The 71,523-nt window shown below is 46.9% G+C and overlaps 1 protein-coding gene across 2 annotated transcripts; it reads left to right on the top strand.

Annotated features, from left to right (window-relative positions):
• The first annotated feature begins 14,293 nt into the window (after window positions 1-14,293).
• On the top strand, window positions 14,294-31,835 carry CDCA7 (cell division cycle associated 7). Of its 2 annotated transcripts, XM_075529546.1 has the most exons (10): window positions 14,294-14,420; window positions 19,272-19,394; window positions 19,819-20,061; window positions 23,050-23,286; window positions 23,605-23,682; window positions 24,441-24,644; window positions 25,114-25,251; window positions 26,047-26,196; window positions 29,056-29,192; window positions 29,556-31,835. In XM_075529546.1, exons 1-10 carry the CDS (start codon window positions 14,400-14,402, stop codon window positions 29,587-29,589), a joined length of 1,365 nt encoding a protein of 454 aa, XP_075385661.1. In that variant the 5' UTR covers window positions 14,294-14,399; the 3' UTR covers window positions 29,590-31,835. The 2 variants fall into 2 exon arrangements, with proteins under 2 accessions (XP_075385661.1, XP_075385660.1); XM_075529545.1 differs by lacking the exon at window positions 19,819-20,061.
• The last annotated feature ends 39,688 nt before the right edge of the window (window positions 31,836-71,523 follow it).

The raw sequence follows: 71,523 nt of genomic DNA, 5'->3' as shown, positions 1-71,523 counted from the left end.
CACTGCATTCTGCCAGCAAGCTTCCTGTGCTAAGGCGCTCAGCGGTTTCAGTCTGAGGCCCAGGAAAAGGACCAGGCTCTCGCCTGCTGCTCTCCGGACTTTGCTGCTGTTGACTCTGCCCCACTTGTTGCTGCTTCTCATCATCCTGTGCTAACGCTGCTATAACAAGTCTCTGTCACCTGGGCGTGTGCAGACCCCTGGTCCTGTGTGCAGACCCCTGGTCCAAGACATACGCCACTCCTGTCTCTTCTTTCTAGATCTTTGATTGCTCATGTTAAATGTGTGATGGCAAAACTGACCAGTTCTCTCCTTAGAGTGCACGGTCCCACCGTGACATGGGTGCTATGCACCTTCTTTGTATTATTAACATGAAATCCAATTCCTTTGGTGAGATAGAAGTTCCTATTTACGTAGAGTCACCCATTCAGTTCATGGACTCACAGATGTTGGTGAGACAGGCCATATAAAAGCAATTCCTCCCACCACAGGCAATTTCTTATTGTGGCTTTCACTTCTATTTCCCAAGAAGCAGTGATGGGGACCAGCTTTCTCACCCTCAGTTGCTACCTGTGTCATCCTTTGCAGCGGCTGCGTCCTCGTGCTCTTTGCTTTAATTGGACTGTTTGCTTTTCAGGGATAGTTTTGCAGGTTCTTTATATAGTTTAGATATTAATTTTTTCTGAGATGTGTTTGAGAAGATTTTCTCTCAAATCGTACCTTGTCTTTTAAAAATCATAACAAGATCCTTTACAAGACAGATATTTTTATGTTTATGAAGTCCAGGTTGTCAGTTTTTTCTTTTATGGATTATGGTTTGATATTAAGTCTAAAACTTTGTCTCGTCTTAGCTCCTGAACATTTTGCCTTGTGATATTTTTCTAAAAGTTTTTAGCATTGTATTTTCTATTTGAGTTCATAATCCATTCTGAATGTGCAATATGATGAATTATTTACTGTGACGCCCTTCTAGCCGTAGCCTTGGTTACCCCACAAGTGACCTTCATTTGTCCCATGGGTGTGGGTAAGAAGGTGTAGGAAGATACTGATTAGACTATATGATTCAGTGGTGAGTGATTATTAATAGAGTCAATAATAGCAATTGCCACCCTGTACATAAAATGAGCCAAATCAGAAGCAGGAAGGGGTGGGGTGGGCGGTTACTACTGACAAGAGAGAAGAGCAAGGAATGGCGCATGTTCTTTGGGTGTTGAGATCCTTGTGTCTCGAACCTCCTTAATCCAGGAGACAGCTTTGACACCAGAGGAGTGGAAGAGGATAAGCAGCAGCAGCAGAGCCAGGAGCCAGCGCATGAGACAGAGTAATGAACTCCCCAGCCTACGGAGCAAGTAAATCTGAGTGCTTTGGGGCAGGCAGCTGGCTTGTGCACTAGGGTGCCTCGGGGCACTTGACTGGGGAAGTTGAGTTTGCTGGCTCTTGAAGATGGAGCTGGGTGCCTTCAGGTTGAGGCTTATAGTAGCTTGCCCTTTGGGCATTTATTGGCAGTGCTAAAAGAGCTCGGTAACATTGTCTGAGCAGGGCAGAGGCCAGGCCAAATAGCCAAGGTCAGAGAGAGATTTGCCTGCAGGCCCAGCAGAGAAGAAACTGTCCTTAATGAAGCACTGTGTATATAGTAGACTTCAGAGTTAAGAAAATTAAGAGATTATATAACGATAAACAGATCCATCTACCAAAATGACATAGTAACCCTAAATGTGTATGCACCCACAATTGAACTGGAAAAAAATGTGAAGCAAAGCAATAAGAGAGCAGATAGACGAGATAAACAAGGGGTGTGATGTCCTCTGTCCTGAAGTTTGTTCTCTGGTCACTTGGGCTCAAGGGACAGTTATGAACATATTTTTCACAACTCTTTTCTGATGGCCCATGAAGTGAGGGTACATATGTGGGGACAGGGGTTATAGCCATCATAATGAAATAATTATTTTTACTTATTATTTTAAATTGCAATCTTTATATTTAAAAAGTAGCTGTGAATTATAGTGATGTTATAGATCATAAATGATTTTGTCACATTTGCAACAATAATTTCCTCTGTCTCTGGAAAGCTAAGAGATTATAGATGAAGTAGGAGTGCAGTTCCATGTGATCAGCATTCCTTTTTAAAAAAAATAATTTTATTAGGGGCTTATACAATTCTTACCACAATCTATACATAAATCAATTGTGTCTAGCACGTTTGTACATTCATTGCCCTCATCATTCTCAAAACATTTGCTCTCCACCTCAGCCCCTGGCATCAGCTCCTAATTTCTCCCCATCCTTCCCCACTCCCCACTCCCTCATGAATCCTTGATAATTTATAAATTATTATTTTGTCATATTTTATACTGTCTGATGTCTCCCTTCACCCACTTTTCTATTGTCTGTCCCCCAGGGAGGAGGTTATATATAGATCCTTGTAATTGGTTCCCCCTACCCACCCCCCACTCCCTCCACCTCCAGGTATCGCCACTCTCAGCACTGGTTGTACAGGGATCATCTGTCCTGGATTCCCTGTGTTTCCAGTTGCTATCTGTACCAGTGTACATCCTCTGGTCTAGCCAGATTTGTAAGGTAGAATTGGAATCATGATAGTGGGGTGGGGGAGCAGGAGAGGAAGCATTTAGGAACTAGAGGAAAGTTGTTTCATTGTTGATACCCTGCACCCTGACTGGCTCATATCTTCCCTGTAACCTTTCTATAAGGGGATGTCCAATTGCCTACGGATGGGCTTTGGGTCTCCACTCTGTACTTCCCCTCATTCACAATGATATGATTTTTGTCCTGATGATGCCTGATACCTGATCCCTTCGACACCTCTTGATCACACAGGCTGGTGTGCTTCTTCCATGTGGGCTTTGTTGCTTCTGAGCTAGATGGTCACTTGTTTATCTTCAAGCCTTTAAGACCCCAGACACTATATCTTTCGATAGCTGGACATCATCAGCTTTCTTCACCACATTTGCTTATGCACCACTTGGTCTTCAGCGATTGTGTCTGGAAGGTGAGCATCATGGAATACCAGTTTAATCAAACAAAGTATTTTTGCATTGAGGGAGTCCTTGAGTGGAGGCCCAATGTCCATCTGCTACCTTAATACTAACCCTATACATATATGTACATAGATCTATTTCCATATCCTCATTTATAAATATATTTACATATGTATGTCTTTATTTAGACCCCTATATATATTCCCTTTGCTTCCTAGCTTTTTCCTTTATTGCCTTTTACTTTCTTCTTGTCCCACTATCATGTTCAGCCTTCATTTGGGTTTCAGTAATTCCTCTCAGCTACATTACCCTTGGTTAAGCCCTACCAGGCCTCCCACCCCCTTCTCATCGCAGATTTGGATCACTTATTGTTCTCTTGTCCCTGGGTTAGTTAACACCACTTCCTATCCCCCTGCCTCCCCCTCTCCCGTGTCCTCCAACTGTAGGTCCTGTTGTTTTCTCCTCCAGATTGTTCATCCAGCCTATCTTATTTAGACGGACCTGCAGAGATAATAACATGCACAAAAACAAGACAGAGCAAAACCAAGCAACAAAAGAAAACAAAACAACAAGCCAATGACAACAAAACAAAACACAAGAACAAGAAAGAAAAGCTTGTAGTTAGTTCAAGGACTGTTTGTTGGCCTTTAGAAGTGTTTTCCGGTCGAGTCTGAAGGGATGCCAAACCCCAGCCCCAAAGTCTATTTTTGGTATTTCCTGGGGACTTCGTTGCTCTGTTCCCCTTGCTGTTCTGTTCCATGCCCTTAGTGTTTTGCCTCGATGTGGTGGGATCAGATTGGGTGGAATTCCCACACTGTGTCTCCAGTGTTGTCCCCTGTAGGGTTATGGGTCAGTGAGGGATGTCGTGTCTCATAGTGGGGCCGGCCATAAGGTCTCCTCTGTGGATTGGCTGCTCTGAGCGGGAATCTCGTCGTTAAGGCTTGGTGGTCCAGGATGTGCTCCACTCTCTCTTCCTCCCCTTCATCTGCTCCTGTGTGCTCTGATTATCAGCATCTCTAGTGGACTGATTTTGAATTTTTTTGGTGTCTTAGACTGGGTTCTCTAGAGAAGCAAAACCCCTGAAACTTCTATAGGTATACATGTAGATTAATCTCCAGGAGATGGCTCACACAGTTGTAGAGGCTGGAATGTCTCAAGTCCATGGGTCAGATGTGAGGCTGGTGGCTTTTCCTGTCTCAAGCTGCTGCAAGGGTTGATGAACCCCAGATCAGTGCGTCAGACGGCAGGCTGCTGCTTTACAGGATGTAGAGGCTGATGAACCCAAGAGCGGCAGGTAAAACGGCAGGTTGCTGGCACTGAGGCCGTAGAGGCTAATGAATCCCAAGATTTCCAGGCATAAACACGGGTTCAAGTCCTAAGAACCAGAAGTCAAATGATGAAAGCTATATGCATAGCCATCCATATATATATTCCATGTAGGCCAGATCCCTGAGGAAACTTCCTTCCGGCTGATTGGCTTCTTGCAGCAGATCTCAGCATGAGAGATGACTACATCATAACTGCCCGTGTGAGTCTGGGTAGACTAGAGAAACCCATCCATTGACACACGTAAGTGTATAGGGAAGAGGTTTCGATACAAGAGCAATTATACATTAAGAAAATATCCCAACCCAGTCCAGTCCAAGGCCTTATTAGCCCACATGTCTGCTATCAATCTATAAAGTCCTCTTCAGACTCATGAAACACATGCAATGAAGCCAAATGCAGGGCGATCACAAGCCAGTGGGTAGAAAGTCTTTGGGTCTAGTGGCGTTGTGAGCATCTCAATGCCAGCAGGGGTCTCTCTGTGGCTTCTCAGGCTTCCGAGGTCTGGTTGCATTCATGTGACTTATCAGCTCCAATGTCTCCCAGGAAGTCAGCAGAGAGAGGGAGGTGTCTCCCACCTCCAAGGAGGAAATATCGGATTTCCCAGAATTCTCAGAAGGCCATGTCCACACAGAGGCCTCATTGGCTATGATCTGATTGACAGGCTAGACTCCACCCCTACATTCTTAATCCTCAAACTGACAAATGATTCTATAACTACCACACCACCAAACCAGGAAATTTCTCAAGCAATTTGATACCAACCTGAAACCTCAAGATTAAGTTCTTGCCTGGGTCTTTCATTAACATCTTGCATTTTGTTCACCCCAGAAATGAAATGATTTATATACAATCCCCCTTTAGCTCACATCTAAACTTTCTCTTGGTGGTCCAGTGGGAGAATTCTCACGTTCTATGCAGAAGCCCCCGAGGAATCCAGCTAGTGGACCGCATAGGAAGCGATCACCTGTTTGTGAGTGGAGGCTGAGTGTAGCTATGAGGCCCAGCAGGGCTCAGTGGTGCTTCCAGGCAAAGACCCACGAGGTAGGCAGGTCAGACGAGCTACTTCTGAAAAATCCATGAAATCTCTAGGTATCAAAATGGGCCAACTGATTACGGGACTGCCACACCTGGCATTGTGCATGAGGCCCTCATGAGTCCACTCCACAATGGTTAGCAACAATAAAACATCCTCTCTTTCCAAAACATTCTCTTTTGAAAGATCTAGGTGAAGGCAAGATGTTGGAAGACAAAACCAGTGGCTGGGAGAGCACAGAACTTGAGCAATCTAGGATAAATTGCCTGTGCAATTGGCACCGATTTTCACACCTGTGGTTTCCTGAAGGGGTCGAAAATGGAATAAAAAACAAACTACCAGCAACAAATCTTTAAGCATAAACAAACAAAAAGCTGGCCAAGCAAATAATAATAGTGGTATAGGAGGGAAAATTAGAGCAGAGTTGTGGATGGTAACAAGTGGGCAGAGTTCGCTCATAGTTAGAATTCAGCTTTCCTAGCATTGGAATTCAGTCATGTAAACTGGCCTTCATCTTACCCAAAGGGGCTAATGGGGCTTGAACCCCAGCAGTTCAATATTTCCCACCAAATGGTGCTCATTCATGAAAAACAAGTATGGGCCTCTTGCTCAAAGTGGCCAGATTGGCATTCTTGCTTATAATAATGCATATTCTGTTCTCGAAAGAGACATCAGGCATCAGGGAACTGGCCTACTCCAAACAATGTTGACAATCATTAGGGTTTGTATTGCTGATCTGAGGATGCAATGGACGCAGGTGGTGAGGGCTGGGCCCTCCTCCAGATGCTTTCTGACAGGGGCAGCTTACCTATAGGCTCTTTAGGTTTCATGCTTTTGCGAAGGCACCCGGGAGGTAAATCTATAATTAGGGGGTGATTTAAGCAACAGCTTTGTGACTTGACAGACTGCAACCTGTGCGTCCTCAACCGTGGTGAAAACTCTTTCCAACCCTTTGTTTGCTGGCACTTCAAGGTCTCTAGTTTGCGGAGCTGTGGAGGGTCCTGTTACAGTCTTCTGAGAGCAGGATGTGTGGGGCTGGGGGCGGCTGAGCTGCTGGGATATTAGCATTGTTTTCCAAACCTCATCTGAAAACGATACGGCTTATTAGCTGTTGCGTTCTTTGTCCTGAAACCAAGGGTCCCGGTTCAAGTTGACGTTCTCTCACCTCATTACCCAAGTGATGAGTGTGCAGGTCCTCAAGGTCATGTTTCAAGGCTAATCATCGGGAATGGGATGCTTTGTGCAGGGTGAAGAAAAGGCGCGGGACACGACAGGGTGGTCCTTAGGGTCATATTAGCTCCAGGAATTCAAAGCTCTTGAATAGGAAGCAGGTATTTTAGATAGTTAGACAGGTCTGGAATTTCATGAAGAATTATTCTAGTTGGTGGTGGTATGGTTACCAGTTGGGCTGCTAGTAGCTCAGAACCACCAGCCTCTCTACAGGAGCGAGACGAGGCTTTCAACTCCTATAAAGGGTTGGTTATTAGTCATGGAAACCCACAGGGGCAGGTCTATCTTGCCTGTATTGGACAGGGTTCTCTAGAGAGACAAACCAGATTGCTAGTAATTATATATAAATATATTTATAAAGATAGATATATAATTCAAGAAACAAACCGTTAAATAACATACAGGTAGATAATATAAGAAATTAACAGTTAAATTATAAAGCAGTGAGACACTAGCAGTCCTTCAAGTTTTGAGAGCTGCCAGTTGCCAGTCCCCTTCTGTAGAGAGAGCTGGGCTATACAGACCCAGGCAGCAAACAGCAAGGCAGGTCACCAACTGTCATCAACTGTCAGTCCCCAGCTCCAGAGACGAACATTCCAATTGTGTGGGCTTAAAGGGACCTCAACTTACAGCGACACAGTCCACAGGCTAGGCATCCCACAGGTAGTGTACCCCTTTAAACTGAGGCACAGAACAAGCAAGGCGAAGCTCACCGAGCCATTTATCCCTCTGCCCTTCAGTTAATCCTACTTGTGTTTATCGGCCAGGCTGGCACAATGAACTATAGCATTGCCCTATAGGGTCACTATGAATCAGAATCGACTTGATGGCAGTGGGGTTTTTTGGGAAGTATTTACTGCTCTGTGTGTAACACTCTCACCAGATATTGCCGGTCTAGATCAGAGCTGTGTTTATGCAACAGCACTTCTGACCCCTGGAGCCCTGCGCTGAGTTGGTTAAAAGTCAGCAGCAGCTCCGCAGGAGCAAGATGTGGCAGAGTCTGCTTCTGTAAAGATCGTCACTTTGGAAACCCTCTGGGCCAGCTCTGCCCCCGTGTGCTGAACTGGAGGCAACCTCAGGCCGTGCAGCCTTTCTGCTGTTTCTATTTCACTTCTTGCTGTAATCTGGGCCCCCATGCTTCTCTGCAAAAGAACTGTGCAAGCCTATTCCTTTTAGAGACCTGGGCACTCTGGGTTCCGTGCTGGGCTGCTAACTGCCAGGCCAGGGGTTCAAACCCACAGTCACTCTGAGGGAAAGCTGAGGCGGTCTGCTCCCATAGAGATTTAGAAACCCTATCTAGCCCTTCTCAGAATCGACTTGATGGCAGTGGGCTTGTTTCGTTTCGTATTCATCTTGTGTCTTTCATTCAGAATGAAATTATTTACCAATACACGATTCGCAGAGCGACAAATAATTTTTGAGTTGACTACAATGGCCAGGCAAATTTATATGCTCAACTATAGGGATCTTCAAAGGAGCCGCATATTTAACACCACCAATATGTACGTGGTGGTTTTCAGCACAATTTTTCCAAAGTTTAAAAATGCTTCATTGTGAAATGTTTCAGATCCCCAAAAAAGGCCAGAAAGAAAAATGTCAAGGATGTGAAAGTTACCCAGGCATCCACTTGTATTTAACAAAGTGTCACCTTTGTTTCGCCCGGGTCTAAAGAAAAGCAGGGGGTTGAATCCCACCCACCCTTCCCCGGCCCGTGCCCCCTCCCATCTTGCCCTCCTAATTTTGATCCTACTTGTCTTTTCTATGATGTGCTTTCGGCTTTGTTAATGTGGATACATGCCCATACCACAGGTGATGCAGTTCAATGTCCCACATAGGGAGAAATGGCCAGGTGAATCCTGAGACGCCTCACCGTGGGGGGAAAACCACCTTTGTGATTGCGGTGTAGTTCCTGCCAGCGGTGTCTGTCCGTCTGTGCGTGTACTTACTCTCTCCTTACTTACACGTTTGTCTTTGTAAAATTTCGACTCCACAAATATTTTTGCAGCTTGCCTTTTCACTGACTAAGACTTACCGACCGCGATACACGCAAGCCGTCCTAGCCATTTGAGCTCGGTGGAGACTCCTTCCATTGACTGAGTAGCCAATGTGTTGTCGTGGTTGTATCTGACTCATGGCGTCCCGTGTTATGTAAGGCGTTGAAGGGCTCCGTAGGGTTTTCTGGACTTTAATCTTTACAGATGCGGATCACCAGGTCTTTCCTCCTCTGTACTGAACTGAGTGGGGTTGAAAAATTGAAAGTCGTCTGATCACATTCTTGTATTTCCTTTCTAAGGGTTATTTAAGGTTGTTTCCAAGTTCTTATTATGATGCCCAAACGAAACCCACTGCTCTCGAGTTGGCTCTGACTCACAGGAGCCCCACAGGATAGGGCAGGACGCTTCTGCAGTGTTTCTGAGACTCTAAGTCTTCATGGGAGCAGACGACCTCATCTTTCTCCTGAGGTGGGTGCACCTCGGTGGAACAGCGACGTAAGGAACCTTGCACGCCTCACCTCTGATGGGCTCATCTTCCAAAATTGTTGATAGTGGCCAAGGCCGCTGACTCCATGGCCAAATGGTGCTCATTCATGAAAAACAAGTATGGGCCTCTTGCTCAAAGTGGCCAGATTGGCATTCTTGCTTATAATAATGCATATTCTGTTCTCGAAAGAGACATCAGGCATCAGGGAACTGGCCTACTCCTGAGCAGCGTGCAGAGCAGATCTGCCCCAAGAGGTCTGCGACTGTTGGGAAATAGGTTAAGTCGCCAGGGCTGTCGTCTGAGGCACAAATAGGTGGGCTCAAACTGACAACCTTTTAGTGAGGAATCCAGTGTTTAACCATTTGCACCCCAGGGTCCCTACCTTTGAAATAATATACCTCAAATCTGATCACTTCTTCCCACATCACAACTCCCCAGGCAATCAATGCAATCATCACCTCCTCCCAGAGGCCTGCAGGAGTCCAGTGTCTCCAGCTTCCAGTCGCCCTCCCTCAATGCACTTCCCTTCCATTTCCAGCTCACGCAGCCCCACCCAGTCAGAGTGTATCTTCCCTTTTCTCAAAACCCTACAAGGGCTTCCCATCACACCTGCAATCAAATCCGAAGCCTTTCCCATAGCCGGGAGGCCCAGGTGACCCTACCCTCTCTCTGTCACTGTCACCCCAGACTGGCTGCTGTTCAGGACTGCACCACCTTGGAAGGAGCAGTGCACACACCTGGACCCTGTACTACTTCCCTCATTGTCCGGAGACTTCTCCCTTCCTTTGTTGACAGGTCACCTCCACAGAGAAGACTTTCTGGTTTCTCTTATCTAAATGAGCATCTCTTTCATTTCCTCTCCCTTTAGGAACTTGTTTATCTGGCTCCTTCACTGGAGCCAACATTCCGGGGACATTGCGTCCTTAGTTAGCCTACAAGCAATCCAGTACTTGTTGGTACAATGAGCAAGAAAATGAGAGAGAGAAAAAAAAAAAAGAAAATGAGAGAGAGCACATCAGGTCAGGATTCACTATGCACATTCTCCAAAACACGTTTTTTAAAAGAAAAAAGTCTAATTTATATGTATTTTCATGTATGTTTTCTTCCACCATGGTACAATTTTATTTCTTTTTGATACATAATTGCTTTTAAAATTTTGCTTTTTAATTTTTACATAATTCACATGTCAAACAATCCAACAGTTTAAACATATGGACACATAATTCACATATCAAACAATTAAACACATTCACAAGAGTTGTGCGATCAGGACCACAATCCATTTTAGAACATTGTCTTCTTTCTTGTACTCATTAGCTCCCCACTGGCCCCCAACCTTGACTGGTATAGCTTCAAGAAGCTATTAAGCCAGTTAACTGTTTCTTTAGATTTACCTACCCTGAATTCCATATAATGAAAACAATACAAAAGCAATAACAAAAATAACAGCAATAATAAAACATAGAAAACCTCAGTTAAAGAAAACAACAGAAAAATAATAAAAAACTTGAACAAATTTAAAATGAGCCCAAAGGGAGAACAAATGATAAGGTGTTGAATTTTAATCCAACTGCATCTGTACTAGTTCACTTTTCTACTTCACTGTCAGACAGCGAGGCTATGCAGACCCTGGTCAATGGTTAGAGAGAGTTCACCAGAAGCTTAATCCCAGTGGGGACCCTGCAGATGGATTCTGGGCTTGTATTCTCATCCATAACTGAGTTATGATAACTCTCAAACACAAACTCACTGCCAGCGAGTCAATCTCAACTGATAGCAACCCTATAGGACAGGTAGAACTGCCCCCGTGGGCTTCCAAGAAAGTAACTCTTGACAGGAGTAGAAAGCCTCATTTTTCTTCTGTGGAACGTCTGATGGTAACAAACTGCTGATCTTTAGGTTAACAGCCAATGCGCAACCACTACGTCACCAGGGACCCCTAGCCTTCTGCAAACTAGGTGCTCAGAATTTAAGCTGTAGTACCATTCTCTCCTCTGGACAGGACACTATTTTGTAAGCTTTGTTGATTGTGAAGCACAAATACCCAGAAGTGAAATGAGAGTTTCAGAAAACAATAATCACACTCCAGTCATGGAGACAATTGCTACTCATAACGATCTTATAGGAGAGAGTCGAACTGCTTCCTAGGGTTTCCAAGGCTATCGATCGGTCCACATCGGTCTCCCGTGGAGCTGACTGGTGGGTTTGAAGTGCTGATCTTTCAGGTGGCAGCGGAGCTCCTTAACCCATCACCAAGCCCAAGGCCATCAAGTCATTTCCATCTCAAAGTGACCCTACATGGGATTTCCCAGACTGTAAATCTTTATTGGAGCAGAAAGCCTCATCTTTCTCTGGAGGAACAGCTAGTGGGTTTGAACTTCCAACCTTTCAGTTAGCAGTTCAATAGGGCTCTTTCGTACTCTCCAATTATATATATATATAATATATTATGTAAACTGAAAGAAGAAAATATCCTAGTTTCAACCCACCAAATTTATGTTGCAGGCTGAAACTTGCTGTAGGGCAGATATGAGGGGGCTTCAAAAAGTTTTTGGACAAACGGCATGAAGCGATCATGGACTTGTCCCATAAACTCTTTGAAGCCCGCTTGTATAGGGTCACAATGAGTTGGAATCCACTCGACGGCAGTGAGTATGGTATTGGTTTCATTATATCTCTCTTGAAATAGCTTTGCTGAGTTTTATGAAATAGTCCTAACGTTAAAAACACACACTATTAACATCATTGCAAAAGGTGCCATGGTGGCTAATGGATTACTCACTTGCCGGCTACACGGAGAGGCCAGTGGTTCAAAACCCCACTAGCAGTGCCGCAGGATAGAGACTTTCCGATGGCGTCAAGATTTACGGCCGCAGAAACCTACAGACTCTAAGTCCGAGGTGATGCCGCCTCCACAGGAGTGAGCTTAACCTCATTAGAACCTACCCTTGTTGCCAGGGGCCCTTGAGGAGGTTCCGACTTACCGAACCCTAATGCACAGGTGAATGAAACACAGTCAGGTCCTGCACCAGCCTCACCACTGCTCCTGTTTTAAGCCCAGTCTGGCAGCCACTGTGTCCATCCTTCTCCCCAAGGGTCTCTCTGCCCCCCGACTTTACCACACGATGGCCTTCTCCAGGCACTCGTCTCTCCTGACATGTCCAGAGTACGTGAGATGAAGTCCCATTCCTCTTATTCTTATGAGCACAGGATCTTACCAGCATTAAAAAGTTTTTTATCGACAAAATAATAATTTATAAATTATCAAGGGCTCATGAGGGAGGGGGAGCAGGGAGAGAGGGGAAAAGAGAGGACTTGATGCAAAGGGCTTAAGTGGAGAACAAATGCTTTGAAAACGATTAGGGCAAAGAATGTACAGATGTGCTTTATACAATTGATGTATGCATGGATTGTGATAAGAGTTGTATGGGTCCCTAATAAAATGTTTAAAAAAATTAAGTACATAAAAAACGATTTTTTTAATCAGTGTGTGGGAAACGATAGCTTGTTTTCATTTGCAGGGGAGAAAAAATTCTTCCCCTCAAATTTACTTCTGTTATTGTTTCTCCCCCCATACTTGAAAAGCAAACAGAAGGCTTATTGTGAAGTACATGAAGTGTTCATACTGGAGATCATATTTTACATTCGACAACTCATACTCATTTTGTCCCCACTCATCCACTACCGTCCGCTCAGGGCCCCAGTCACTGCTGGGCTTACTCCACAACTGAGCCCATTTGCGTTTTCTTGGTGATCAAAATAAGGGATCAGACCACCAATCTTATTTTTCAAAAACCTATAAACTAAATAGCATCCTGGGGAGCACCAAGACTCTTCCTATCAAAACCTTTGATGGGTGAAGTGACTTAAGCAGCCCCGAATTCATACCCTGTGCAGCATCTCCATCTTCTCCTATAGGTTAGTCACACCGAGGGCAGAAAACCTTTTTTTTTTCTTCAATTCATTCAACAAATATTTATAGAGGCTTCCCCTCCCCCATGAGCCAGGCATGGTCCCAGGTGCAGGGCCTGCCCAGCGCAACGCCTCTCTTGGTACCTGCCTTCCTGTTCCTTGCGGCAAGGTGTAAGTGACCACGGGGCAGTGTGTGTTCTAGACTCTTGAAGATTACCAGAACCCCCTGCAGTCCTTCAAATACATTCCTTTTGCACATATTTTGCGCAGAAGTTTTGCTTTTGTAGTCCCTACAACTAGAAAGGAAGCCGTGTCTTGACGAGCACATTCTTACTGCAAAGAACTTACGTCTTTCCGACCGAAAGTTTGTAAGAAATGAGGGGGAAATGCGAACGTGGATTTCCACTTTTTTTTTTTAGCTGTAAGATTATAATCAGGGTCCTTACAAGCAATCCAGCTTCTTCGAGCAACTTCTTTCACTCCTTTAAATTAATAACAACACAGATTCACACTATGTATTTTTGTAACGCCAAAGTCTGATGAAATAAGTAAAAAATATTCTTACTTTCACTCTGATTTGGTTCATCCTAAACTGTCACCAGAGGTCAGGCCAAGGCACACGAAGAGTCTCAGTTTCCACCACAACAGATCTCATCCCTGAAAACTAGTTTGCCTCGCCCGCTTTAGGTAGGCAAATCTCCACCAAACTGTCTTTCTCCCTCCCTAGTTTAAAAACCTCAGGTCCTAAGTGAAACAACTCGGCTTTTCTTGCTTTCTGAGCAGTGAACTGATTTTTTTGCTTCAGATAATGGTGCGGTTACTAGATAAGAGACAGGGGCAGTGAATCTGCTAATACAGGGCGGAGTCTGTGTGAGATTTGCGTTAGAAAAGAAAACCGCAGGCAGCAATGAAAGTGCTAAAAGCCCCAACGTGTGACCAGCGTCCCTCTCCACCGGTCTCCATTACCCGCTGGCCACCCTTTCCGCCTCCCGGCCCAGCGTGCTTGCAAACCGGCCAGCCCAGCCCGGGGCAATAGGGACCACTTTCGCGCCATTCGCTCAGGACCGCGCAGCCAAATAGAGAGAGATGTCCTAACAGGCAAAAAAAAAAAAAGCTCCACCCTTTTCAAAGCAGATGCTAGGAATCCGTATAGATATTCAATAAAGTCGTAAAATTTCGGGAGCGAATTTTTTTTCCTCGTGGTCATTGGGTTTAGACTCGACCTGCCCTCCCCACCGCTTGCAGGACCCGCGCGCTAGCGCGGGAAAATCCGGCTCGAGCCCCGCCCTTCCAGCCCGGGTCGGCGCGCCCCGCCCCTCTCTGCGCGGCCCGCGCTCCTCCAGCTTCGTGGGGCTGCCGCGCGCCGCTTCTCGGGCCTCCGTGTTCTGGGCACTCCGCTGGCCTGGGCGTCCGCTGCCGGCATGGACACTCGCTGCGTGCCGGTGAGGGCTGCGCGCGCGAACCCGTGGGAGGCGCGTGGCGGGTGCGGGAAGCGAGCGGGTCGGTGGGCGCGGGCCGGCTCTGCTGGGTGCTGCCGGCCCACCGGGGGTCGCCCCGGGGGTCGCGCGTTCACGCTAAGCCCAGGTTTTATGCACCTGGGACAGTTGAAGGCCAGGGGAGGTTCCCGACGGCCGTGCGCACCCGGCTGGGGAAGAATCGGGGGCCTTTGGCAGAGTTCTTAGCAGCGCCGGGGCGCCTGCGGCCACGTGCGCTCGTGGGACGCGTGCGCCGGCGGCGGGACGGGGTCATTGTGTCCGCAGGCCCGAGTCCGGCCGGCGGGGCGCGGGGACCCGAGCTGTGCTCCACCGGCTCTCCGGTAAATTGCCCGCAGCCTGCAGCCCATCCCTGCCCAGCGCGCAGCCCGGGGTGCCAGCGGGGCGCCCGCGGTGACCCCGCGAGCAGGGACGGCCCCTGGGGGCGCTCCCCGCCGCGCGGCGTTGGGCATTTAAAGGTCTCTTTAGAAGTTGAGTTGTGCACGTGGGCGGTGGCGTTTCAAGTTCCAGGCGTGGATGAAATGAAATTGAATAGCCTCGTTTGCGGTGCATTTCTTCACTCGTCTCCCATCCTTTCCCGCCTCCCCACCCACCGCTTGACTCGCTGGTAGGCAGCCTGAGCTCCGAGCGGTCGTTCCCTGGGAGAGGAGCAGCGTGGGGTGCGTGGAAAGGAAGAGCGCGCGCTTGAAATCTTAAGTAGGCACGCTCCAGTAAGTCTGAGCTTTCTACTCTCGCCCACAGTTACAGTCCCGGAAACGCCCCGGGGGCCCTTCTACCCTCTGCTGTTACAGAGTTGCTCTTAGTCGGCAGTCAGTTTAAAGTCAATTTGGGGTAAGGGACCTACGTGGAAATGACTCGGCTTCAGGGGAGGGGGCGTGTTACAGAGCCCTTCATCAGCGCAGTGAAAATGGGCACTGGCAATCAAGACCCGTTTTACGCTGAGCCCCAGTTTCCAAGTGTTAGGTGGGGACAATGATAGCAAGCACTTTGTTGCAAGGAATTAACACGGACCGTTGACAAATCAGCCCAAATGTGAAAGCATGCACAGCCGAATGCCTGGAACAAGGAGCATTTGTGGTTTTAGTTGTGCCTGCCTTCCCCGAGTTCACTTCCCCACCCTCCTGTCCACATCTTTGCTTCCGAAGGTTTGCCTGAAACGCCTGTGCGGGCTTGTAAGATTAGAGGCCAACAAATATTTTCTTAACAGCTTCCGATAGAATGCCTTGCCTTCGGTTGGAAAAGGAAGGTTTCTGAGAACCCTTTTCAATTGTTAATATTCATTGTACAAGAGAAGTTTCCAAAAGCTGTGGAAAATGGAATGAAAAGGTCCTGGGATTTCCCCATGAACTCTTTGAAGCCCCCCTGTATTCCCATCCTGCCTTTGTACTCTATTTGCTTTCACATTGTCTGCTGTTCACAAAAGAAAGGAGGGGGGGCTAAGGAAGTTTGGGATAACATCATGATGAAAATAATTTTATTTGCAAGTGGCTGCAGTGCAGAATGCTGGGTCCATTTTGACTCATGGGGATCCTTCGGAGGGTGTCCGGGCCTGTAAGTCATGACAAGAGCAGACAACCTCATCTTCTTGGAGGTGGGGTTTTGAACCACTGCTGTTAATAGTCCAACACTTTCCATATATGGCCACCAGGCTCCTTAAGTGAATATAAAATCAACAACCAAACCAAATAGTGCCATCTCAGAGGGACCTGTAAGACGGGGTCTCTGCCTCTGTGTTCCAAGACTCACTCTTTATAGAAGGTTCAGCATGTCCTGTTCCATTGATCCCCAAGGTCTTCGTCTTATTTGTGGGACCTATAGGAGGGCTCTGGAAGGAAGATGAGGCTTTCTACTCCCATAAAGAGTTAGTCTCAGCACCCCCTTACTGAAGGGTTGTGGGGAGGAGATGAGCCAGTCAGGGTGCAGGGTAGCAACGATGAAACATATAACTTTCCTTTAGTTCTTAAATGCTTCTCCCCCCGACTATCATGATCCCAATTCTACCTTACAAATCTGACTAGACCAGAGGATGTACATTGGTACAGATAGGAACTGGAAACACAGGGAATCCAGGACAGATGACTCCTTCAGGACCAGTGGTGAGGGTGACGACGCCTGGAGGGTGGAGAGAATGTGGGGTAGAAAGGGGGAACAGATTAAAGAATCTATGTATAGCCACCTCCCTGGGGGATGGACAGCAGAGAAGAGGGAGGGCAGGGGGAGACGTCAGACAGTGTAACATGACAAAATAATAATAATTTATGAATTATGAAGGGTTCATGAGGGAGGGGGCAGTGGGGAGGGAGGGGGAAATGAGCCGATATTAAGGGCTAGAGTAGAGGGCAAATATTTTGAGAATGACGATGGCAACAAATAACATATGTGCTTGACACAATGGATGTATGTATGGATTATGATAAGAATTGTAGGAGCCCCCAATAAAATGATTTTTTAAAAAAGTCTCAGAAGCCCACAGGGGCAGGTCTACCCTGCTGTGTATAGTGCCCCTGTGAGTTGGAATGGACTTGTGGGCTGAGTTTTTGTTGTTGTTTTTACTGGAGGACTCTGGGTGTCGCAAATGGTTAAGTGCCCAATTGGTACCTCCAAAAAGTTGGCTGTTGGAATCCTGCAGAGAGAGGCACCTGGTAATTCACTTACAGAACAATGAGCTATTGTAAACCTTAGGAACATCAAAATCAAATTCACTGCCCTCAAGCAGGTTTAGACTCTTAAGGGCCCCCGGCAGCAGAGTAGAACGGCCCCTGAGGGTTTCCAAGATGAATTCTTTGGTTCAAAAATCCCCAAAGTTACTGTCACGGAGTGGATTCCGACTCAAAGCGTCGCTATAGGACGCGGTAGAACTTACCTGGGAGTAGAAAGCCTTGTCATTCTCTCATGGAGCAGTTGCTGGCTTTGAAATGCTGCCCTTGCAGTTAGTAGTCCAGCCCGTTTCCAGTGTGCCACAAGGGCTCCTTGTAACTTTCCAGGAAAAGGAACTCTCATTTTAATCCGGAGTGAGCTGCTGGTGGTTTTGAACTGCTGACCTTGGTGTTAGCTGCCCAGTGTCTAACCACTACGCCACCAGGGCTCCCTGATGAAGCACAATTTGCACTTTAAGGCACATGGGATATTCCTAAGTCGGAAGATACCTACCTTCACCATCCAAGGATGTCTTTATTTCTCCATCACACCTGTAGTAGAAGTCTGAGCATTTTGAGCATTAACAACATGCCCTTTGGCAGTAAAAGAGTGGAGCCTCACGATGCGAGGCCATAGTGATTTAGGTTATGTGCCAACTTGGCAGGGGCATGCTTCCCAGGGGCTCCTCAGTTATGGAACTGGTGCAGTTTGACTGTCAGCCCCCACTTTGTGACCTGATGTGGTTATCTTCCAGTCTCACCTAACTGACTTGCCCAGAAGCGCTTGGTCTTTGGAACCTTTGGACATTTCGAGAATGTCCGTGGGTCAGGAGGAAGGGTGGAGCCAGCTGGTCGCAGAACTTGCGGTTTCTTCAGTGTGGGCAATCATGGCCATATTAAAGAAGGTTAAAAACACTGAAGGAATCTCAAATCAATGGCAGAAGCTGCTTTCCTTTGTACCTGAGCGAGATGATTACATTTCCTGGTGAGCTGTTTGGGTTGGGGTTGTTTGTGAAGGGATGAGGCATTTTGTACCTTCAAGTGATTTGCACTTAGGAACGGACTTCTGAAAGCCTACATCTTGTCCAGCAAGGGTACTGCAGAGAGCTGACTGTCGGTCAGGCTAATAGAAATCTGAAGTGGAATCAGGCATTCCACCTGGGTTTGGAGTGCTGGTTGACCTTTCCTTGGCTCCTTGCGCCATTTGTTCTGCGGGCTGATGTGTTTGATTTGCAAGGACTTGTGCCGAAATCACTGCACCCCTCCTGATTGGAACTGTGCCCGTTGGGAAGCCTGCCATCTTGAAGTAGAGGTCTTGCCCATTTTTTGTAGTGTGGGAAATTAGCATCACAGTGCATAGCCCAGAGCCTATATAAAAAGACCTCATTAGCTTGATTTTAGCTGAAGGGGGAGGGGCGAGGACCCCCAAACTACCATTTATTTAGGACTTCAAATTTTTCCTTTTAGTAGAGTTTGTTGTTGTTGTTTTAAAGAAGAGGGTGGGTTTTAGGAATTAGCATTAAACCGTGTGAGTTCAATATAATAATGCTAAGCGTCCAAAGGCTCGAATGATGTTTTTTTAAATAAATAGATAAAATGTCATTGAGTTTTTCCTCCAATGGGGTAGGATTTGACAAATGGTAGCCTTTTTTTCCCTCTCAAGTTTTTCTTAAAATAAAACAAAAATCATTGATTTATAACTTTTGCCTTCTCACCAATAATCTATCATGGATTGCTTTCCTTAAGACATTATTTAGTTCATAAGCCCGTTGGTTGTTGTTCCTTTGAGTATCCTACTCTGGTTTGTGTGGGAGAGAGATGAGGCAGGCTCCGCCCTTTACTATGTACAGCACAGCCTCCACCCTGTGGAGCAGTTCCATTCTGTCCAGTAGTGTCAGTCGCTGGGAGTAGACTCCAAGGGGTTGGAATTGGGTTTAGATTTCTTTGGTTGTGAGTGAAAATTTACAAAGTAAATTCATTTCCCATTGTATAATGTTTACGTATTGAAAATATTTTTCTAAGCAGTTGCAAATCATTTTCCTGCAGTAGGATGTGAAAAAATGGACATAGGGACTGCTGTTTGAACCTACTAAGCTCCAAAGATGCCTTTTAGCTAGATGCTTCAGTAAACATGCACCTATAGCATTGCCGTTTCCATCTGCAGCCAAAGAATCCCAGAGCACAGAACTTCAAGAAATTCAGTTATGTGAAGTTGATTTCCATGGAAACCTCGTCATCCTCTGATGACAGTTGTGACAGCTTTGCTTCTGATAATTTTGCAAACACGGTAAGTGCTGCCTGAGAATAAACAGAATTGAGTCTGCAGTGCTCAAAATGCCCCCAAATGCTTTGTGCATGATTAAAACTGCTTGCTTTTTGCCTGCATTTCTATACAGCCGTTATGAAAATACAGTATGCACTGTAATTTCATTTCACTTTTTGCTGTGGTTCTAGGTAGTAATTGTTGGAGGTAGAATAGCTACTTATTCCATCCTTTTGAAATGTCGCCTAACCTAACATGCCTGATGATTTGCCATAACAACTCAGAAATCATTTGTAAACCCCTGAACCGTTTTTCTTTGTAACAAAAGCTATTCTCTTGTAGTGCACTTGTAAATGTGATTTGCTCTCTGCACAGTTTATGGAAAATTGGTTCTTGAAAGAGAGAGAGAGAGAAAATGCACAACCACATTTATTTATTTATTTTACAGAAACCTAAATTCAGGTCAGATATCAGTGAAGAACTGGCAAATGTATTTTATGAGGACTCTGATAATGAATCTTTCTGCGGCTTTTCAGAAAGTGAGGTGCAAGATGTGTTAGACCATTGTGGATTTTTACAGCACCCTAAACCGAGGCCAGATGTCAGTAACGAACTGGCCAGTGTTTTTCGTGCCGACTCTGACGATGACTCATTTTGTGGTTTCTCAGACACTGAGATCCAAGATGAAATGGTGAGTTTGAGACTTTCACCAGTATCGAGGCGTTAAGGTGTATTTAGAGGCATGGCATGTTACTACGGGATTTTCACTTTCCTTGTCCTGCCGTTGCTTTTCATTTTTGTCATGCCAGGAGATTTTGCTGACTTAAAAAAAAATCCTATGAGTATTTCATGACTTCAGCCATTGTTTTCATTAAGGTAGCCCTGCTTGTAAATCACGAGCCTTTGAAGGCATTGAACATCTTGGAAGTTGGTAAGGTGGGATTGACCAACGTCCTCATAACCATGACCACGGAAATCCAGCCTCACCAGAGGAAGTACACGTGTCTTAATGATTAGCTACCTGCCAGCCCTGGCCTCACACAGAGCAGGTTCTTGGGTCAATATTGGTTCCCTTCGTGGATCTGTCTCTATATCTTGAAAACTTGTGTTGACTTATATGCAGGACCCAGAGTGTTGGACAGTACCATTTAGGGCCCTTTCAGAATCTGCTTGCCCCTTGCTTAGTGCTTCCTGAGCTGTTGCTGCGTTTTTTTAACCAACTCTGCTCCCCTGCTAAGACCACTGCTGCTGTTGCTTCAAAGTACTGCCCGCTCTGAACACGCTGCTGAGTTGATCTGTTAAAGCAAGACTTTGTGGGCAAAGCAGGGTGATGATTTACAATTGGGTGCATGCTTTTCAACCCAAACGGTCCTGAAACAGGTCCCCAGCCTAGGGGCCACTCTTGAGGAGCATTGATTTAAGTGACAGGGCCCGGCTGAGGCCTGTTTTTGAGGCAATGTGAAGCTTCCTCTAGTGAGTGAGATGGGTTAAAATCCATGCTGATTGGAGATACTGCAGGAGCCCATCTGCGAGTCTGGATGGGACCCAAACATTGGATACAGCGTGAATAATTTCTGGGCAATGTTTCAATTCTTGCTAGATGCTGTTGTGATTAATAAAATGCCAGTTGATTGAAAGTATTAACTCATAGTGATTTTTTTTTGAGGGGGTGGTTCAATTTATAGTCTCAATGCACGAACATTGAAATGTATTAAAAACTGCTGTGGGGAGTTAAGAAAAATTGTAACTGTTGAAAATGGGCCTTTCATTGCTGGGGCTTCATAGGTGAGTTTTGTTTTGTTTTACTCCCCTAGCTAGTAACACAGTCAATCTTAGCATATTCCTATCGCCCCAGAAAGACACCTTGTGCTTTTTAATTGTTACTCCTCTTTCTTGCCCAACCTAAACCAAACACAATGCCATCAAGTCGATGCCAACTCAGTGTGACCCTAGAGAACAGGCTAGAACTGCCCCTGTGGGTTTCTGAGCCTGTAACTCTTCATGGGAGAAAAAAGCCCCATCTTCTACAGAGCTGCTGGTAGCTTTGAACTGCTGATCTTCAGTCAGTATCCCAGCTCCTAACCACTCTACCACCAGAGCTCCACATTCTTACATAGCATCACCAAAAGAGAGAGAAAAAAGAAACTTAACACCATCGAGTCCATTCTGACTCACAGCAGCCCTCTAGCACAGAGTGGATCCCACCCGCCACCCCAGTCTTCATGACTGTAAATCTCTATGGCAGTTGAAAGCTTCATCTTTCTCTTGCAGAGCAGCTGATGGTTATGAACTGCAGGCCTTGGGATTAGTAGTTGAATGCATAACCCGCCACCTCACTACGGAGAGCTATCCAACCTCACCAGCCCCTGGCAATGACTAGCTCACTTTGTCATATATTTGCCCATCCTGATTCTTTCATCTGAAAGGAATCATGTAATAGGTGGCTTTTTGTGTCTGGGGTCTTTCCCTTAGGGTAATGTTTTCAAGATGCTGTAGCATGTACCAGGACTTGATTCTTTTTCATTGTGGAATAGTCCCCCCTGTATGGCTATACCCCACTTTAAAAGTCCACTCCATGATAGACATGTGGGTGGTTTCTACTTTGAGGCTGTTACCAATGCTGTTATGGACATTCATGCACAAGTGTTCCCGTGGACATATGTTCTATTTCTCTTGAATGAATACACACACACACACACACACACACTCTGGAGTGGCATGACTGGGCCACATAGTAACTATGTTTAAGGAGCTGCCAGGCTGTGGTCCAAAGTGCCTGTACTATTTTGCGGCAGCGTTCCAGCTAAGAGGACTTCTGCATCCTCCCACCATCTTGGATTTTCCCTCTTTTGAACCCTGCTTGTGCTGTGGGCTGTGTTGGGCTGCTACCCACAAGATTGAGTTTGAATCCCCAAGGAGGAGCTCCCTGGGAGAGCGAGGAGGCCGTTCTCGCCGGAAAGATCTGCAGTGTCCGAAACCCAGTCTAGGCTTGCTGTGAGGGGCGTAGACATGGTGCCGGGGGCGTTGCGGTCTTGATCGTCCTAACGGGCATGGAAGGAACCGCTGGTGGCGCACTGGCTGAAGCGCGCTGTCCCGGGAGAAAGATTGAGTGGGTAGTCAAGATCACAGCTCCCGGAGCCCCGAATGGCAGGTCTTCCCTGTCTGGCGGTGCCGCTGTGCATCCGAATCAAGTCAGCGGCAAAAGGTTTGGGCTGAGCGGAGTAGCCTGCCTTTCATTTCCCTGGTGGCTCATTTGAAGGATTCTTGATGGCAAACCCGGGTTGCTTCTGCCATCCAATGATGTTACGCTTTCAACAAGCTGCATTCAGACATTGTAATATAGTTTCAAACCACGTTCACGGGGGAGCACTTGTTAAATTTTTCCTGCAGAAAGTTCTTTTAAAATACATAAAGGCTTACTTGAAAAATCTTCGAGGGAAGTGGGGATTTCTCACATTTTAGACAACTTGATTCCGAACCACAGACCTAGGAGGTACAAAGGTGGCTAATCACCATGCTCAGGTGCTTGTGTATTTTTCTGTCGTTAACCCTAGCCTTCAGTGTGGGATTTCTTTGATGAGTCCCTTCTTCTCAGAAGGGATAGTCAATGGTAACTGTAACTGGGAGTGTGTCTGTCTGCCAGTCTGCACGTCCCTAACTGGTTGTTGTGATTGACCAGAGGCGGCAGGCTGACCAAAGAGGCTGCAGGACCCGCAGTCAGGGCAGGCGCTCGGGACCCCTGCGCGTGGCCATGACGTTTCCAACGCGAAACACCAAGGCAGCGGCCAAGAGAAAAGTCCTTCCTCTGCCGTCCTTGGAGAACTCCCTGACGGAGGCCACTTCCGACTCCGAAGATGAAAAAGGCGTGGATTTTCTGGAGAAACGGGCCTTAAATATAAAGCAAAACAAAGCCATGGTAGGTGTCTGACTGTATCCCAAGGAGCTCTTCCCAGGTGCTCTAAGGGCCTCACTTGTCCCTTCCATCTGTGTCCAGAGAATTATTTCCAGGAACCTGTGAAGCCTCGATAATGTGCGCTATGAAATGCCGTTCCATACACACTCACGTTTGCGCTTTGTTTCCGTCTGGGGCGGGCTCGGGGAGGTCTCGACTGTTAGCAGCCTATTGGGGATGTCAAGCCATGAAACGTGCTCCTGTGATTTCGGAAGGTAGTTGGTCATTTTCAGCAGTTATTCGGAACCGATAATCTCTTGTCTTATTCCCACCTCTTCTTAGCTTGCAAAACTCATGTCAGAATTGGAAAGCTTCCCTGGCTCCATCCCTGGAAGACGCTCCCTCCCGGTCCCCAGCTCAGTAAGTACGGGGCTGTGTTTGCCTCGCTGGAGTTGAGTAAAGCTAGGGCGCGTGCTTTCAGGAACGCAGGTTCCTCGTGGGGGGCGGATCTCGTGCGATTCCAGCCGTCTGAGGTCTCTGGCCCTTGAGAGACCTCTTCCTGCTGTGTTTGCACTTAGCCCCTTTGGATCTGTTATTTTCGAGATAAGCCCCTGGCAGGCAGGGACTGAGGACTAGGAATGGTCATTTCCTCTTCACGGGCTTTCCTATGAGCACTAGGTCTATTTTGCCGCAGCTGGGTTTTTTTTAATCTGCAAATGAGACAAAAAATTAACTTCATTACCTCATTGCCTTATGTCACACTGGGCTGTGTCCTGAGGAGCCACGGTGGCGTGCCTGCTGCAGTTCACAAGGAAAGACTGCGTTTCTGGACCGCTGCCCGGGGAGGAAGGGACTCAGTGCACAGCTCCCTGCGCTCTGCACTAGAGAGACACGGAGTGTGGTTCAGGCTCGGGAGATACCGTGGAAGCTGTGTTTGTGGTTTTTTTTTTAAGAGGTCAGCTTTTCTACCTTGACTAGATTCAAGAATGAACAGATGTCCTCTCAGTTAGTGGGCACCTAGTGCCCCAATCAAGGCTGCCGTGCCTGCAGATGGGCTTGATTCATGGTTCATGCATTATGGAAAGGGCAAAGGAAATTTGGAGATGGGATTTTCTTTTACTTAAAAAGTGCCACTTTCCTCTGGAACAAATGGGTCCCATGACGTGTGCTTTGTTCAGCAATCGAAGACACCTCGGAGACGCACCTTCGCAGGTGTTGCTTCCAGAAGGAACCCCGAGCGGAGGGCCCGTCCTCTGACCAGGTCAAGATCCCGGATTCTGGGGTTCCCTGATGGCCTGCCCACAGAAGAGGAGGAGGAAGAAGAGGAAGATGACAAATACTTGCTGGTGAGGAAGAGGAAGGTCATGCACGACTACATGAACGTGAGTGCTCCCCATTTGTACTTAACCCTCCTCTTCACCTCCTGAAGGTCAGTGTCAGGGGGACAACACATGTGCACACAGGACCGCAACACACGCCATTTGATCTTGAACCAGTGCTTTGTGTGAACCGTTCCTGGGCACGCAGGAGCTCATCTGAGAGCACCGTCGGCAGGTCACTGTGACCTTCAGCTTTTCTTGGATGTAAGAATGGTGTCCACGGTGTTGTCCAATGATCCTTATAATAAACTTAAGGTTCACGCGCCCTACCCCACCCCCCGCCACACACACATACACACACACACACACACACACACACACCACCCCCTCTGGAACATAACCCCCCCCCACACACACACACATACCCCTCTGGAAGATGTCTAGACGGAATGCTCTGGGAAGAAAGGACCAAGTAGAAGTATAAGGTTTAAAGGTGGGGAGAGCTGCTGAGGACATGCTTCTTGTTGTGTAGGAAGATGACATGCCCCGAAATCGTCGCCCAGGGCCCATGACCCTCCCGCATGTCATCCGCCCAGTGGAAGAAATTACAACCGAAGAGTTAGAGAACATCTGTGGGAACTCCCGCGAGAAGATCTATAACCGCTCCTTGGTAAGGCCCTCTACATTCCATCGGAAAAGACAAAGGTCTCCGAGGGGCGCGGGCACCGCTCGCATTCTCTGCAGTTGTGCTGATGTTCTGCCACTTGTACCATTGAGCTGTGCGCCTGCACGTCGTGGGACTTTTCATGCCAGGAAAGAGAGTGGCGAAGCTGGTTGCTTGTTGGGCTGCTAATCACAAAGGCAGCAGTTCGAGGCCCCCAGTTGCTCTGCAGGTGACAGATGAGGCTTTCTGCTTCTTGACACCCTGGGGAGCAGTTCTGTTTCTCCCTGTGGGGTTACTCGGTGGCAGGGGGTTCTGGGTTTGGTCGTCTTTGCACTTGCGTCTCATCGGCTGAGTGCGTTAGCAGTGATGGCCATCTCATCTTCGTTTGGGAAGAGGTCATTCACCCAGTGCTCAGTACTTATTGCATGGGTCTCGGTAGCTCAGTGCTGGTATGCTGGAGACATCGGGTGCATGTGAGCAGGTTACATTTGGCACTGAGAGAATCTTATGAAAGGCACGGTTTTTATAATACTGGTCTGAAGTCCATCAATTGAACCGTGCCACCATGCTTGAGATAACTTATTATGCCTGTTCATATACGAGGGAGCTTCACAGGGGTTGGGGGGGGCGGGGAGTGGAATTCAGAGGTAATGGAATTTTCCCATGAACCGGTTGAAACCCGCTTCCACGCCTGCGCTGTAGATGTGAAATGCGGCAAAGGCATACCCTCAGGCTCTGTTACAAAGAGTGTTCTTTAAATGTGGCCTCTTCTGGTTTTGTTCCCTCTCACTTGCTTTCTAGGGATCCACCTGTCACCAGTGTCGACAGAAAACGATCGACACCAAAACCAACTGCAGAAACGCAGAGTGCTGGGGTGTCCGAGGCCAGTTCTGTGGGCCCTGCCTTCGAAACCGATACGGGGAGGAAGTCAAGGACGCCCTGTTGGATCCCGTAGGTGTCTTGGGGTGGGGGTGTTTCTAGGGACTGGTCAGCCATGAGCTGGCTGGTGAAGGCACTGCACACACCAGACAGAGGTCACCTCCCGTGCAGTCGCCCCCCGACACTGCTCTGGTGCGGGGTCGAACCACAGTTACAGTTACGCTTTGCTGCTTCAGTCTTTAGGCGACCGTCCTTTTCTGCTTCCTGGCCGGCTTCGGAAACGCGTAGTGAACGTCTCTAGTCTCGAGCGCTCGGATTTGTGGTGTACAGTTCCCCTGTGTCCTCGTGATCTCAGCGAGACGTCGGAGACTTATGAGCATTCTCTTCCCCATAAGATAGTATTTACGTGCTCAGCTGGAGGGAGGCTGGGCTACCTGTCCTGAAGTCCCTAGTGGCCACTTTCTCTGACGCTTACTGTTACGCAGTGTTTGCCGTAGGTCGAAGGCTTGTGGTGGGCAAGGCACTGTTCTGTTTCCGTCCATCCTAATTGGTGTGTTCATGTCTTTGGATGTGGACTCTAATAGAATTTCTAGAATGGCTCCCCAACCCCCTCCCCCCCCCAATAATTTAGGGAGGATAGATGTAGTCCTGTTGTGCTTCTTAGCCCCCCTCCCTTGGCGATTCTGAGAATGCCAATCTGGTGTGAGCCATCTACACTTGATGAAGTAGACTCGGAACGAGTCACTTCATTCCCACTTCAGTGTGTGGTGGCTCGCCTGCCGTGTTTGACTCTCAGGGAAAGATTGCTGTGTCTGCGCGGGCTAGAAGGATCCCTGGTGGCGTCGTGGTGCTATATCGGGTTGGGGCTACTAACTCTAATGTAGGCAGTTCAAAACCACCAGCCAGTCTGTGGGAGAAAGACAAAGCTTTCTACTCCCATAAAGCATTGGAGACTGGGGAACTCAGAGGTAGTCTGCCCTGCCCTATAGGGTGGCCATGAATTGACATCAACTCGATGGCAGCGAATTGTTTGTGGTGGTGGTGTTTTTTGTTTGTTTGTATGTTTAGGGTGACTAGAGGTCAGAAGTCTTTGCCTTGTGCTTCATAGCATTTGTCCCGGCAAATCATCTCTAAAGGGAGATGTAGGGAGTGTTGGCAGGAGGACTCTCCGTGGATAAATTCAGTCAAGCTTCTGTAGAAAGGAATTAATAATGATGGGTATTCCATTGAGGAGCCATGGTAACCTGGTGGTTATGAGTTGGGCTGCGATCTGCAAGGTCAGCAGTTTGAAACCACCAGCAGCTCCTGGGGAGAAAAACAGGACTTTCTACTCCCATAAAGAATTAGTCTCAGAAACTCACAGGGGCAGTTCTACCATGGCCTATGTGATTGCTATGAGTTAGTAGTAATGACAGTGAGTTTGTTTGTTTTTTGCTGTTGTGTTCCCAGTTTCATGTGAATTACACGTGACATTTTTCCAATGTACTTATAAGTATAGACAGTAATATACGGACACATCCATAGATAGGTTTAGCATTATATTTGGCCATATTTGACTTTTCATCCTTTTATTTTTTGTGCTCTGGTTTAAGTAATAGGATATCCAACCTTAAATGTCACCGTTCTTACACAGTGACAAAACCATTCTCGCAGTAATTGAAACGGTATAGTAACCCATCTCTGTCCAGCTCCCCAAATCCACTGCCATCGAGTCAATTTTGGCTCATCACGAGACCTCATTAGAGTTTTCTAGATTGTAAATCCCTCCCTTCCTTTCTGCCTTCATGCTTTGGGCTGTTGAGGAGATTCAGATCTGTTGCTCCGTCTGTCTGTTCCTCTCAGTGTTGTCTTCCTCGTTCTTGTCACTGTCTTGTCTGTAGGAAGGTGGGTCTCAAGGCTGGTGTAGGCCTCGGTTCAACACTGCTGACCCTGAGTGCGTGGTGTTTGTGCCACCCTGCAGGCATCCCGTATCCTTCGTGTTTCCGCTTAGGACTCGGAGGCAGAAACAGGCTGGGACAGCAGGAGAGAAAATGTCACAGTCTGGGACCATCGGTCCTGTTCTTGTCAGTCAGTGTGTATTGTTGGCGGGGACTCTGGGGAGAGATGAAGCATTAGGGGCAGTGGGTTGATTCATGGTGTTGGTATTGGGCAGGCCGAGTGCCCCAGGGATCTGCCATCGGGGTGGGGGAGCATCTGCTCCCTAGTGGTTGCTGTGTAACTTTTGGATTTCCTAAAGGAACGTGAGGAAATAGTAAGATTCTCTGCCCCCTAAAGGCTTAAATGCAGTCAGTGGCCCTCCCCTCAGAGTAGATGGTGAATAAATGGGGGAAAGGAAATACTGTTTTAAACGTGTCCCTTTTTTCCCCCTGATTAAAGCACACACAGCCATACACACATCTACTCAACAATTGCTGCTTGCAGAATTCAGCGGCACTGGTTACATCCCTCACATTGCATCGCGATTCTCACTATCTTCCCAAATCAGGTACCACCAGCCCCCTCGAGTGGCTGCCCCCAAGCTCTCGTCTATCATTTAAGGTTCCTGTTGTCAATCGACCTCATATATATAATGCTTTAAAGCAGTGCAGTGCTCAAGGCAAATGATCTTTATAAATTGAGCTGAGCTATGTTTGACTTAAGGATGTGACCTGAGGGAAAGTTTCGCTTCCAGGTTTAAAGATGATCTCAGGGGAGTCGATTTGGGGTTGCCTCCATTCTCAGAGGGTCCAGGGAGTTTGGATTCCATAAGAAATCTGAATTCGATTTCACATGTTCCTTCTTTTGATCAGGATCCATGTAGTGAATCCTTGATCGAAACATTTCGTGAGGCCAAAAGAACAGGTCTCAAGAGGGGGTTGGTTACACCTGCGTAGTGCCAGCAGCACCTGAGCCCTGTAGGCAGCCTAATTGTGCCTCTCTGCGATTCTCTAGAACTGGCACTGTCCGCCTTGCCGTGGAATCTGTAACTGCAGCTTCTGCAGGCAGCGGGATGGACGGTGTGCGACTGGGGTCCTGGTGTATTTGGCCAAGTACCACGGCTTTGGGAACGTGCATGATTACTTGAAAAGGTAATGTGGCTGCCTTTTCTCTCTCCCCTGCGTCTGAATCTTCACAGCCATGTCTGTGTCCTAACAGCAAGGGGATCGAAGGCAGAGTAGTGGTTATCTCTGGACCAGGGAAAGGGGAGGGATTGTCTGGGGGAGAGAATGGCTTGAGTGTTGGGATCATTTTATATCGATCTGGGGGTGGTTACCCAAACACAGACATACATACAAACGAGGGATTTGCGCGCATTCGCGTGGGTAGCCCTAAGACTGTAAGAACTCAGGAAGATGGGTTTTTGTTTGTTTCAAGTGAATTAGGCTTTCAAAAGAGAAATTCTTAGCGTGGAAACCAGGCGCTAACATACATTCCCTTTTCTCTTTTGACAGTCTGAAACGGGAGTTTGAAATGCAAGCGAAATAGCCCGAAGAAGATTTCTCTACTTGCAGGCCTTGTGCCTCCCAAGTGACCTGCTTCAACTTTCTGCTTGCAACCCCGTCAAGAATGCTCACTGTTTTATAGGGCGCTGAGATCCAGCCCATCTCACGGGCGCCGGCGTGTTTTGGACCGTCGCAGATGTACATAGATTGCTAGTTTGACACTTGCCGCTCTGCACTGTCCCTTCTGGTCCCCAGCCCTGACGTTGTTCCTTTCTTTTTCATTGGGCCTTTCTCCCACCGCTTACTTTCCGAACTCTTGGAAGCGCCCCTTACAGGAAAGCCTAATTGATTTGGGAGCTGTGGTGCGGCAGTGGTGAAGTACTTGGCTGCGAGCCGAACGGCCCACTGTCCAGTACCACGAGCTGCGCTGTAGGGGAAAGACCGTCTTGTGTAAAGGGGTGATTGGTGTTGAAATAACCTTGCATTCCACCCATAAAACCAAGCACTTAGAACAAAGTAGTGTTAACTGAAGTAAATCTGTTTGATTCCGTAGCACAGCCGTCTTCGCTGTTTACGTTGGAAACAACGTGTGATTTTTGTGTTCATACTTGCTGGTATTTTTAGCAGAACAGAGTCATAAGGGCCTTCGCGGCACGTGGAAAAATTAGGTAATTGTTGCAAAGTGGAGTGCATTACTTGAGATGCCTCTGGATCTTGGTGCTCATTATACAAGTTGCCACGGTTGAGACTTCGTTGTTGCTGATTTATTCCATCACAAGGTTAAGTGGCGAATCCTGCTTACACTGTCATTATGATCCAAAGGTTTGCGAGCAACGATATACTTAAAATCATCGGAAATTAGTGGTGAAACTTCAGGAGGAGGCTCATTTGAAATTCTTGGTATAAAACTTTAGTGTAATTTTAGTTTGCCAAGGCTTTTGCCGTTCCTCGGGAAAGTATCTTGATTTAGGTCTTGAGCCGTATTGCATGGGAAATGCAGCTTAGTAAATAAATCCTAGCCCAGGGAGCTTTGCCAGTTTTACTTCCTTGAAGAAATTACCAGCCGGCCATGGGGTTCGGGTGCAGATTTTAAGCGCTTTGATTACAATGAGAAATGCCTTTTTTTGAGATTGTTGACGCTCGACAGTTTGATACGTGACAGTTCTGCCAGCCTAGTCTTCAGGCAGCTTTCTGAAAATGCTTCCCCCCCTTTTTTTTTAATTAATCAGCTCTGGTCGAGGTGGGTCTGCTTTGTGGGTGCACCCTGGTTGGTCAGTGTTGGGTGCATCATCGGGCCTTGAGTCAGTACATGTAAATAGAGCTTTTGACCTGTAATGCTTTTATACAAAGGTGTTTATTTTAATAATAAAATGTTTTGTTCTAGCTTGTCTTTTTTTTTAATCTCATGGTCTATACTTAATTGTAGTTATTCTCTTATTTAAATACAATGCCACTTCCAGCTCTCTATTGTTGGCTGCCAGCTCCCAGCTCCTGGGCGTCTCATGTACAAAACTGGGTCCGATCACTGTGTGATCCATTGGGTTTTTGTTGGCTGATTTTCAGAAGTAGATCCCTAAGCCTTTCTACCTAGTCTTTGTCAGTCTGGAAGCTATGCTGAAACCTGTGCTTAGAGATGGAGGACATTGCCCAGGAAAGGAACCTTGGACCTCGTGTGTGGAAGGCTAGAATTCGGCCACCACTGCTCTGCCTTTCTGGTTTTCAGTGCCTGATCTGATCCAAAAATCAACAGACAGCAACCTTGCCTGATAGAAAACAGCATATCCCATGAGGTTTTATAGTATTTCCCTTTACCAGTAGCCAACCCAGGAACTAACACTGATTTTGTAGTAACTAGTTTGGTTTTGTTACGCAATCCATTAAATACATACTGCGCCTTCAGACCTGTTTTAGGATTGAGGATCAACACTAGGTTGACATGTGGCATCATTTTGAAGCATTTTTGATTTCCTCAACGAAAATTACAGAAATGTTTATATTTACCATTTATGTTGATGTATCCATTTAATGAGACGAATATATGTATCCAGATTCATTTCCTTCTAAGCTTTCTAGTCTCTCTGTGTGGTATGCCCATCTCACAGATAGGCATCAATTTGGCTCAAATGAAAATCGAGTATTAGTCCCAGTAGATCAACTCCATCCATGAAAGCATTACTTCAGTCATCCAAATGGAGTGAAAAGCTCAGAAGAAGTAATCATCAACTGTTAAGATTAACAGTGCAGTGGAGATTGTCATACCGACTGGCCCAAGCAACCCTGTGCTGTCATAGCCCCGGCATCTCAAATGTTGTACTATGTTCACTATTATAAATTTTATACGTGTTGTATAGCATGGTTTCATTTATAAGTTAATAGTATATAATTGTGTTTTTAAAGAAAATGTGCGGTGTCGTCCACGTGTCGGTTGGTGCGTGTCCATAGCGATGGGTGTGTAGGAAATGTCTGTAAACCTAGTGCTAAGCCTCGCCCAGTGTTCTGTGCAGTTCAGAAGCCGCCACTGCTTATGTTTCCATGACAAACTTCTTTTCACAGAGTTGTTTTTGTGACAAACCAAATGGCCCACGAAGTCTTAAATATTTATGATCTGGCTCTTCATGGAAACGTGCTGACCTTTGCTCCAGGCTTAGCTGAGAAGCCTTTTCTACCAAACAGCTACCGAGGGGGGAAAAAAAACCTTGCCAGTTAGCTGATTCCGACAACTAGCAACCCTAGGGGACAGAGAGAGCTGCCCCCAGAGGTTTCTTCAACGAAATCCTCCCTGGAGCACAGCACCCGTCTTCCTTCTAGTTTCAGGGAGGCCGAGCTAGATGTGGACGATGATTTTCTGTGTAGATCCAACAGAAAAAGAAAGATGATTTCAGTTGAGGCTTGTTTGGAAATTTCTGGTGTTGGCCATGTTTTAATCATTTCTAAATCAAACACTCCCTGTCATCAAGACAGGGTAGAACTGCCCCTGTGGGTTTCTGAGATGAACTCTATTGGAGTAGAAAGCCTCTTCCCTGGAGCAGCTGGTGATTTCGAACTGTTGACCTTATGGTTAGCAGCCCAATATGTAACTGAAGGAGCTATGGCGGCACATAGCTAAGGAGCTATGGGTTGGTTACGCCCTGAGCTGCTCTGGGGGAGGAAGATGAAGCTTCTACTGTACAGACTTACAGTCTCGGAAACCCACAGGGCAGGTCTACTCGGTCTTGTAGAATCACAGCGAGTTTGTATTTTGGAAGTAGAACCAAGACGGTCGGCTTTGTCAGGTTGCTTCCACTTGTGATCTCAGGCACTACAGAATAAAACACTGCTCGGTCCTACGTTGATTCAGGTCTTATCCATAAAGCATTTACAATCTAGTGCATAGGTCCCCAAGCTTATTTGGGCTACCACCCCCTCTTTGGAAAAGATGAAATACTGAATGTGTAATTCAGGATAAAGTGTAGGTAGTTATCTGCCTTTGCAAACCCTCAACGCCCCCCCCCCCCCCAGCAATATCACTCTAGGAAACAAGACAAGTGGAAGAACTATGGTAAAACCTAAAATAATGGGAAAAATACAACAAAACAAAAAACCTAAAACTGTGTTTCGAGTAGGAATGAAAGAAGGGAAGCAATATTTTGTCATTACCAGATGTTTTAAATGCCCTAAAGTAATTTTGGTGAAAGTTTAGTAAACAGTGACGCCGTAACTGTTCAGCTCCATTGGTTGGTTACGTGTTTCACAATGTCCCAGTATGGTCTTCAGTTGCTGTCAGGTTGGTCTGCTTTCTCATGTTTCCAGTCCCCCTTCATACCTTGTGAACCCTTTGTCTCCTGTATGTGAGTCCCTAATAAGGGCGATGCATTTACTTTCTGGACCCACGGGTTTTAGGACCTCCCTACTCAACACGGTCTGTCTAATATATATAGATTCCACCAGTAAATCTGATTAATAGCCCTTCGGCTCACATTTAGGCAAATCCAGAGGCTTTTTTCTTTTAAGTGCCTGAAGGGATCTCTGACCGATACCAGTCTGGTTCTGCCACTTGAACAGTGTGAAACGGACCATTTCCCCTCTAGATGTACTATTTGGGGGAAGGGACGGGCTTCCAAAAGTTTGTGGGAAAATTCCATTACTTTTTTTTAAAACACCAATATCTTTTCCATTTTCCAATGAACTTTTCAAAGCCCACTCCTCCTGGCCTTCATAAATGTGCAGTTTACCAGTTGGGTAAACTGTTAATGATACTTTGGGGTCAATTTCAATGCACAGCAATGCCCATGTTCTTACAGCATCCTCCAAGGTGCCTGCTGGGATTGTTTTACTTAACACGATACCAACATTGTAGTCAAGCAGTGAACTCAGTGTCTCATTCCGCCATTGCAGTAACTCTTCTTGATGCCCAATTTACTGATGCCTGTGGACCCTCTCCAGCTCGACACCTGCCTCCTGGGGTTCCAAAGTCAAACCTATAAAATGGGGTGTGTTTAGAGAAACTCAGAGTCCTTGTCTTGGTCCTTCTCTGTTTTCTAAGGTTATAGTAATCATTTTTAATGTTAAGATTCATTCTTTGGTTTTAAAAATGTATGAGCAAATAGGAGTATGTCTGTGTGGCCCTCCAACGTTTTCAAGTAAGTGGTAAACTACCATTTACAAGTGTCTATCTTGCCAGTTCCACTTTACATATATGGAAGAGAGCTGATACTGAGTACTAAAAATCCTGAAGGCGATACAGGTATGAACATGGAATTGGACGCTGAGGCTTCACAGAGGAGTTTGTGGAGAGTATTTTTTTGTCCTCAAACATGTAAGGAGCTGTGACCCCTTCCCTCCTGGTTGCCAACAAGGGCATTCCACCTCAAGACGGTGCTGTGTGTGTCAGTGGCATTGTGCTCCATCGTATTTTCAGTCGCTGATTCTTCAGAAGCGGGTCACCAGGCCTTTCCTCCAAGGCACCTCTAGGCAGATGCCGATCTCTAGGCTTTAGCAACTGAGCTCATTTGCCATTACACCATGAGCTTTTATGTGCTGGAATCAAGTTTCCTGTTTTCACATACTTAATGGACAAACCCTAGCAGGAGGAATCAGGTTTGCTTTGACCTATTTCCCATCCTTCATGTTAAAATGGTGTGCGGGGGGGGGGGGGGGGGGGGGGAGGAGCCCTGGTGCCCTAATGGTTATGTCTTGTACTGTTAACTACGAAGCCAGCAGTTTGAAACCACCAGCTGTTCCGTGGGAGAAGGGTGGGGCTTTCTACCCACTTAAAGAGTTACTGTCTCTGAAACTCACAAGGTCAGTTTACCCTGTCCTAAGCGGTCGCTGAGTTGGATCCAACTTGATGGCAGTGAATTTGGTCCTGGGTTTGCCTTGTGGGAGACCAACTTCCTCTGACTTCACAAAGAGAGAGACTTAAAATCTGGTCCAGGGCTACTCTGAAGATCAGAGGTACCTACACCCTCCAGCTTTCTTTACCAATAGACACCATCCCTCTCTCAGGGCACTCTACTGCTCTGCTGGGTTTGGTCATTGCAATGGCCGCTCAGAACTCACAATACTCATGGCTACGGGGCTCTGTGAGTTGGTATCAACTTGATGGCAGTGTGAGAGCTGCACTCAAGGCATTAGTGAAAACCATTTCTCCAGGAATTGACAGAATGCCAATGGAAATGTCTCAACACTGATGGTAATAAATTTGGCCAACTGACTAGAAGAGATTCTTATTTGTACCTGTCCAAAGAAAGAACCCAACAGGATACAGAAATTAGGGAGTAATATTATCATCTATTACATATTGAAACAAGTACAATTTTGCTCAACATAATTAAAGAATAGTTGCATCAGACATTGACAGGGAGTTGCCAAAATCCAGGCCAGATTCAGAGGAGGACTTCGAATGAGTGACAGCATTGCTGACGTCAGACACCTGCCGACTGAAAGCATAGAACACCAGAAAGATGTCAACTTGTGTGTTATCGACTGTGCAAAGGTCTTCAGTAGAAGTATAACAAACTGGGTAACATTAAGAAGAATGAGAATTTCAGAAAATTTCATTGTGCTTATGCAGAACTGATGTAGAATGAGGCAGTTGTACCAACAAAATAAGGGAACACTTTATGGTTTAAAATCAGAAAATGAGTACATCTGGGCTATCTGTCCTTTCCCCATACTTATTCAATCTATGGGATGAGCAAATTATCCAAGAAGAGACCATATGAAGAACGCTACGTCAAGATTGAAGGAAAGCTTATTAACTGGATATGCAGAGGACACAACCATGCTTGCTAAAAGCCAAGAGGACATGAAGCTTTTATTGAGGAAGATCAAGGACTGCAGCCTTTGGTAGGAATTGCAACTCAATGTAAAAAAACAAAACAAATTCACAACTGGACCAATAGACATGATAAATAGAGAAAAGACTGAAGTGGTTAAAGACTTCATCTTGCTTGGATCTACAATCAGCGTTCATGGAAGTGGCTGTCAAGAAATCAAATGGTGCATTGCATTGGGCAATCAGCACAAGACTTATTGATCGTATTGAAGAACAAGAATGTCACTTGGAAGGCTGAGGCCATTCCTCAATCTATATAACCCTGAGTGTAACGTCAGTTCCACAGTTTGCCCAAGGAGCCCCCTCGTAAGATCTGAAATGTGGTCACAGGATGTTAGACTATGTGCGCTTCCTATAGTGCTCATAATTATGCTCCTTTTGATGGCCTCTGAGCCCCTTTCCTCCTAGGAAAGTATTCCACCACAGCCATTGAATAGTGATTATGACCAGATATGGTCCATAGAGCATGGACTGAAAGGCCGATCAACCTTCGGATCACCCCAGAACAAAAAGTACTTTAGTCAAGTTGCCACTTGGTCAAAGATGTCACGACCAACTCCGAAGACATTTGAAAGCAAGGGGTCCAATAAGCCGTATCTTGCCAAAAATCATAACCCTACCCTAATGCATATTCATGATAGTTTCTGGGATCTGTTATATATAATTTACTTATTAGTAGATATGGATGAAACTATAAATCCCTTCTTGTATTAGTCTGGGTTGACTAGAGAAATCCAGAGAAACTCGTGTGTATAAGAAAGAGCTTTATATGATAGAGCAATTGTATATTGAGAAAACATCCCAACCCAGCCCAGGTCAAGTCCATAAGCCTGATATTAGCACACATGTCTGATACCAGTCTATAAATTCCTCTTCAGATTCACACAACACATGCATTGACACCAAATGCAGGAAGATCACAGGCCAGTGGGTGGGAAGTCTTGTGGCTCCATTGGCGGAAGTATCTCAGCACTGGTGTGGGTCCCCACTTGGCTCCTCCGGCTCCCATCAGCGTCATCCTGTCTTGTCAACAGGAATGTCTAGCAGGGAGGGTGCATTTCCTGCCTCCAGGGAGGAAGACCTGAGTTCCCAGAATCTTTAGGAGATGGCCATGCCCACACGGGGGCATGATTGTCTATGACCTGATGGATAGGCTAGACTCTACCCCTTTGCTCAAGTTGGTTGTAGATTATGCAACTGCCACACTCTGGGGTTTTTTGGGGGGTGGGGGGAGGGAGCGAGGTTGCCTTGCCAAATTTAGTCCCAACTTGGTCCTTGCTTGATCAACCAAAGTAAAGCCTTCCCTTTTCAATGTCATCCGGTTTCTTTGTGTCTCAGTTCTGCTGAGTGAGACCTCTGTTGATAACAAAGGAGTGCCTGACCCAAGCCATGCTCATATGCATCGAAGGAAATAAAGATGACAGAAGAATTGGAGCATTTGAATTAGGATGTTGCCCCCCAAAGTAGAATGAACTGCCAGGAGAACAAAGACATCTGTCTTGGAGGAAGTACCACCAGGATGCTCCTTAGAAGCAAGGATGGTGAGACTTTGTCTTAAGTACTCATGCTGGGAAAGGTAGACAGGCAGATTGACACCGTGACTACAACAATGTACTCAAACTTAATTTTGAAGTTGTGTCAGGGCTTGGCAGTATTTTGTTCAGTCGAACAGAGGGCACTATGAGTTGGAACAAATTTGAGGGCACCTGGTAACAACAATAACAACAGGGAGGTGAACAGGTTACAGTACAAGATAAAAAATACTCAGAATCTAATTCTTTTTTTTTTTGAATCTAATTCTTTCAGTCAGAAGTTTCTTCTCAGCCACGCCTGCTGGTGTACCTCTCTCTGATCCTTGACCTCTCAACCATGAGATCTCTTGACCTCCGCTCTGTTTGGACAATGTTAAAAAACTCCTTTAGTACTGTTGATAAATCTAAGCTTCAGCCCAAGACACTCAGTTCTAGCTCCATGAGTCAGCAAACCTAGCACCCCCAATAAGTGCCTGGAGGCACCCATTCTGCAGCCGTGCTCCTTTCTGAAGACTCAACTTTACACATTCCATACTACTGTGTCTTGTGTTTTGGGTTCTGCTGCCACTCCTCTGCCACTCCTCTGGTGTCCCTGCTCTCTGTCTTCTGAATCGAGGAGGTTCGGCATGCATGAATTTCAAGGTCCAAAGGATCTACTCTGGGCTTTCCTTTCATGATGGTAGTGAGGTTCCCCTTTCCTGTTTTTGAGATGGCTCATTTTATACCCAGCAGGATGGCAAAAATGATCAATCCCCCATATTAGAGTTCTGGGGTTTTACTGTCACAATTAACCACGTTAATACTCACTCATATCTATATGAATAGGGTAAACCTATCAACACTTCCCTCCACCTTCTCTTTCCCAGTCCCATTAGGAAAAGAGTGAATCCGGTAAATCTGGATGGTCCGACCCAGTCATTTGGTAGGCGTTACAGACTATGGCTAGAACACCCATGCCCCGTAAATCACTGCACCTCACTTTAAGACACTCACCTTCACCTTGTCTTCTCAGTTAATCATCAGTGGTGATACTGAACTTGCCCGAGTTTCCATGACCATTTTGAGTATTTACTGCTTAAGAAGGAAAAATATGTAAATAAAATTCCTTTATGCAAATGTTTTCTGCAACTCTCATTGCTAGCCAAATTCTTGTAAATCATGATAAACAGATGCCACTGCACTAAATGACTAAGTACAATTATGGAGATAGATTCTATTTATCTTATTTTTCACTGTTGGGGAGGGCAGAATGGATATTAACTAAATTTTATCTGTCTGCATGATGATCAGGGCAGACACCCAGAACTCTATTAATTGATTTCAGCAAGTCGAGTTGTGGGATGTTGAAGAATTGAAGCGCTGCCTCAGCTAAGGGAAAAACTGTCATGCAACTTAGGTTGTTTTACCAGACAACTGGGTTTTGGAAACGGCCAATGTCAAGAGTTCTGAGTCTGCCCAATGCTTAGCTTTTGATACTATTTTTTTCCCTTAGCTTTATTATTATTTTAATTGAAATAAAATTCACATAACAAAAGTCTATCATTTTAACCATTTAACAATCCAGTGGCATTCACGGCAAAACTATTACCACAATCTTATTGCAGAGTATTTCATATGACACCAAAAGAAGCCCATCTGTGAGTGGCCGTGAAAATCCCAAATCCATTTACAGAGCCTCCACATGTACTAAGCCGCCATTGAACTCTTTTGGTCCATTGACCTACTGTGTGCATTAGAAAGTGGATGACTGGACCTATAGGTAAGTTAAAATGGAACATACTGTCATTTGTTTTCCTGTTGGATCCATTTTTAACTTGTTCTGGCTTTTCTTACTTTCTGTTACCCTTTAGATTGAGAGTTTTTTGGTGGTTTATTCTGTTGACTTTTTGAGGGTATTTTCGTTATATGACATTCAGGGAGAGGGAGGGAGGGAGAGGGAGGGAGGGAGGGAGGGAGAGGGAGGGAGGGAGGGAGGGAGGGAGAGGGAGAGGGAGGGAGGGAGGGAGGGAGGGAGAGGGAGAGGGAGGGAGGGAGGGAGGGAGGGAGAGGGAGGGAGGGAGGGAGGGAGGGAGAGGGAGAGGGAGGGAGGGAGGGAGGGAGGGAGGGAGAGGTAGAGGGAGGGAGAGAGGGAGGGAGGGAGAGGGAGAGGGAGGGAGGGAGGGAGGGAAGGAGAGGGAGGGAGGGAGGGAGGGAGGGAGAGAGAGGGAGGGAGGGAGGGAGGGAGGGGGAGGGAGAGGGAGGGAGGGAGGGAGGGAGGGAGAGGGAGAGGGAGGGAGGGAGGGAGGGAGGGAGAGGGAGGGAGGGAGGGAGGGAGGGAGAGGGAGAGGGAGAGGGAGGGAGGGAGGGAGGGAGAGGGAGAGGGAGGGAGGGAGAGGGAGGGAGGGAGGGAGAGGGAGAGGGAGGGAGGGAGAGGGAGGGAGGGAGGGAGAGGGAGAGGGAGAGGGAGGGAGGGAGGGAGAGGGAGAGGGAGAGGGAGGGAGGGAGGGAGGGAGGGAGGGAGGGAGGGAGGGAGGGAGGGGGAGGGAGGGAGGGAGGGAGGGAGGGAAAAGAGAAAAAAAGAAATTCAGGATAGGTAAATTTATAGAGAAAGAAATTAATTTAATACTTTCTCAGGGTTGTGACAGGGACATTGGGGAGCTAATAATGGATACAGGAATGAAGAAAATGTTCTAAAATTGATGGTGGTGATGATTACATAACTCTTTAAAATATTTAGACCATGAATTGTATGTCAGTAAACTACTTTTTTTTTTTTTTCAAAGGGATCCTTTTGCTCAGTAAGTAGTAACTCCTCATTTCTTTCCCCAGTTTGGGGCAACTATTCTGGGTATTCACATATCATACAATACGGGATTTTTCTGTGGCTGGCTTTTTTCCTACACCATCAGGTCTAGCTATGATGTTATAGCATTTATCAGCACTCATTCCCTTTTATGGCTGTATAATATTCCACTCTAGATAATCATGACATTCAACATAAAACCATTTTGTTTATCCATTAATAAGCCTATGGACATTTGGATTGGTTTCGTCTTTTGGCAATTGTGAATAGTGCCCAAATGAATATTTGTGTGCCAGTCTTTGCTTGGATACCTGTTTGTTTTTTCCATTAGATACATATTTAGGACTGAAATTGCTGGGCCACGCGGGAATTCTGTTGAACTTCTTGAGCAATTACAAACTCTTTCCCACACTCCCTGCACCATTTTATATCCCCAACGGCAATGGCCACCCCTTGTCTGCTGGTTTATCTTACCGTGGTATCTCATGTTTTCCCATCATGCTGAAGGCTATGTCATTGATTTGTCAAATGCCAGCGAACCCACCAGTGGAGGACAAGTTTCAGTGGTGCTTTCAGACTAAAACTAGAGAGAAGGAAGTGGTGATTCATTTCCGAAAAATGAGTCATGAAGATCCTTATGAAAAGCAGCATTACATTGTCTGATATAGTGCGAGAAGATGAACGTCTCCAGTTGGAAGGCACTTAAAATATGACTGGACAAGAGCTGCCACCTCAAAGTAGAGCTGTCTTCATGCGTTGGTGGAATAAAGCTTTGGGGGCTTATTTGCTAGTGTGGAAGGATTCAAAATGACAGGAAACAGCTGCAAATATCAGTTAATAATTGGGCCCTGGAAAGTTCCAAGTATGAATTTAGGAAAATTAGAAGTCATCAAAAATGAAATGGAACACCTACAGATCAATACCGTAGGCATTAGTGAGCTGTAGTAAACTAGCATTGATCATTTTGAATCAAATAAAAAATCACGGTCTATGCCAGAAATGACAGGAATGGTGTTACGTTCATTGTTAAAAATAACATCACAAGATCTATCTTGAAGTACAGTACTGTCTGTGATAAGATACTATCCATATGCCCACAGGAAGACTAGTGAATACAACTTATTCAAGTATATGCACCAAGCACAAATGCCAACAATGAGAAGATTGAAGACTTTATTAACTTCTGCAGGATCAAATTGGTCAAACATGCCATCAAGATAGTTACTGGTAAATAAACAAGCGGCCATCTAGCTCAGAAGCAACAAAGCCCACAAAGAAGCACACCAGCCTGTGTGATCATGAGGTGTCAAAGGGATCAGATAGCAGGCATCATCAGAACAAAAAATCATATTGTGAATGAGGGGGAGTACGGAGTGGGGACACAAAGCCCATCTGTAGGCAATTGGATATCACCTTACCGAAGGGTCATGGGGAAGAGAGGAGACAGTCAGGGTGCTGTGTAGCAATGATGAAACATACAACTTTCCTCTAGTTCTTAAATGCTTCCTCCCCCTTGCACCCCTCCCCAACTATCATGATCCCATTTCTACCTTACAAATCTGGCTAGACCAGAGGAGTACACTGGTACAGATAGGAACTGGAAACAGGAAATCCAGGGCGGATGATCCCTTCAGGACCAGTGGTGAGAGTGGCAATACAGGGAGGGTGGGTTGGAGAGGGGAAACTGATTACAAGGATCTACATAGAACCTCTTCCCTGGGCGACAGACAACAGAAAAGTGGGTGAAGGGAGATGTCGGACAGGGCAAGATGATGACAAAATGCAAGGGTTCATGAGGGTGGCGGAGTGGGGAGGGAGGTGGGATATGAGGAGCTGATGTTTTGAGAATGATGAGGGCAATGAATGTACAAATGTGCTTTACACAATTGTATGTATGGATTGTGATAAGAGTTGTATGTGCTCCTTATAAAATGATTTAATAAAAAAAGATAGTTACTGGTGACTGGGATGCAAACGTTTGGAACAAAGAGAAGGGAATGGCTTTGGAGCTAGAAATGATGATAGAGACTATGATAGAATTTGCAAGACCAATTACTTATTCATTGCAAATGCCTTTTTCAACAACATAATTGTGACTATATATGTGGACTTAACCCAATATAATATATAGGAGTCAAATGGACTACATCTGTGGAAAGATGACGCAATGGAGAAGGATGATATCCTCAGCTAAAATGACACCCGGGGCTAATTGTGGAACAGATCGATTGCTCATATGCTAGTTCAAGGTGAAGGTCAAACAAAACAAACAAACAAGTCCACCAAAGCCAAAGTGCAATCTTGGATAAATCCCACCTGGATTTTCAGACCATCTCAGGAACAAATTTGATGCACTGAATCCTAATGACTGAAGACCAGATGAGTTGTGGGGTGACATTAAGGACATCATATCCGAAGAAAGCCAAGCAAAAGGTTTTGTGTCCTTAGACCGGGATTTTTAAAAAAATGAATGCAATACATTCTTCCTTAATAATAGTAGACCGGATGATTCAAAATGACCAATGCAAAGCCCATTTTCAGCTCAGGATAATCAATCTGTATTCATTACATCCCATTTTTGACAACTTCCAATTTTCCCAGAGTCCGACTTCATGTATTCCATTAGTGGATGTTTGCAGCTGTTCTTGTTTTGAGTCATGGCCCACCAGCAAACGAAGGTCCTGCCAGCTTTGTTCTAACCATATTATTCCGTAAGGTCAATGTACTTGAGGAGGCAGTTCTTCCACAGTCGTATTTTCATTGCCTTCCAGGCTCAGGGGAGAAAGACTAGGCTTTCTACTCCCACAAAGAGTTAAAGTCCTGCAAACTCACAGGGACAGTTCTGCCCTGTCCTATAGGGTTGATAGGAGTCAGCCTCGACGCAATGGCAGTAAGTCCAAGCTGAAAAGCTTACCTTCTGGTACCATTGCTTATCGTTGGTGTATTTAAACACAATTTATTTTTATGCTTTTATTATCATTGTTACAGGAACCTCTTCCCCACCAATGCATCCTTGAGCATGTTTGCCAATTTGGGTAGTCCAATGGTCCGTTTCTGACTTCCAGTCTTTCCAGATGGGGAAAGATTATCACCACTCTCCTTAATCTCACCTGTGTTGATACGAATCAACACTGTCTTATTAATAAGAAATCCCCATTCTTTTTTTTTTTTTTTTAGAAATCCCCATTCTTAGATTAACCATCGGTAACAATTTATTTGGCGATACTGACAAAAATGTTGAGCCAAAAAAGGGGCATGATCGTTTTGCGGCAACTTAAGTTTTTTTTGTGTCTGTGGGTCAGGATTTTCACTGTTTTTGTGTCCTTAGACTAGGATTTTGAGTGGCTTTCCAGTTGAGGCTAGGAATCCTCCATGATGTGATCTAACACAATGTAATCTACTTCATTAAGGAATCTACTATGCGCACCTAAGCTGTTGTAAGAAGATTAAGGTAGAGAAGCCAGTGGGGTGGGGTGGGGGGGAAGAAGATTAAGGTGGAGCATAACCCCTTCACTTAGGTCTCAGCCCTTATGCAATTGAATAGAAGTTTCCCTGGGGTGCGGCCTACTTCCTATATAAGTAGACACTATGGAAAAGTCCACTTGTTTTTTGCTGGGTCTGGATCATGCATCTGGTTCATTGACCTCCAGCTCTTTGGCTCGAACCAATGACCTTCCATATTGCCCACCAATCCCTGGAGCCTCCAGGGCCTGCTATCTGACCTGTTGACCTTGGATTCACCTGCCTTTCTAGCCACCAGCCTGTGGGGATTCCAACACTGTACTTTCCTGCATCTACAACTGTGTGAGCCATTTTCTTGATAGAAATTTCTCTCTCTCCCCATACATGTATCACTGATTTTGCTTCTCTGGAGAATTCAGCCTAACACAAGTTATATGGAAGATCATCTTAAATTCATTATAGTTTAGAACATAGCTATTTGTTTTATTTTTGCTTATATGTTGATAGTTATATAAAGTATACCTTTGAATACAATTGTAGTTCATAATTAGAGTCGCCCATAGGGTGGCAGTAGAAAGATTGATCGACTCAACAACATGCCTTCAATTAAATTCCCATTTTTAGCTCAGATTTGTATCATTATCCTGTATCACACTGACTTCATCGTCCTGCTGGGCAGAGTGATTCCTTGCTCTCTGTGGTCCCTAATCTTGAAATGAAGGGAGACAAATTTATATACCAATCCCCTTTCTACAACCTGCTCCATTCTTGGACTCTCCAGTCCATGCGCTGTATATGTTGTGGACTCAAATGTGCCCATTTGTCTACCCCCAGAGTCTGGGCCCACTGGCCTCTATTTTCCACGGTCTGTAACAATTACCCCTCTGGCATCCTGGATACATCTGGGATTGGAGCTCTGGTTTGTACCTTACATATCTTGCTTCCTACCTTTATCTTCTCACCTTGTAAAGGAGTGATTTTAGATGTTGCTGCTGTTGTTGTTGGGTGCCGCTGAGTCCATTGTGGCTCAGGGTGACCTGTGTACAGCAGAATGAAACACCACCCAGTCCTGTGGCATCTTCCCAATTGTGATGCTGGATCCCATTGTTGCAGCCACTGTGGCAATCCTTCTCACCGGGGTCTTCCCGGTTGGGCTGCCCTTCGACGTTACCAAGCAGGTAGAAGCTACTTGTTCCAGCGCCTGGGCTCTCCTGAGAGCATGTCCAAAGTATGTGAGATGAAGTCTGACCATCGTGCTTGTGAGGAGCATTCTGGCTGTGTTATTTCCAAGGCAGCCTTGTTTGTTTTTCTGATGGTCTATACACTTTTAATAGTCTTTGCTAGCACCTTAATTTAAATCCGTCTCCTTGACTGTCTTCCTCTCTTTTGCTGACCCTCCAGTTTCCTGAACATGATGCCCCTTTCCTGGGACTACCTTCTCCCTAAAACATAGCCAAAGCACGTGAGAGGGAGTCTCTCCCTCCTCACTTCTTCTTCTTCTTTTTTGAAGAGCAGAAGTTTAAACATTTTATTTATTTAAAACAACTTTAAACGATGAATTGTGTGAACATTTGCAGAGCAGATCATCAGTTTTGCATTAAACAATTAGAGTTTGATTTATACATTTGAGCCACTTCCATTGGGTGTGCTCTATTTTTATGGTTATTTCCTCTTGTCAATTGACCTTTTAATCATATATTGTGTCATGTTAGTTTTTGCCTTAAAATCTATCTTATCAGAAATTAATATTGCGACTTCTGCTCCTTTTTGATTGATAATAGCTTGGTATGTTTTTTCTCTCTCCTTTGAGTTTAGTCTCATTTTGTCTTTGTGTCCTAAGGTGTGTTTCTTATAGACAACATACTGTTCAGTCCTATTTTCTTATCTGTCCTGTTACTTTCTGCCTCTTGACTCATGCATTGGATCCAGTACGTTCAGTGTACTTATCTGTGTCGATGTGCTGTGTGCTCTTGCTTTTTGGTTTTCTTTTTTTAAACATTTTTTAGGGACTCATACAACTCTTATCACAATCCATACATACATCAATTGTATAAAGCACATCTGTACATTTTTTGCCCTCATTATTTTCACAGCATTTGCTCTCCACTTAAGCCCTTTGCATCAAGTCCTCTTTTCCCCCACTCTCTCCCTACTCCTCCCTCCCTCATGAGCCCTTGATAATTTAGAAATTATTATTTTGTCATATCTTGCTGCCCTGTCCGGCATCTCCCTTTACCCCCTTTTCTGTTGTCTGTCCCCCAGGGAGGAGGTCACATGTAGATCCTTGTAATCGGTTCCCTCTTAACAACCCCCTCTCCCTCAACCCTCCCAGTATCACCACTCACACCCTTGGTCCTAAAGGTATCATCCACCCTGAATTCCCTGTGTCTCCAGCTCCTAACTGCACCAGTGTACATCCTCTGCTCTATCCAGACTTACAAGGTAGAATTCGGATCATGGTAGTTGGGGGGGAGGAAGCATTTAGGAACTGGAAGAAAGCTGTAGTCTTCATCAGTGCTACATCACACTCTGACTCATCTCCTCCCCTAGACCCCTCTGCGAGTCTCCCTCCTCACTTTTCAGAAGCATCCTGGTCGTACTTCATCCAAGACAGCTTCGTTTGTTGTTCTTACACTCCATGGTACTTCTAATATTCTTGACATGGATTCTTCTTCTGTCTTCTGTATTCAGTATCCAACGTGCACATACATCAGAGGCAATTAAAAATACCATGGCTTGGGTCAGATGCATGTGAGTCCTCAAAGTGACCACGTTTCTCTTCCTCTTGTGAAGATTTGCCCAATGCAGTGCATCATTTGATTTCTTGACAGCGTCTTCCACGAGCATTGAGTTGTGAGGATTTCGCTTTTCTTTACGTTGAGTTGTAATCCACACAGAAGGCTGCCGGTGCTTCAGCCATCCTCACTTGGAGTAAGCAGTGTTGTGTCATCAGCATATCATGGCGGGTTCTTAATAAGCCTTCCTCTAACCCTGATGCCATGTTCTTCTCTGATTATTTCTCAGCATACAGATCAAGACATGTAGCGAGAGGATAAAAGCCTGATGCACACCTTTCTGATTTTAAACTCTGCAGTGTTCCCTTGTTTTGTTTGCATACCTGCCTTTTGGCCCATGTACACTTTCCTTAAGAACACAATGACACGTTCTGGAATTCTCATTCTTCGCAATGTTGTCCATAGGTGGTTATGATTCACATAGTCAAATGCTTTTGCATAGCTAATGAAACACTCGTGTATCATCAATAAAACACAAGTAAACATCTTGCTGGCATTCTGTGCATTTAGCCAAGAGCCATCGGAAGTTGGTAATTCTTGTTCCAAATCCTCTTCTAAATTGGACTTAAACTTCTGGCATCTCCCTGTTGATGTACTGCTACATCTGCTTTGGAATGCTCTTCAGCAAAATTTTACTTGCATGTGATGTTAATGATATTGTTTGATGATTTCTACACTCTGTTGGGTCACTTTTATTTGGAATAGGTACAGATATGGATCTCTTCCAGTCAGTTGGTAGCTGTCTTCCAATTTTCTTGGTGAGTGCTTCCAGAGCAGCAATAGCTTGCCAAAACAGTTCATTTGGTATTCTAGCAATTACTGGGGGCTTGATAATTTATTTTATTACCTCTAATGCCTTTGGTGCAGCTTGGACTTCTTCCTTCAGTACCATTGGTTCTTGATCATATTCTGCCTCTTGAAATGGCTCAATGTTGGCCAGTTCCCCTCCCCCCCGAATTGTTCATTGTTTTGCCCACTGAATCTTTCGATAGTGTACCTTGAGACTTGAATTTTTTTTCCCTTCACTTCTTTTAGCTTCAGATATGCTGAGCACATTCTTCTATTTGGTTTTCTAATTCCATGTCTTTTCACATTTCATTATAATACTTTGTCTTCTTGAGCTTCCCTTTGAAATTTTCTTTTCAGCTCTTTAACTTCATCATTTCTTCTACTTGCTTTAGCTTTCCTGTAATCACGAGCAAGTTTTGGCGTCTCTCCTGACATCCACATTGGTCTTTTCTTTCTCTCCTGTCTTTTTCATGACCCTTTCTTTGTTTTAGTCATGATGATGCTCTTCATGTCCTCCCACAGCTTGTCAGGTCTTCTGTCACTAGTGGTCAATGAGGTAGATCTATTCTTGAGTTGGTTTTGGATCTCAGGTGGTTATACTGACTATATATTATATTAATCTGGTGCATGAAACAAATTTAAAAAACCACCCCAAACTAGGTAACCAGTCCCTACTCTGGACCAATGAAATCAGAATCTTTGGGACTAGGGCACATGTATCAATTAGGTTTAGATGTTCCTCAAGTGGATCCAGTGTGTACCTAGGGCAGAGAACCTCTGCTTTAGAGGAGAAGGAGAGGTCAGTCCAGAGCACTGTTATAAATAGAAAATGTCACCTAAATATGTGTTGCAAAATTATATATATCTATATATGCCACAAATATAATCCCATCTGGGATCTGGGCTTTCTTTGTTAGGTTAACATCATGAAAGATCTTAAGCTAACCACCTTTGAGATTTAAAAGGAGTCGTTGAGGCACAGAACAAGCTAAGGCCTTCTGGGGAAGACTGCTGCCAAGTGGAGACCACCAAGGAACAGAGGAGCAGAAGCTGAAAAGAGACGAGGACCTTCCCCTTGTCACCAGCAGGAGAAAACCTCCTCCTTCAGTCAGTGTCCCGGATTGTAATCCTGCTGGTGTGCTGGGTTATGCACCAGACTGGGAACCGCGTGATCAGCATCTGAAGCCACCAGCTGCCCCCTGGGAGAATGATGAGGCTTTCTACTCCACCAGCTGCCCCCTGGGAGTATGATGGGGTTTCTACTCCACCAGCTGCCCCCTGGGAGAATGATGGGGTTTCTACTCCACCAGCTGCCCACTGGGAGAATGATGAGGCTTTCTACTCCTGTCAAGAGTCGCAGTCTTGGAAGCCTACAGGCACAGTTCTGCCCTGTCCTGTAGGCTCACCAGGATGCGGGAAGGACTCGGTGGCTGTGAGTTTCAGGTGTACCTCCCACCTGTGAGAAAAGAAATGCCTGTTCACGGAAGCCACCTCTTCTCACTGCCATCTAGTTGATTCTGATTCACCGTGACCCCGGAGAACAGGGTAGACCCTGTCCTGTGGGTTGACAAAATCGCAACTTGGTCTCCCTTGGAGAGGCTGGTGGTTTTGAACTGCTGACTTTATGGTGAGCAGCCCAATGCCTAACTGCACCACCAGGGCTCCTCCCCGAGGCCACATACTGGCGTGTCAGTGTCAGTGGCACTACAAGACGAAGAGGCAGTGAGGCAGACCGAGTGACCGTCACCTGCAGCAGCAAATTGCGAGAGGAAGAGAAAAATCGCCCAGCATCCAGACACATTTCACGATGGTTTAGGAAGAGGAATGAAGTTCCCAGTGGGATACAAGCCACAGCACAGAAGAGAACTGTGCACCCCACCAGCTTACAACGGGGATTCCACCGCACAAGCGAATCTTTAGTGGAAGTGCAGAAACGTGAATAACCAGGCCTGGGTGTGAGTCTCCTCTCTTACATCCTGGCTTGCACGTGTGGTGTCATTACCCCCCCACCCCACCCCCTTCCCTTTGATCAGATACAAAAATCAGCTGTGAACTTCATTGTTCGGGCTCACAATGGAAGGCCGGAACCACACCCAGGTCCCTAAGGAGCCCCTGTCTTCAGCAGGCTCACTCAGCCTTACAGACCCACGAGTCTCCTTCGGACTCCCCTCCAGCCGCTTGGGCTGTTTCAGGGGCTCTTAGGCATTGACGCCGGGGATGCTGCCTGTTCCTGAAGTCATTTACATCATCGGTGTGAAACAGAAATCAATAGTCACCGACATCTCGAGTCGTGAGCAAAATAATTGTTTATGGCACTCAGCTTAAGCTGTTCTGGTAATCACGTTGAAAAATACAATATTTATTCATTAGATCAAATTTAATGAGGCCTCCTGGCAGTAATTATAAAAATTACTGTAGCAGTAAATTACTAATGAGTTGTGATGTGCTTCCTACCTGTGCAGGGCTGGGGGTGGCAGACGCCTGCTACCCAGATGAGGCTGCCAGGGGAGGGAGCCCAGCCAGGCCCCACGCGGCTCCCCGCCAGCGGGTCGAAGGGCCAGTGTCCCCCAAAAGCAACCCCGCCATCAGGCAGCCCATGGCTGGTCACACAGCCGGGGTATTGTTGCAGCCCCCCGAGGAGCAGGCTGAAGATTAGAGCTTTCCTGGCCCCAAAGGTGAACGCGAGGTGGTGTTGCCGGCGTGCGGGGGCCACAGAGGAGCTCTCATCTGACGCCTGGGAAGGACACGGATTCTTATTAAGGCTGCGAAATGATGCCAGACACGAGCCGTCCTGCCTGGCTGGCGGCTGGGGCGCTGTGACCGCCCAGGCGCAGGCCCTGCCGGCCGGGCCCCTGCTCTTTGAAACCTGCAGTCCCGTGCTCATACACCAGCGCGTGCTGTGGTTTTACAAGTCCGGGGCGGGGGTGGGGGGCTTGGGGGGCGGGGGACTGACCTTGAGCTATCGGAAGCTTCCAGGCGCGGCAAGAATACTGTGCTCTTCGATTTATAACACGAAGCTAAGCCTTTTGATAACGGATGTTTTTAAAGGAGGCAAACACTTCAATCTGATTGTAGATGTCAAAGAGCCAGGCCAATACTCATCTGGGGACGGACACGGTTTTTGTTTGCGTTGGTTTCTTGGTTGGTTGTTTTTTAGGATGAACCAAGGTAAATCAAACCGTGCAACGCCACCCAGGCGTGGGTCGCCGTGGCATTGCTGAGCTGCTTTGTGGCTGAATGAAGAAAACAAAAGGCACAGTGGATTCGAACCGGTCACCTGAGTTTGTCTGTGATGGATACGTAGTGAATGCAAAGCCTTTGTTCCCAGACTCAGAGCCCTGTCCTGCTGAAGGATGGATCATCCAGGCCAGGTTAGTGCCTGCTGCTGGCAGCTGGAGTCTGGGAACCAGTAGAAACTAACACACACACACACACACACACACACACACACACACACACACACACACACACCCGCCCCCCACCCCTGCCCAGTTTAGCCTAGCACTCCTCTGAAAAGCTACCTCTCTGGATGGCAGGCAGGCTGTCGTCTGGAGTGACAGCCATCTATTCAGGTGGCGGTGGCTATTGTCTCCTCACTTGGCGCGCCAAGAGGATTTTTGTGTAACTTTAAGAATTCTGACAGCATTTCAGAATGTCACACTCCGAGTGGGATCAGCCCCCTCCTCGCATGGGGAGGGCGCGACGACATTAGGGTGTATGCTCCCCACCCCCTTTACATTGCAGATGCCTTAAAAATGAGATTGTCAGGTTTGTTGGCGTGTCAGACAAAAGTATCAAGACTGTCACAGTGTATGATATCACTAGAATATGATCGCAGTACATGAAACTAATGAGCAATATAGTACTTAGTGGTGGGGCAGAGTCACGCCAACGTTGACGATGCTAGCAGCCTGGAATTTTACCCTGGAGACTCCGGGAAAGATGGCTCCCTGAGGCCTCGTGGGCCCGGGATTTTGTCACGTATGGAAAGTCCTAGGCGGCCCGTGTGGAGAGGCTGGTGTGGAGGTGGCCGGCTGCAGGTGTGTTGGAGACACCAGAGCAGGGGGAAGGCTGCCATTCCTGTGCCTCCGGTGCTCTGGTGGTTAGGAGCGCTTCCGTCGTAGCCATCCCCCGTGGCGGAGAAGAACTGCCACACGGGCTTCTAAGACTGTCACCTTGACGGGAGGAGATGGTCACGTCTTTCTCCCACCCACCTCTGCACCACCAGCCGAGGACTGACCCACTGTTCCACGAAGGCCCCTTTGTACCCTGAGAAGCTCGGGAGTGAATTTTGAAGGTTGCAGCAAGTGGCTGTGGTGAGTTCTCTCCGCAAACGTAATCATCAGTGGCTGAACTTGCAGTAGTTTGAAGAGGTGGCCATGGAAGCTATAGAGGGATACTTCGATATCTGCCTTGACCATTCATTCATCCATTCGTAAATCTGCATGCTGTTCATAAGCCCTGCTGTGTGCCAGGCATCCTGGCTGCCAGAGGTGCTAATGGTTTGGGGACTGGCATGGCCCCCAGCTTCGTAAGGCCTTCGCTGCCGCAACGCAGACATACGCACGCACACGCACAAGACAGTGACTGTCCACATGGGAGACGGGGCAAGCAGAGTCCTAGCTTGCTCTGCTGGAATTGAGTGGCGCAAATGGTGGACCTGCATGATTGCTCACTGAGGGGCCCCTCCCAGATGCGCCTCAGAAGAAAGACCTGGAATACACTCCCCCTAAACCAGCCATTGAAAATCTTAGGAAGCACAGTTCTCTGTTTCACCTGGGGTGGCCATGAGATGCAATCGACTCCTTGGCAACTGACTGGCCGTGGTAATGAGGTCGAGATCTCTGGACATGAGGAAGAGTTAGGATGGGCGAGGTGGTGGTAGAGCATTGGGGGCCTAGGACAGAGCATTCCTGGGGCTGGAGAAGGCGAACAGCCTCTGGGAACTGAAGGAGGCGGGGAGGGAAGAACTTGGTCTAGAGTCCAACAAACCGGAGTTTGAATCTGGGTCAGTTTGCCGATCTGTGTGGAAAAGACTAAGAAGCTCTGTGACCCTCTCAGCACAGAGTGGAACTTCAATACACGCAGCCAGTCGTGGCCTTTACCCTGGGCCAGCTGTGAGTGTGTTCCATGATACCCACGCCCCGAGTCCCGGGCAGAAGGGCTTCTGGGAGCTGGGGCAGATGAAGGCGCAGGCAGGGGAAGAGATGGCAGTGCCATTGTACCCAAGTTAAGGAGGCCGAAGAACACAGAGGGAGCTGCCATTTACAAGGATTCAAACTAACTTCCCAACCCAAACATCCGCTTCATTAACATCTCGATGAGATTGTACATCTGAGTGTACTTGGCTGGCACTCCCCAGGGACGTGCGGCACACAAGCCGAAGAGCCATCCTCGGAAGACTGGCATCCGTCCACCCACCACATCATCCTGAGCACCTGACATTGCAAATGACACTGCAAACTGGACTTGTACTTGGAACAGCAACTCTCCCTACACAAACTCGAAGAAGTGTCTCGGTCCTCCCAGAAGTGTAGTGTTGAGACCTCAGAGTATTCAAGGTTGGCTCTTTACCACCGATGAATTCCATTAAAAAAACAAAAACAACCCAACAGTAGCACAATAGAGCGAATGTTGAACAATTCTGTCATGCCTGCCCCAGAATCACACAGATGACTGCTTGCGTCACCTGGGCCTGATACGCCTGGAAAGCATGTAGCCTACACCCATGTTCCCCGCTCTTCGTTTTCTTCCTCAGTATCTTCCTCTAGCTGTTCTTGATATTTGCCATGGTTGTTGGGGGGTGGGGCGGGGGCCGAGCACAATGCTCACGGCTGGTCTTCCTTCTCGGTGCCATGCGGCTCGTTCCCACCCAGACTTCCTGAAGATCCTCAGCTCTGATTTTCCAAGAGTTTTTGTCTCGAGAGAAAACCTTCATTGATAGGTTGGCCGAGCTTTATGGCCAACAGTGGCTGAATCAGGGAGATGCGGGAATTCTAAACTAGCTTGTCACGTCGACAATGCCTAAACCAGGCAGTGCGGGGCCAGGGAAAGGGGGAGAGAAGCAGGACGAGAGCAGAAACACGCTGGAGTCTCACCAGTCCTGCCAGGTGTGGCTTTGTTGGCCTGGACTGGGTCTGGTACACAAGGGCACACGCACCTGCTCCCGCAGCAGCCTTGCTCTCCCTTGCCTTCAAGCCTGCTGCCCCGAGCTCTTTTTAGAGTGCCAGGCCCGAGTGTGGCTTAAAGAGCCATCTGCAGAGCTGCCACACGCGCACGGACTGCCCTTTGTGGAAGCTGCTTATCGGGGGGACGTTAGAACTCAGCCTCTTTGTCCCACCAACAGCACACTTCTGTTGGGGTTTTTTCCCCCTAAATTGAACCACTCCTGTTCCTAATTGTGTCACTCCTGCTGTCACCTCCTAGCCATCAGAGCCCGTGGCATGGTTCTGATTGTGTTGCAACGTGTCCTTGAAGCCTTCTTTTTGTTTGCGTTCAATGGCTGTCCTTCAGCTCACAACACAGTGGTCGCAATGGTTTCCTAGGGTCACCCATTCTCCTCTGAGGACCAGGCCAGAAAAGCTCTGTCGTAATGAACAGGGCTTCAGACGGACAGATACACACATGGGCTTGACAGCCCTCCTGGCTTCAGCCACCCTAACAAGATCTTGTCATTTGTGGCTTTTGCACATTGGAAAGACTTTCATCTCCCGGGTTTCTATGGGCTATAAATACTTGGTAGGTTAAAAAGGGATCATTCAGAACATGAAATAAACATAACCGGGCACGGGCACAGCAACACGCCTCCTCGGAGCCCTTCAACTTCTAGGCTGGAGCTGCAGGAGTCCGAGCGTGGCCTTCCTTCATCTCTTCTCCCATTCACTTCCCTCCAGGCTGGACACTGCTCTGCTCTGTGACCTCGTTGGGTTGTGGGTTTTCCTAATGAGGCAGGAGGATGAGGTCTCCATATTATACCTCTTAACCACAAGTGGAAACTGTGGATGTAGTTGGGATTGGGGGTGGGGGTGGGTTTAGGATGCATGGGAAACATGCTTCGGATAAGATATCAGGAGTGCTGGTGGCACTGCTGTGAAGTGCTCAACTGCCAACCCGCCAGCTGCTCCTCGGGAGTCCGCTCCGGGTGGTCTGCCTCTGTAAAAGCGGCCAGCTTGGAAAGCTTACGGCTCCATCTCTGTGAGGTAGAGTGGTCTTCACAGCAACGGGCTGGGGCTTGGAGATTATGTAAGCCCCAACCCCCCTGCCGTGGAGTTGATGCCGGCTCCTAGGGAGGGCAGAACTGCCCACTGGGTTTCAAAGACCATCACTCTTTATGGGAGTAGAAAGCTTCCACTTTGATAGCTGGGGGTTTCGAATCGCTGACCTTGCAGTTAGCAGCACAAGGCAGCATCTACTACCCCACCAGGGCTCCTCTTGGATACATCTGCCATAAATCAAGAGATGCGTCTGGTGGAGGGCAAGTCTACCTTAAGTCTAGGAGAAGCATCCTTAAAAGACTGATTCTTATGCGTTGATTTTTTTTGGTCTCCTAATAATTAGCATTATTATTTTTGTCCCCCCCCCCCAGTTTGTAAAAGAAATAGATGATTGTTACAAAATATTTGAATAATAAAGATGTAGGGAAAAATATTTTTGAAATAACTGGTAAGGTCATCTTCCAAAGATCTTGGCTCCTCTCTATATAAGGGTGCTGCACAAAGCTCATGGAAAAATGGAATGAAAAGGTAACGAAATTTCACCAGGAACTTTTGGACACACCCGAATATATCCATGTACGTATTACAATCGAGGGGAAACCTATGGAAAAGGACACAAGTCTTGACGACTTGACAACTTTTCAATCTTTTTAAATAAGTATGCACGCGTGTCACCACCCTAGATCAAGAAAAGTTGTGTACCATAAGGAAACGCTTAGGAGCCCTGCTGGTGTGGTGGGTTATGTATTGAGGTGCTAACCGCAAAGTTAGCAGTTCTAAGCCACCAGCTGTTCTGCTAGAGAAAGATGAGGCTTTCTCCTTTCTTAAAGACGTACAGTCTTGTAGGGTTGCTTTTAGTAGCAATCAACTCGATGGCAGTGAGTTTGAAGACCCTCTTGGGCCCACTCCCTCCCCAGAGAGTCGTCCTTCCCAGAGGTAACTACTTTCTGATTTTGTTCTTATCCTTTCAGACTTTGGCTTATGTATATTGAAGAGTTTGCTCTGTAAGTGTTTCACCTCTTATATTTGTATTTTATCTTTGTGTATACTTTGTATCATATCACACATTTGTCTAACAGTAACTTGAGCAAAAATTACTATTTGGTCTTCTCAGTTTATATAATACCATGGATATCTTTCTATGTCAATAGATATGAAACTCAACCTCATTTTGTAGGCTGGGTCCCCTTGTTTTGTGCAGTATGCTCTGTAAACGACTCTCCTAACTAATGGATTTTCAATATGATTATATTTTAAAATTGCCATTCGGGTAACATCAAGGAACAAACGTATTCCAATGGCTTTGTAATCCTATTTCACTGTTATTTATTGTAAGCATCCTTGAGTACTTTCTCGTTTTTGTATTGTCCGTCCTTTTGCTGCACATCTTTCTTTCAGTAACCTGAACTCCGCTTTTAGTATTATGCACCGTGTGTGTGCTCACCTATGAATGTCATGTACCTTACTCCCCTCCCGCCTTTTTTCAAGTGAGAAGATCTTTATTTCTGAGTTGACTATATTAGGAACGGTGCATTGAGATTTAGGAGAACTAAAAAGATTTTCTTTCTTATTAGAAAATCTTTTCTTTTTTGGTTGCAGTTGAAATCATACACAGCAGAGCACATGCCAGTTCAACCACGTCTGCCATACGAGTCAGTGACCTCGATGGAAGCTGGCTTCAAGCTGTGCACCTATATTGTTACTCCAATAATCCCAATCCAGCCCGACCTTGAAACGAGCCCCACACCGTGCCATGCAGTAAGAAGAGGCACTGGAAAATGGCCACCAGATTTCAGTTCATTTCTAGCCCTTGGAGGATTTCTTCACAGACCATTTGATTTCTCCAATTCCCAGGGACCAAAAAAAAAAAAAAAAAGGCTTCACTTGTGTGAGGTTGTAATGGCCTCCCTTTCTCCTTGATTGGAAAACACGTCCATGGACACACAGGGTGGGTTTCTTCCGGCTTAATCCGTGTCTATCACAGGCCCCAGGCTTTCTGTGTATTAGGCGTTAGTCACTCTCACAAACTCCAGGGCTGCGGGTTGGCAAGCTTACTGAGATTTCAAGCCATGGGCTCCTTTTCCAGGTCCGCGATTTTAATAAATCTTTTTAAAGACATCTTTTCCATCAAAAAGACAAGTCACAATAATTTTCAGAGATAGATGTTCAACAGGAAAGGGGCTTTTATAAGGCTGTTTGTTTACATCAACGCTATAGAATTCTTTGTAGTCTGGAAGCCACGAGGATGATGATGTCTTTGTCACGGAGTGCCCAGACCTTTGTGGGAGGCCTTAGAAGCCCAGTTTCTGTTCCATTTACTCAACTCTTTCGCATGGGCAGAGGCACGCCAAAACCTTAACGTCCTTAGCCAATGAGGACAAGATCTCCCGGGAGCTTTTAAAACCAGATCTCTCCACCTCCTCCACCTCTCCACCCCCCACATACAACATCTTTAAAACAAAAAAAACCCCCTCCTTTCTGAAGCAAAGAAAACCCACAAAGTTTCTCTCTTTAAACTCTTACCAATAAGAGTCAGAATCGACTAGATGGCCATGAATTTGTTGAGGCAGACTAGATGATTCCTGCGTGTGCACATGCGTGTGTGCATGTGCGTGTGCATGTGTGAAAACCTGAAGCTTCTTTGTTGGTATCAAACTAAAAGGAGTCAATAGCCAAGCAAATGCATACTGTGTGTTTTTTTCAATTTCAAGTCAACATTTGAAGAGTAAAAAACAAGTGTGATCGCCACCTGTTCCGTCACGTCAGAGGTTAATCATGCAGACAGTCGTGCGTTTATATCGCGGGTCAGAAAGAAAAGACCGGATCACATTCTCCACGGGCCAATGTAATGAGCCCCTTTTCCTGCTCAGGGTCCTGGGCAATTCTCTGATGACCACACAAATAATGACCACTTTCTCGATCGATAGTAGAGGGGTCCATACATGTTATCAATCGTTTTCCCATCATGGAACATTAAGTTCCTATTTAAAATTCTCAATATGGCATCTAAATGGCTCACAGGACTGCCGCTTTTTCTAGTCACACATCTTCACAAGGCTCGGGCTGTCACAATGGGTGGTGGGTGGCTATTTTCATCAATATTTATTCCCGAGGTAGGAGCTCTGGGGGCTCAGAGGTTTCTGCATTGGGCTGCCAAGGAAGGAGTCCAGCAGTTCCAAACCACCAGCCGTTCCTTGGGAGAAAGACGAGGCTCTCCATTCTCGTAGAGAGTAACCATCTTGGAAAGCCACGGGCCAGTTCTACCCTGTCCTAAAGGGTCACTATGAGGCAGGGCCAACTCAGTGGCAGTGGGTTTGGTTTCAGATTTCTTAGGTTTCTGGGGTGAGAATTCAAGCGGCAGAAGCACTTTTGTAAATCCAAGTAGCCTTTATGAGTAAAAGGGAAGTTTCGGGTATTAGGGTCTCAGAAAGTACACGCCATCTCTGGAAATCGTGCAAGGTCGTGGGGGCACCGGACGTGCGGAGAAATCGGGAGTTGGCCACTCCAGCAGTGCGTGAAAAAAACCAAGTGAAAGGGATACGGGAACGAGCGCACGCATGGAACCAGAGTGCGGAGCAAGATGCCCCAGCCGCGGCCCCGGCCTTTACCCCCTCCTACACTACTTGCGGGGGCATGCCCGACGGTATTGCCAGTGGCAAAGTTCAGGTGCACCTGCGGTGTGATGTCTCTGGTGCCTGGTTTTCAGGTTGGCCTTCACGTGCACCTAGGTGACCTTCGTCTGCGCATGCCCAGCTTTGCATCGTTCCCCCATAGATGTTTAACGCGTGCCTGATTTCTTTGTAAGCCCTTTATGGTGGCAGGCCCAGCTAAGTTTCACTTCGCGTAGGCATTCGGTGGCGACACCCCACTTTATCCCTACTCTTCTTGCTTGTCCGTTTGAGTTTATTCCCAAGGAAGAATGAACGAGGAGAGTGACACACCAGCGATCGGCCTGGTACTGTTTTAGGGCACAAAAGAGATGCCAATCTCAGATATAACCTAACGAGAACAATTATTAAGTCTTGAAAGGACAAAGACGCAGACCTATCATGTGGCTATGGGAAGCCGTTAGCACAGGCCATTCTGGCGTCTGAGGATTCACAGTGCTGACACTGGCTAAGTAAGGCAGGGAGCACAGGAAACAGACGGTGGCAGATCAATATACCACAATTACAGGCGGGTCTGTGGAAGCAGGAACAGGGCCATGACTGGGAGATGTACAGGATGTTAGCTAGAAGAGCTCATAAGATTGGCCCAGGGCCTTCCCCCTGAGACTGATAAGGTGTGACTCATGCCTGTTGGACCCTAGTACTGTCCCATCAAGGATACCCCGAGAGACTGCTCTTCCTTTGGCTGGTTGGAAAGAGTTGGGGTCATCTACTTCCCAATGCACTCTGCCCAGGGCCAGATTGTCTGCATCCTTGGTTAATGATCAGCACGAATTTCCTGGGAGACTCTGCAAATGGATTGGTGGACAGTTGCTGTCATCCATAGCCTCTTCAAACTGGGGTGCTCAGAAGTTAAGCTCTAATACACTGCCCAGTCACCATTGTGACCCATGGTGACCCCCGTGCTCCAGAACAGAATTGCCCCAGAGAGCTTTCTTGGGTGTGTTATTTATAGTAACGGATCACCAAACTGTTCACCCACAGAGGCACAGGGTGACTTAAATCTTCAATTTTTAGGTTGCCAGCCAATTGCCAATGACTTGCGCTGCCCTGGTCATGTGCAGATCCAGGTGGTGTGTTTGCGTTTTGGGCCCCGGGGCGGAGTCTCATGGCTAGTGACCCTGTAGACAGAGCAGAACAGCCCTCTAAGGTTCGCAAGACTGCAGTCTACACCTTGTCTTCACCTTTGACACCCTAGCCTTCCGCACTCCCATCTCCCACATGCCTTTCTTCTGCTTTTAGTCGGAATAAAAAAGAAATCTCCCAGAGAAGTTTCTGGGCCTGAACTCAGCTGATCTACACCACCTTACTCAGAAATATGACTGAATTCTATTTTTTTCCCCTGGCTCTGTGTCCTGAGTTACCTGGTCTTGTGGGGACTGGACTTTCGTCTTTGGGAGGACTCCAGTGGCTGCGGGGTTCATGGTTGACCGTGCCACTCAGCAGCAGGTTTCACACTGGTGCAGGGTTCCTGAGTGTGTCCTGGTTGGTGGTCTTGATAACCAAGTTGAAGGCCGCTTCCCGTTCCTGTCCCCACTCCTTCATCATGGAAAAATCACAGAGTACATCATCAGTATGCTGGAAAAAGAACAACGAGGAGGGCTTTCCGGCTTGCATGTTAAAAGGGCAGTGTTGTGTTCGTACTGTCAGCCCATGAAAAACAGACGCGATTTCCGAGGGAAAGAAGGTTGTTTACTGGAACAAAATACACGGTGCACATTACATATTTTCTTGATGGACACAAAGTGACATCCATCCTGATTGACTGTCGCCGTGTGCCTCTCCACTGAGCCAGGGCCTCTGTTGATGGATAAGCAGGCTCATGCCAATGTCAGGAAGATTATCCAGAGAAAGAGCTGTCTGTAGCTGCTCCCTTTGGGAGGAGATTGACAACTCACCCTATAACAAAAGGAAACATTAGGGTGCTATTTGCGTCTCCAAAAGCACTCTGTGATAAGATGACATGATAAATGGGGGGGGGGGGGAAATGAAGGTTGGGGGGGTGCGCCATAAAAACACATAAGGTAGCTAAGCTGTGAAGTGCACAGAACAAGCGTGGAGGCTTGTGTTTGAAAAAGGTGAGCTGGTTTGAAAAACGACAGGAGATGGTAGACAAGTGTGCTCTCCAGAGCCAGTGTTACTGAGAGCTTCTAGAACTGGACATCCGGTGTGGTTCCCAAACCTTTCTTCTTATTTTTTCAGTCATTTGATTGGGGGCTCGTACAACTCTTTATCACAATCCATCCATTGTGTCAAGCATATCTGTACATTTGTTGCCATCATCGTTCTCAAAACATTTGCTTTCTGCTTGAGCCCTTGGTATCAGCTCATTTCCCCCCTCCCTCCTGCTCTCTCTCCCTCATGAACCCTTGATAATTTATAAATTATTATTATTTTGTCATGTCTTACACAGTCTGATGTCTCCATTCACCCACTTTTCTGTTGTCCGTCCCCCTGGGAGGGGGTTTTATGTAGATCCTTGTGATTGGTTCCCGCTTTCCACCCCACCCTCTTCCAACCCTTTCATACCTTCTTCCTAGTTGCTTAAGTGTGGTATCTGATACCAAAGCACAACCAACCCCACTGCCATTGATTCTGACTCTACAGGAGGAGTAGAACTGGTCCCCAGGGCATCTGAGACGAGATCTTTCTAGGAAGAGATAACCTCCTGGCCCTCTTGCAGAGCTGCTGGTGAGTTCGAACTACCGACTTTGTGGTTAGCAGCCCAACACAGAACCCATCACGTGTCCAGAGCTCCTTGTAAGCATGGATGTGTGCACTGAGAGGTACGCTGCAGCACAGTCAAAGGCACTCAGCAAATTTGCCCTCTTCATGAAATCCAGAGTGGGGGTGGGTTGGGCAGAGCTCAGGGGCTGGGGGTTGTGCATAGGGTTCTGAGAGCGAAGTTTATTGTGATTCTGAAACAAATAGGATGAATGTGAGTGTGGAACAGTAGCCACAACCACTGTTATTCACAACCACCACCACTAGCCCAGTCCCCATACTGCAACCTCTTTTACCCATCAGTAACTACAGAGATGGCACCCACGGCAAGTATTTTCAGATGACTTGCTTCCCACGCTAATGTGTGGAAGGAAGTTGATGCGTTATGAACTGGTTGGATTTGAGGAGAGGAAAAGTGTTTTGATAGACAGCTAAGGTCCACACAACACCTTCAGAGAACACCTACTTTTTCTTCTTATTGTCCCCACACATTCACAATGTGCTCGTGGTGGTCTCCTGAGATGACAAATGACTCAGTCTAGTAGGCTGGAGGATTCCTCTGACTTGGGCCCAGAGGTTCTGGACCTCACGAGCTGGCCTGAGAGCCCAGCCTTGGACTAGACCTCAAGATCGGGGACCGGAATGGGCAGTTGATAAACACTTTCAGCTCTTGGTTGGGCCAGAGGAGGTGAGGGCTCTGAAGGTCGTCTCAAGAGCCCCATCTCAGCTTGGGTCAGTTCAAGGATCTCTGCCACCATCTCTTACTTGCACCTCACCTTGGACTTCTGGAGCTGAATCCATAGTCCCCCCCTTTTTTTATGTGTCGTTGACAAGTCAGATACTGATGAAGGTAGAAAAGAGTCACGGGAATCTGGGCCCTGTCAGTCATGCATGATATTAGATAGGGAACATCACATGGTATCTACGATTTTGTGCTCATGGAAAACATATCCATGACTGTCAAGGTGAGTTTGAGCCGGTCCGCTCCTGATAGGGCAGACCAGCCTTTCTAAGACCATGAATCTTTATGGAAGTGGACTCTGAAGCCCATAAGTCCAATGCTAGTCCATAAGTCCGCAGAATGGTGAACTGGGAATCAGAAAGGCAGAGCTGCATGGGTCCATGGAAGTATGGCAGCTCTCAGGGTTGGGAACACTCACATGGGGACACCCCTTGAGTCAGGCAGCGATCCAGCAGGCAGGAAGGTGGAGGAGTAGAGAAAGAGCAGTTTCCAGAGCCCCCAACTCTTATACTAAAGACCAACCCCTTAAGGAGGTGTCATCAAGCTGTGACTTGATTGACAGGTTTGACTCCACCCATAGCCAGGAATGTCTAGTTGACTTAATTCCTAACTTCCACAGTGTGGTTGATCTCCAAGCCCAGTGGGGCTCAGCCGGGTTTCATCTACAGCTGTTCCCTCAAGGATGGCTGGAGGGGAGGCTGCATGGTCATCCTTCCACTCCCTCCCTCCCATTGATGGTGGGGCTCCCCTTAAACAAAAAGACGAGCTCCATGGGGGTCCCTTTATTGGCTGGTGGGAATAGTAAGATCAGGTCATGCCATGCCATGCCTTCAAAGAGACACCGTGAAGACCTTCACCTGTCTGTAGAGGAAGCCAGATACAGCCGACGTCCTTCCAGATCCATTGTAGATGACTTCCACGAGAGATGTTAAGCTTCTTTCACCAGGGGTGGGGTGTGTGTGACAATCTCTATCTTTTGATGATCCCTTTGACTCATCTGAGTCTCTAGAGAATCCTCATCTCTGTAATATCTTCTTGCATTCTCTATGTAGAGAATGGAATATCTCTGACTCTTCATAACCATGGACTAGAACATGCTTAAAAAAATCCCACCTTACTTTGTCTACCGTAAGCAACCCCTGATTCTTTTATAGATGACAGGCCCATCTAACCCTTAGGTTTGGGGAGACAAAGTAGGCAACGTGACCAGAGAGCGTAGACCTAAAGTGATACAGAAACAAGTGGTGGGGAATCAGAGAAGGGGATTCATGGAATGAATTTAAGGACAGGAGAGAATTTCTGGAGGCAGGTCATCAAGCAAAATTGGAGGACAAAGAATGGGGTCCATTGGGAAGAAAAGAAAGACATAATATGGTGGCTTCAAAGAGTTCATGGAAAAGTTCCATTATTTTTTGACTCCACATTTCCATAAACATTTGGAAGCCCCCTCATAGTGTGTGTGTGTGGGGGTGTGTGTTAAGGATGGATTGGAGGAAGGAGGGAGCGAGATGCAGAGAGATCAAACAAAAAGTAAGGGCTGGCAGTCCCTGGGTGGTGCCGACAGTTTAAGTGATAGACTACTAGCAGAGATTCAGTCATGTCCCTACCCCCAAGACATTCCCATCCACCCCCAGAAGAGAGGCCTGGTAATCCGCTTTCAGAAGGGCACACACTTTACAAAGCCATAGGAATTGTCATGAGTCAGGGTGGATTAGATGGCAACTAATGGCAAGAACCAACCACAAAAGAAAGCCAAGAGGAGAAGTCAATCAAAGCAAACAGAAACCAGAGAATCAAAGTCACTGCCATTGAGCCGATTCCTGTGTACAGCGACCCTACAGGAACGGGTCGACCGGCCCCTGTGGGTTCCCAAGCCCATAACTCTGGATGGGAGTAAAAAGCCTCCTCTTTCTCCAGAACGGCAGACACATCAACAACAATAACAACGACTAAGCCCAGAAACAGAGCGTCCTGCCCAGTTCCCCAAGGTCAGGGTCACCCACCTTGCGGTATGACAGTCACAGCAGGTGGATCATAGGAGTAAGTGGAAATAATTTCAACCCCCCAATAGCTAAGTCAGTGGTTCTCAACCTTCTGAATGCCTCGACCCTTTAATACAGTTCTTCATGTCGTGGTGGCCCCCCAACCATAAAATTATTTTCATTGCTACTTCATCACGGTCATTTTGCTACTGTTATGAATGGGGCGACCCCTGTGAAAGGGTTGTTTGACCCCTAAAGGGGTCGTGACCCACAGGTTGAGAACCACTGAGCTAAATTTTACTGTGCAAGCCTCAACAACAACAATAACAACAAGGCCCGCTAGTGAGTGTTGACTCACAGCTGACCCACAGGACCACCAACTGCCCCATGGGTTTCCAAGGCGATCATCTTTATCCGAGGCGACTGCCACACCTTTCTACAGGGGAGCAGCTGGTGGGCTCAAACCACTGATCTTTGGGTTAACTTCTGCGCCACCAGGTCTCTTGAGCCCCGCCCCCATGAATAAATTCTTAAATTGACATGGAAAATTTTATTGCCAACAAAAATCATGTACCCAGCTTCCTCATTTACACATGAGGATGCTGGACCCTGAAACCATGAAAACCAAGCAGAGGACCAGCCTCAAAAGACCATCCGAGAGCGGCAGACAGCGCTGGTCCTCATTACAGCCAATGCTGTGACTTCGGCTTTGATCTTCTCCATACAGATTTTAAAAACACTTCTTTCTTTAAGAGTTAGTTTCTTCTTGGACTTTTTTTTTTTAAATGGACGTTCTTAACTGGGTCAACATTAAACCACAATTGCGATGATGGGAACATTTATGACGATCGATTCAGATGCACCAAGGAGGCGCTGTATAAAGTGACTCCCGGAGAACAATCAAAGAGGCAGAGAGAATGCATACTGTTAGTTGCTTTTCTTCTAGGTCCCCGAGAGAGGCAAGAGAGGAATTCCACACATTGGCGGGTGTGGGCGGTGTTGCTCGATAGAACAAATTCCTGGGGGCTTCGACCAAAAATAAGGCCCTTCATGAGGTGGACTGACGCCGTGGCTGCCACAGTGGAAGCGAGCATAGGAACAGGGTGTGGCTGGTGCTGGGCTGGGCCACTGTGGGTCGGACCGGACCTCATGGCACCCAATGACAACCACCTGACATATATAGCCAATCAGCATGCAGGGAGCTTATTTTTCCTATTTACAGCGGACTGGGATTTTATCCAAACTATATAACAAATAAAGCATTTGGATGACTTTTTTTTAAAGCCAGTGTTTTTTCTTTTCTAAAAAATTTTAGCCATTCTAAAGAATGTGAATTAGCAAGTAGTATGCATCGGAAGCTTTAGAAAGCTGTTTGATTCATGGAGAGAAGCAAAAAATGTCCTTCTAGAGAGGAAAGTTTTTTTTTAAAGGAAACATTTTGGGGAAATTACAACTGACAGAGTATATCGAGACCTGGTTCTCCAACTCAGACATGGCTGCATCTTAAACATTACTGAACACAGGGGGGAGGAAATGCACATCCTGATGATTTCAAAGAGTGGTTTATGTAGTTTGACTTGCCTTACTGGCTACAGTAAAAAGGGGTGGGGGATCTGTAAAGCTATTTCCTGCTCTGCTTTGGTCGAATTAAGGGGAAAAGAAAAACGAGTGAATAGCACTGTTAAGTGAAATCCATGGCCATGCTGAAGAGCACACACCCTTCTGTCACTTTTGTGAACAATTTTCGGTGTCTGCTTTGTACCGACATCTCCTCTGTGCATGTCTGAGTGTTTGCTAGCTGCCCGGACGCCGGGGGATGGACACTTAGGCTCAGGGCAGGGTGCCCAGTGGTGCCACTGCCAAGAATTCAGTCTCTGCATTAGGGTGCAGAGTGCGCAGATCAGGCCCCCCCTCCGGAGGGCCTTCATCTCCGCACGTGTGTCAGTTCTGGAATTCCAAGTTAGCAGCAAGCACAGAACCACGGTAGAGGGAGTAGGACCCTGTTGCTTGGCTGGCTCTGTGAGCCCCACCTCCACTTCTCTTCACCGCTGCTCAGCGGGCGCCCTGGTCAGTCGGTGCACAAGCCAATGATGCGATTGGAACAGCAGTCACGCTGAAAACAACCCAACGTTGGTCATGTGCCCACACCGCCTGGAGGAATCCGTATGGTGACAGCAGCCCGGGCAGCCGGGAGTACAGCTTCTCCGCCGACAAACATGTGGACTTGGGCTGCTGACAATGTTTTGAGCCATCTTTGAACGGAATTGTTATTAAAAATAAACATGGTCTTTTAAATTTTTTTAAAGGGGTGGTGGTAGTAGTAAGTGGGACATGTTCCCACTCTAATTCTTGAAGAGCTGTTTAATGGCAAAGCATTATTATTCCATTTGTCCCAATGCAACAATTCAATAGTTCTGGGGAAGGGGAGGGAGAGAAACAAGACTTTTCCTTATTTAAATGAAAACAAGCATTGTCGTTTGCAAAGTAAAAGGCAGGGATTTGTGTTTTAGTGGGAAAAAAGGTTTTAACAAGAGGGTGAGAAAGAAAGACATGTATTGTCTATCGAACCATCAAAACACTACAATAAAATAAAATTGTGGTATCATAATAAGGTGTTCTCTTTCAAACGGGTTGGCTCTGAACTAAATGGTGTTCTCTATGGAACACATGGTTTCCTTTGGTTTCAAATAGTCAGGGGGGGGGATGTGTTACATCATAAACAACACTGGCCCCATTGCAGCCAGGGAAGCTCCAGGAAGTGGAGAAGGCGGGCAGGGAGGGAGGAAGACAGACAGAGAGAGAGAGAGAGAGAGAGAGAGAGAGAGAGAGAGAGAGAGAGAGAGAGAATCCTCTTCTCCAGCTATCCTCACGCCTGCCGAAGTGCTGCTCCCAGGCGGGCACAGTGACCAGGAGACTGAGATGTGCCATCTCCACTCCTCTCCCAGAGCAGGAGGCTAAATTCAAACCAGGCATTAGACCACATATGTCGGAAATTGCTGGGCAGTTTGGAATAGACCCAGGTGGTGGTCGTCTCCCCACGGGGCCCCCCCACTAGAAATGAACTGAGTGATTTTAAGGTTGCAATGGCCATCTAGCCTGAATCTGAATTTCAAAGTCTGCAGCAGAAGAATCCCACCAGGGAGATGCAGAGAGCTGGCCCTGTGCATTGTCTACCTGCCCATATTGCTTGTGTGTTCCTTTTGACCGCAGGGAGGGGTTTGAAGAAATAACAGGAATTATAATGAGAAAAAAACAGCTCTATTTGGCAGGCGCCGAGAGGAGAGTCTTTCTCGACGTCCGAGGAACAGGTCTGTTCATTTAGAATTCTCCCGGTCGCTTCAGACAGACGCTCCACCTGCCACATAGGTTTCTCCCCCGCTCCTTGTCCTTGTAGCGACTGGTTGGCGCTACAAGAAAGACAAGGACCGTTCCCGAGTTCAGAAAGGGTTGACGAGCTCCCAGGGTGAGAGGCAGTCTCCTCCACCATTAGGCAAGTCTGTTCCCATCCCTGTCATTTGGAATTACCCGAGAAACCTCCAAGAACGCCTCCACATTGAAATCAACTCTCCCAAAGTGGCACACAGAGTGCTGGGTTCCCGAAGGCTGCTGTCTCCTGCTCCTGAAGCGCATCTGTTTCCCAACTGAGAAGCATTCCTCCTAATCTTTCTGCAAAGGGGTTTCCCTAAAGCAACAACAACAACAAAAACCCAAGAAAGCACACACACACACACACACACACACACTCCAAAAAAACCCTCCTGTGTGAATCAAGGTTTTGTAAATCTAATCATATGTTTTATGCCTCAGGGGCAGTTGGAAAGGACAAGGAATCTTTCTGTACAATGAAGATCCGCTCCCTTATTACTCACTCATCTTGGCAAATCGGAACCATTACGTACTGGGTTGAAGGAGGCATGCCTTTATTTAGGGGTTTGCATTTGGTGTCTTCCCGTTTCTTCTTTTCTTTTTTAAACTGTTTCTTCTTTTCAATGAGCCCAAATAGGAGGAGCACACAGCCCACTTTCAGAGAGGGGAAACACCACACCTGCTCAACCAGTCAGAGAGTCTCCAAATGCCTTGCCAATGGGTTACACGTGATCATCATCTACTCAGAGGGGGAAAACAATGCCCAGCAGTCAACCTTTTCCCTTTTCCCTCCTGGTAAGAGCCTTGGCAGCCTGTGGGCTAGGTGTTGGGCCACTCACTGCAAGGTCAGCGGTTCAAATCCATCAGCTGCTCCATGCAGGAAACATGAGGTTGTCCCAGTAACCTTGTAGAGGGTCTCTATGCATCAGCCCGACTCAATGGCAGTGGATTTGTTCCTTGGGTTGTTCCTTCACAGCAGGGGTCCTGGTGGAGTGCGTTAAGCACTGGCTGTCACCCACCAGCTGCTGTGTGGAAAAGAGGTAAGGCTGTCTTCTCTTGTTAAGCTTTATACTCTCCGAAAATCCTGAGAAGTGGTTCTAGTCTGTCCTACAAGATCCCTCTGCGTCAGGACTGACGCCCGGCAGTGGGTCCTTCATGATAAAGTCAGGAACCTATTTGTGATCCACTCAGAAGTCACCCCTCCTTTTCTTCTTTCTCTCCAGCCCCTCTTTGGAAGCTGAAACACGCAGAGCTCTCTGCAAGGCCTGACCGAGGGAGAACTGGCTAAACCGGGGGACCGTGGGATTACTCAGCTCTTGGAGAGTCCCGAGGGTCTGGTCTTTGCAGAGGAAGCTAGACACAGGGGAGGGTTATCACTCATGGTCCCCCCTCTGTGAGAAACCACAGGGCCCTGTACCGGGGGCGGGGGGGGGGCAGGGCGAGGCATAATCATCAGAGCAGAGTGGAACCAGATTCCCCGCAGTTCTCGGGCTGGCCTCACTCCAGAGGGATGGTCTTGTGGTATTTTTCCATGTGCACCCCCACCCCCCGGGTCCCAGTGAACGGAAACATTGCTTGGCCCTGCTGTTCTCCACGATGGCAGCAAAACGGGCTTCCTTCCTCCTCCATTCTAGACAGAGAAAGTGCAGAAGACTGATCTGTAGCAGTGCAACAGCATGTGTAGAAACCTGCCCGGCAGGAAAGAGCTCCTTCATTTAATTTGGAAGGTTCCCCCCAAATGTGAACCCCCAGGGCAAGGGAGCCCATGCAGGTCTGGGCTGGGGAAACTGGGACATCCTTCAAGTCAAAAGGAAGTAGCCAGTATGCCACAGGACTGATCGGCGGCGACATTGGCTCTGGGGAAGGTCATTGTGGAATAAAGCTAAGCTCTCCATCAGGGCTTCAACTACTGGCAGGAATACAGTACCTTTGGGCAGGGTTGCCAGGCGCTGCAGAATCCAGCAGGGGGAGCTCTAGCTCCGGAAACCTGCCATTGGTCCCCAAGGAAGCAAGCCTAGACCTTTGCAAAGAGTTCAGCGTTCTCCAGTCACAGAGGTCGTTGACAAGGCCCACGGGTGATGTCGCTGAACCAGAAACGAGAGAGATCTCCCTGCAGTTCTGGGCAAGGAAAGCAGTTAACATCTTTATAGAAACAGAATTGCCTGCCTGGTAGGATTCATCCCATTTTAGGAGCGAGTGACCATAAGCTTCCAGAGGCAGCTAGGAAAAAATTCAGTGACGGCAATAGAAACCTGTTCTTGTTCCGATTCTTTGTCGCCTCTGGGTACAATTCTCTTTCTCTCCTGGGCCCTGCATGGGTTTCTCTGCTGATCCCGTGTCAGGTTTCTGGCATGAAGAAAGAGCATACCTGGGCTGTAACCAATTTGATGTGGGAAGGCTTCGGGTCCTCTGTGGTGGGCTCAGGAGCTGCCCTCTGCTGCAGAGAGAAGGCTGCCCACAACACTCAGGCCAATGGTCTGACAACTATTCCACCGCCTGGGGTATCAGAGAAGCAGCGTGGTGAGGGCAGCACTTCGAGAGCTCCTAGTTATTCCCAAGCCAACCCATCTAGCCCATTCATAGAAGCCCGACAGAGCAGGCTATAGGTGACTCAATCTTTATTTGTTTGTGTTTGGTTACATCTCTTATAACAAATCCATACAGCCATTGTAGCAAGCACATTATTATACACGTTGCCATTGTCATTTTCAAAACATTTCTTTCTACTTGTCTTGCTCTCTTTCAGATATAAGCTTTATAAGACCAGGGACCACATCACTCTTGCTCATGGATACAGCCCCGACATCTAGAACAATTCTTGAAGGAAAATACGTGGCCCACAGTCCATGGGTGTAAATTTATCTGTTAAATGCTTTCATTGGCATTTAAGTCTCACAATTCAATAGTTCAGTCATCTTGAGGAGAGTTGTACAATCATCAGCATGGTCAGTTTGAGAACATTTTCTTTGCCAGACCCCCAAAGAACCATTGATCGAGTTATGAGATCTTGAATTATGTCCTGAGGAGCTGCTGCAGGGTTCAAACCACTGACCTTGCTCAGACAGCTTGATTCTTGTAACCCACGATGCCCCCACAGCTTCCCACTGGGCGTTTCTGGGGTGAAAGAGGTCTGTGGCCCAACAACTCCCTGACGGCTGCACACATGTATCTGTGTAGAGTCCAGCCCAACTCCACCTCCTCACCACAACTTTCTCGGAAAGAAATTTGGTGAAAGACCTAAGACATTCTTATAGTTAATGAACCACAATAAAATACACCTGGGCTTATTTCAGTATCTCCAAAAGTTATTTGACGCAGAACTGTTTTTTCCCTCTTCACAGACCACCTGTGTTCAGGTATGTGTGCTCTTTGGGGCACACTCTCAGATGAGCCAGAGCATTTCTGTCTGCTCGGAACCTCACTTTGGCTGCGATTTGTGACGCATCCTGAAGCCCCTCTGGGCTTCAGCTTCCTCTTCTTTGCCATGATGAGCCCTCCCTCCAGCTTTGAGCTTCGACCTGGCAAGAAGAGGGAATGGCAGATGTCTGAAGACAGCCAGAGCTCCTAAAATAACCCGTGATTCTGCACAAAGAAATGGATCACACACTTACAGGTTGGTGACTTTTATCAGCTATTTTAAAGAATTAAAAAATGGATGAAAGCACAGGATAAGAGGAGGTTCCCTTTTTTGTGTATGGTTGATAAATCACAAACCCTATCAGTCCCGTGTAGGTCTTTATGGAATCCTCCTGCCTAATCTATTCACCAGCTTCTCTGTGGGAGCACGAGGGGGATTTCTACTCCCATAAAGAGTTACAGCCTGGAAAACTCACAGAGGCAGTTCTACCCTGTCCTACAGCCTCTCTAGGAGTCGCCATCGAGTCAGTGGCCATGAGTTTGGAGTTGATTTGACTTTGCCCAACTATAGAGCAATTGCCTGTGTTGTCCTCGTGGCTTTCACATGCAAGACTCTCAGGGGTTCTCTTGATTTGCTGCACTCCACATAAGGAATGAGTGTCAACAGCGGTGGACATTTGTCTCCCCTGTCCTAAGGATCCCTCCCATTGCAAAGACTTAGGGCAAGAACCGCTGAAGAACAGCATGGAGCAGAGTGCGTGGCAGGGGCAGTTCAGGACGGCTCAGGGGCAAGGGTGGCAAGTGGTCCTCTTAGAGGCTCATTTGGGTCACTAGAAAGGCTGGGGGCTGTGATGGCCAAGTCCTCTGTGTGATAGGACGGTTTGCTCTTTCTCCAAATCCCTCCCTCTCCTTTGCTTGGGAGTGGACATGGTAGCAAGTAACAATTCCCTGGAAGATCTTTTCCTGGGCTGTGGATCAGCTGAATCCAAAGGAAGAGAGGGAAACGTCCTGCTGTCGAAGGACATTCCTGGGCGTTCACCTGGCATGAGCCACCTGCCTGGATTTGTTCAAGGTTTGTCCCACAAGTTGAGGACCTGCTGTATGCCAGTAGTTTGTGCCCATCAAGGGAAAAGTTCTCCCTTGTGTGCACACTCGGACTCGAGTCCTGGTCCCCTGATCGTCCCAGCCGTCACTGCTAACCTGCCAAAGTCTGAGCACAGCTCTCGTTCGGAATTGCTGTAGCTGGGA

Source organism: Tenrec ecaudatus, chromosome 13 (assembly GCF_050624435.1).
Source record: "Tenrec ecaudatus isolate mTenEca1 chromosome 13, mTenEca1.hap1, whole genome shotgun sequence".
NCBI classification, from domain to species: Eukaryota; Metazoa; Chordata; class Mammalia; order Afrosoricida; family Tenrecidae; genus Tenrec; species Tenrec ecaudatus.
This window is presented reverse-complemented; position numbering and strand designations above follow the sequence as displayed.

What these genes read in the sequence shown, in the direction of transcription:
- CDCA7 (XM_075529546.1), top strand. Translation starts at nt 14,400, where the DNA reads ATGGACACTCGCTGCGTGCCG. An exon ending in CCCTCCCGGTCCCCAGCTCA is followed by an intron (nt 23,683 to 24,440) that starts GTAAGTACGGGG and finishes TGCTTTGTTCAG; the next exon opens with CAATCGAAGACACCTCGGAG. An exon ending in TCATGCACGACTACATGAAC is followed by an intron (nt 24,645 to 25,113) that starts GTGAGTGCTCCC and finishes CTTGTTGTGTAG; the next exon opens with GAAGATGACATGCCCCGAAA.